Genomic DNA, 72,089 nt, shown 5'->3' with positions numbered 1-72,089 from the left:
CTGGGCCTAAATATATGCCAATGGACTGTTGCAGTGGTGGGTGACGTGAAGCCTGATTCTCTGCTATGACATGCAGACTAATTCTCTGCTGACATGAAGACAGATTCTCTGTTACGGGACCTCTCTCCTCTGCCTGTGTGTGTGCTGGGCCTAAATATATGCCAATGGACTGTTGCAGTGGTGGCTGACGTGAAGCCTCATTCTCTGCTATGACATGCAGACTAATTCTCTGCTGACATGAAGCCAGATTGTCTGTTACGGGACCTCTCTCCTCTGCCTGTGTGTGTGCTGGGCCTAAATATATGCCAATGGACTGTTGCAGTGGTGGCTGACGTGAAGCCTCATTCTCTGCTATGACATGCAGACTAATTCTCTGCTGACATGAAGACAGATTCTCTGTTACGGGACCTCTCTCCTCTGCCTGTGTGTGTGCTGGGCCTAAATATATGCCAATGGACTGTTGCAGTGGTGGCTGACGTGAAGCCTCATTCTCTGCTATGACATGCAGACTAATTCTCTGCTGACATGAAGCCAGATTGTCTGTTACGGGACCTCTCTCCTCTGCCTGTGTGTGTGCTGGGCCTAAATATATGCCAATGGACTGTTGCAGTGGTGGCTGACGTGAAGCCTCATTCTCTGCTATGACATGCAGACTAATTCTCTGCTGACATGAAGACAGATTCTCTGTTACGGGACCTCCCTCCTCTGCCTGGGTGCTGGGCCTAAATATATGCCAATGGACTGTTGCAGTGGTGGCTGACGTGAAGCCTCATTCTCTGCTATGACATGCAGACTAATTCTCTGCTGACATGAAGACAGATTCTCTGTTACGGGACCTCCCTCCTCTGCCTGGGTGCTGGGCCTAAATATATGCCAATGGACTGTTGCAGTGGTGGGTGACGTGAAGCCTCATTCTCTGCTATGACATGCAGACTGATTCTCTGCTGACATGAAGCCAGATTGTCTGTTACGGGACCTCCCTCCTCTGCCTGGGTGCTGGGCCTAAATATATGCCAATGGACTGTTGCAGTGGTGGCTGACGTGAAGCCTCATTCTCTGCTATGACATGCAGACTGATTCTCTGCTGACATGAAGCCAGATTGTCTGTTACGGGACCTCTCTCCTCTGCCTGTGTGCTAGGCCTAAATATATGCCAATGGACTGTTGCAGTGGTGGCTGACGTGAAGCCTCATTCTCTGCTATGACATGCAGACTGATTCTCTGCTGACATGAAGCCAGATCGTCTGTTACGGGACCTCTCTGCTCTGCCTGTGTGCTAGGCCTAAATATATGCCAATGGACTGTTGCAGTGGTGGGTGACGTGAAGCCTCATTCTCTGCTATGACATGCAGACTGATTCTCTGCTGTCATGAAGCCAGATTGTCTGTTACGGGACCTCTCTGCTCTGCCTGTGTGCTAGGCCTAAATATATGCCAATGGACTGTTGCAGTGGTGGGTGACGTGAAGCCTCATTCTCTGCTATGACATGCAGACTGATTCTCTGCTGACATGAAGACAGATTCTCTGTTACGGGACCTCTCTCCTCTGCCTGTGTGTGTGCTGGGCCTAAATATATGCCAATGGACTGTTGCAGTGGTGGCTGACGTGAAGCCTCATTCTCTGCTATGACATGCAGACTAATTCTCTGCTGACATGAAGCCAGATTGTCTGTTACGGGACCTCTCTCCTCTGCCTGTGTGTGTGCTGGGCCTAAATATATGCCAATGGACTGTTGCAGTGGTGGCTGACGTGAAGCCTCATTCTCTGCTATGACATGCAGACTAATTCTCTGCTGACATGAAGACAGATTCTCTGTTACGGGACCTCTCTCCTCTGCCTGTGTGTGTGCTGGGCCTAAATATATGCCAATGGACTGTTGCAGTGGTGGCTGACGTGAAGCCTCATTCTCTGCTATGACATGCAGACTAATTCTCTGCTGACATGAAGCCAGATTGTCTGTTACGGGACCTCTCTCCTCTGCCTGTGTGTGTGCTGGGCCTAAATATATGCCAATGGACTGTTGCAGTGGTGGCTGACGTGAAGCCTCATTCTCTGCTATGACATGCAGACTAATTCTCTGCTGACATGAAGACAGATTCTCTGTTACGGGACCTCCCTCCTCTGCCTGGGTGCTGGGCCTAAATATATGCCAATGGACTGTTGCAGTGGTGGCTGACGTGAAGCCTCATTCTCTGCTATGACATGCAGACTAATTCTCTGCTGACATGAAGACAGATTCTCTGTTACGGGACCTCTCTCCTCTGCCTGGGTGCCGGGGCCTAAATATCTGAGAATGGACTGTTCCAGTGGTGGGTGACGGGAAGCCAGATTCTCTGCTATGGAACCTCTCTCCAATTGATTTTGGTTAATTTTTATTTATTTAATTTTTATTTTAATTCATTTCCCTATCCACATTTGTTTGCAGGGGATTTACCTACATGTTGCTGCCTTTTGCAGCCCTCTAGCTCTTTCCTGGGCTGTTTTACAGCCTTTTTAGTGCCGAAAAGTTCGGGTCCCCATTGACTTCAATGGGGTTCGGGTTCGGGACGAAGTTCGGATCGGGTTCGGATCCCGAACCCGAACATTTCCGGGATGTTCGGCCGAACTTCTCGAACCCGAACATCCAGGTGTTCGCTCAACTCTACTTATTTCATCTTTAACATAATCAGGCCCTGGTTCTTTATTAATCTTATACTAGTTTGACTAATATAACATAGTTATAAGCACCTTCTAATCTGCATGGAGACTTAAAATAGAAACCTCATTGAAAATCATGGCTTGGTATTTCGGCTCTGAAATACCAGCCTAAATATATATATTCAAATAGATGTAGCAAACTCTATTGATATGTTGTGCGGTGATGTACTCTCCGTGAAGTGTCACCTTGGCTTAGCCTTATGTAACCAGTTTTTTTCTCTGCTCACCTTCTCTTTCTCTCTCCAGTCTTTCTCCTCTCCACAGATTAATTTATGAATATCAGCGCAGCATGTCGCTGTGTTTGCCAGCACCTTTTGCTGACTGAGCTGTAATCTTTATGTCTCTAGTGTTGGATGTGATTTAGGAAACCTTAAATTAGGGTGCCTTGTAGTCTGAGTTTAAATGCTATAGAACAGAACTCAAAGATTATTCTATAACAAGTGAAAACTAGAAATAAAAACGTGAAGAATTAAACTTTTTGAGACTTTAAAAACTTGATAACCTAGAATTTGTAAGTTTAAGAAGTAGTTCAGATCCATATTCTTGTTCATAGGCTGCAGTTTTGTAGTAGTTATTTACTCATTTATATAGCACTTTACAGACTTTAGCTTCACGCTCACAATCTACGTTCCCTATCAGTTTGTCTTTGGATTGTGGAAGGAAACCCACACAAACACAGTAAGAACGAACTCCATGCAGATGATGTGCTAACCAATAAGCCACAGTGCTGCCCAGTAGGTGGTAGTTTATTAAAGAATAGGCAATATGGCAACCATTTTTATGAGTAAGATCAATGTTCTCTTCCTTTAAACCTGTTAGTATCCGCCAATATGCCTTTCACTGTGGTCACAAAGAGGCCTTAGGCTAGGCCATCACCATTTTAAGACATTCTAGTCAAAATGCTGTACAGTCTCCCATGCAAGGAAGAGCAGTAGCTCAGCTGGTCACTAGGGAATTAATCTTACTAGATCTTTCACAGTGCTATAATCCGTAGGTGTGACTGTTTTCTCAAACCTGAGTTCAAAATTCTGTTTGCTATTTTATTTTAGGAGAAAAATGTATTTTATTATTGCTATGAATGTGAGTGGAGAGTGGGACTAAAGATAGCCATCAAGGTACTGATTGTTGTAAATTAGACAATTTTTTTTGAAGGGGCTATCCAGTTTAAGCAAAAAAATCTACAATGCTAGGGAATAACCTACAATGAAGACTTGAGTATTAACCAATTCAGTACCATCACTCTGGTTTTCCAGGCAAAACCCTCATTGCTCAGCTTAGTGGTGACTTCACATTGGTAACACATAACTACTACCGCTAATTACTAGGTTCTTCATTGCATTGCTGAGGCCAGTGATTGGCTGGAATAGTGATGTGTTGCTTGACATGAGCTCACCAATGCAGCTGGATTAACCCCTTCTACCCCGAAGGTTTTTTTTTTTTGAGTTTTCATATTTCGCTCCCTGCCTTCCAAGAGCCTTTTTATTTTTCCATTCACATAGCTAGCTGTATGAGGGCTTATTTTTTGTAGGACAAGTTGTACTTTTCAATGCCACCATTTATGATTACATAGAATGTAGTGTAAAGTGGGGAAAAAATTCCAAGGGTGGTGGAATTGGAAAGAAAAACACATTTTTTACGGCGTTCTCTAAAGGGTAAAACCTAACTTGTGATCCTCATTCTCCAGACCTGTACGAATCTGGTGATACCACATATGTATTCCTTTTCTTGCGTTTTGATGCTGAAAAAAGCTAAAAACTTGAAAAAAATATTTATATATTTTTGTCATTTTCTGACCCCTATAACATTTTTGTAGTTATGTGTGCAGAGCTGGATGAGTGCTCATTGTTTGCGGGGCTATCTGTACTTTGATCTTTCATTGATACCATTCTGGGGTGTGTACAACTTTTTGATCACTTTTTCTTTGATCACTTTGAGATTAATACTTTTATATTTTGATAGTACGGGCATTTTCGTATGCGGCAATACCCATTATATGTATCTCAGTTTGGGGAAAGGGGTATAATTTAGAAAAATAGCTGTGGCTGCACTATTCCTAATAAACTTCAAAAACTGGTGCAAAGAGGAAGAGCTGCAGATAACCAATCACGTTGCACCACTTGGAAATTGAAAGCAGTGACTCAATTAGTTGCTGTTTACAACAATTCCAATTTTCCTTTGCACCAATTTAGATATTTCCCCAAGCGTTTTATTTGCTGGGCAGGGATCGGACTCATGTCTTTTGTATAGTGGAAGTAAAGGGATGGCACTCAAAACATAGGTGATGTATGGAGGATAGGTAGATACAAAGATTATTTATTAAATAATGGCTGGATGTGCCTAAAAAACAATGGCTGGGTATGCCTGAATAAAAAGTGGTATCATAAAATGCGTCGTCAAATAGATGTAGACAATTACATAAGGCAGATCGCTAATAGATACATATATATATCTGTAGGTATCAGCACTTGTATACAGTATAAAATTAAAAATAAAAGATTTAAAAGTAGCCAACTGGTAGAAATGGTAGTTTGATTGTCAATTCATATAAGAAACCTGTTGGAGAAAAATCTATGGGAATTGGATTCCAATGTTCAAGGAGAGGTATTTGACACCTGTTGAAGAAAAGCCTGTGGGGGAAAGTTCAATCCTATGATGCAATACCCATAAGAGGGGGTGAATATATAAATCCTGTAGATACTGGACAATGTCCTGAAATGTCAATTGCATTCAAATCCTGTTGGAGGAAAAGGACATCTGGTGGACTAATAGGGTAAATGTCTCCTTGTAAGCAGAGTTTCTTTACAGGTCCGATGTCATGAGCTGTATATGGAAAAAAACTACTGCTGTGTAAGCAGGTACGTTACCCTCCTGTTGGTCGCTGGTGCGATAGTAGGCGACTCCTTCCTGCAGAGCGGCGGGCACGTGTCAGTTGTCCGCCCGCTGAGTGTTCCGGCCGTGCGGTCTTCACTTCCGGTGACGTCACCTCTGTTTGAAGTGGAGTTTCCCGCTCAAGTTAATGTCGGCTTGCCACGTGGGGGTGGGTGGCGGGAAAATGCTGCAGTTTGAACAGGAGGGGAAGAAGAATAGCTCCGGAGCTCTTGTTAAGTTATAGGATCCTTTTTCTTGGTGCTAGCTAGTTTGAATAGGCTGACTCAATATCCCATACGCGTTTCGGAGCGTGCTGCTCCTTCTTCAGTGGAAATGAGATTTGTATAGTATCTTAACCCGGAGATCCATATGAAAAAGCTTTTAAATTCCAAGCATCTGAATAACTATAGAATAGAGCATATGTACTATCGTACTTAGTATTGTAATGTTCAGGAGGATTAAAGATACATTGCAGAAATTTGTCACAAAGATGGAATGCAGCTATATGGTGTTAAAAGGAGAAATAAGAAAAAAAAATCTGGTTTCCTTTCAAGATGTTACTGTATATATAAAATCACTGGATGCCACCTTTGCCACAAGTTACTTCATGACATTTCTGCTCTGTTAGATCCTCCCCAGTCAACAGTCAATGGCATTATTGTGAAGTGGAAGCATTTAGATGTAACATCAGCTGAGCTATGAAGCTGTAGACCATGCAGACTCATAGAACAGGGCAGCCAAGAGCTAAAGTGCATGGAGTGTACAAATCATCTTTCCTCTATGATAAGCATCAGGCGGAGTGGTGGAAAGCATTCTGCCACTGGACTATGGAGCAGTGGAAATGTGGTGTCTGTAGAGTGCCTACCTATAGGGCACCAATTAGTAGAATTTTTTTTTGTTTGGAACATGGGTTACTTCGCCTAATGTGCCTTTATAGCATCGTAGGCTATCACACATTTTGCTAGCATGAAAGAACCATCTGGACTATCCTGCAGAGTTGTGTTGTAACAAATCAAATAGTGTTTTACATTGTAATGTTGGACATAGAGGGACTGTCCTGATTGTTCTGCTAGTGTGGAATAAGCTTCATATTGACATAAATGAATCCTGCAAATTGACTTACTTGCTAATTTTGTTAATTGTGCAATTATAAGGATTGCAAAGCTTTTCTAAATGCAGTTGCTCATGTCGCAAGTGTTTCAAAGTATGTGACATATTGGTGTGCATGGCACTCTCAGATTGCACGTAGTCTTTGATTAGTGATCTGATAATTAAAAGATAAATGTTGTCAATTATGCACCTATTTTATTCATTAGTGCTAAAAAGAACATTCTAAAATTCTCATTTTTGTCAGACATTTTCTTTAAGAACAGTGGTGTTAGAGGACAAAACCCCAATAATGTGATATGAAGAGTGGGTACTGTTTTTATATTTTGTTTTGTATTTTTTTATTTTATGAAAGACTTTTGGCTGATGTTTCATAAACATATGTGTGTCATACCTTTGGTATAAATTTGTATTTATTTTTATATTTTTTGCACAAATAACATAAGTTGTAAACAACTTCAAAGTGAACCTTTTCATAGCATATAGACATAACCTTTTTGAAATGACTCAGGCTGCCTTGTCAGGTATTAAGTGTCCCAGAAACAGCAGGACTGTACTCAGTTTTTGGGCACCAACCGAGTGGCCTAATGTTATGTCCTCCAGTCTGGCAATGGTAACTTGTGGGTGGAGAGTGTGACTAAAGATAGCCATCAAGGTAGTGATTGTTGTAAATTAGACACATTTTTTTTTGAAGGGGCTGTCCAGTTTAAGCAAAAAAAAATCTACAATGCTAGGGAATAACCTACAATGAAGACTTGAGTATTAACCAATTCAGTACCAACCCTCATTGCTCAGCTTAGTGGTGACTTCACATTGGTAACACATAACTACTACCGCTAATTACTAGGTTCTTCATTGCATTGCTGAAGCCAGTGATTGGCTGGAATAGTGATGTGTTGCTTGACATGAGCTCACCAATGCAGCCGGATTAACCCTTTCTACCCCAAAGGTTTTTTTTTTCTCCATATTTCGCTCCCTGCCTTCCAAGAGCCTTTTTATTTTTCCATTCACATAGCTGTATGAGGGCTTATTTTTTTTGTAGGACAAGTTGCACTTTTCAATGCCACCATTTATGATTACATAGAATGTAGTGGAAAGTGGGGAAAAAATTCCAAGGGTGGTGGAATTGGAAAGAAAAACACATTTTTTACGGCGTTCTCTATAGGGTAAAACCTAACTTGTGATCCTCATTCTCCAGACCTGTACGAATCCGGTGATACCACATATGTATACCTTTCCTTGCGTTTTGATGCTGAAAAAAGCTAAAAACTTGAAAAAATATATATATATTTTTGCTGTCATTTTCTGACCCCTATAAATTTTTTGTAGTTATGTGTGCAGAGCTGGATGAGTGCTCATTGTTTGCGGGGCTATCTGTACTTTTCATTGATACCATTCTGGGGTGTGTACAACTTTTTGATCACTTTTTCTTAATTTTTTTTTTGTGGGAGGAGAAGCGACCAAAAAATGCAAAAAATGGCAAATAAGCCATTTTGACCCCTTTTTTTCCCCGCCTTTTTCAGTATGAGATTAATACTTTTATATTTTGATAGTATGGGCATTTTCGTATGCGGCAATACCCATTATATGTATCTCAGTTTAGGGAAAGGGGTATAATTTTTAAAAATATCTGTGGCTGCACTATTCCTAATAAACTTCAAAAACTGGTGCAAAGAGGAAGAGCTGCAGATAACCAATCACGTTGCACCACTTGGAAATTGAAAGCAGTAACCCAATTAGTTGCTGTTTACAACGATTCCAATTTTCCTTTGCACCAATTTAGATATATTTTCCCAAGCGTTTTATTTGCTGGGCAGGGATCGGACTCATGTCTTTTGTATAGTATCTTAACCCGGAGATCCATATGAAAAAGCTTTTAAATTCCAAGCATCTGAATAACTATAGAATGGAGCATTTGTAGTAGCGTACTTAGTATTGTAATGTTCAGGAGGATTAAAGATACATTGCAGAAATTTGTCACAAAGATGGAATGCAGCTATATGGTGTTAAAAGGAGAAATAAGAAAAAAAAATCTGGTTTCCTTTCAAGTTGTTACTGTATATATAAAATCACTGGATGCCACCTTTGCCACAAGTTACTTCATGACATTTCTGCTCTGTTAGATCCTCCCCAGTCAACAGTCAATGGCATTATTGTGAAGTGGAAGCATTTAGATGTAACAGCAGCTTAGCTATGAAGCTGTAGACCATGCAGACTCATAGAACAGGGCAGCCAAGAGCTAAAGTGCATGGCATGTGTAAATCATCTTTCCTCTATGATAAGCATCAGGCGGAGTGGTGGAAAGCATTCTGCCACTGGACTATAGAGCAGTGGAAATGTGGCATTCTGCTACTGGACTATGGAGCAGTGGAAATGTGGTGTCTGTAGAGTGTCTACCTATAGGGCACCAATTAGTAGAATTTTAGTTTTAATTATTTTTTTTTTTTTTTGGAACAGGGGTTACTTTGCCTAATGTGCCTTTATAGCATCGTAGGCTATCACACATTTTGCTAGCATGAAAGAACCATCTGGACTATCCTGAAGAGTTGTGTTGTAATAAATCAAATAGTGTTTTACATTGTAATGTTGGACATAGAGGGACTGTCCTGATTGTTCTGCTAGTGTGGAATAAGCTTCATATTGACATAAATGAATCCTGCAAATTGACTTACTTGATAATTTTGTTAATTGTGCAATTATAAGGATTGCAAAGCTTTTCTAAATGCAGCTGCTCATGTCGCAAGTGTTTCAAAGTTTGTGACATATTGGTGTGCATGGCACTCTCAGATTGCACGTAGTCTTTGATTAGTGATCTGATAATTAAAAGATAAATGTTGTCAATTATGCACCTATTTTATTCATTAGTGCTAAAAAGAACATTCTAAAATTCACATTTTTGTCAGACATTTTCTTTAAGAACAGTGGTGTTAGAAGACAAAACCCCAATAATGTGATATGAAGAGTGGGTACTGTTTTTATATTTTGTTTTGTATTTTTTTTATAATGAAAGACTTTTGGCTGATGTTTCATAAACATATGTGTGTCATACCTTTGGTATAAATTTGTATTTATTTTTATATTTTTTGCACAAATAACATAAGTTGCAAACAACTTCAAAGTGAACCTTTTCATAGCATATAGACATAACCTTTTTGAAATGACTCAGGCTGCCTTGTCAGGTATTAAGTGTCCCAGAAACAGCAGGACTGTACTCGACCGAGTGGCCTAATGTTATGTCCTCCAGTCTGGCAATGGTAACTTGCATAGTATAGCAGCAAAATGTACACTGTTTGAAAATAGGAGAAGACATGAGGGAATGTGTAATCAGAACATGACCAATTGTAACATAGTAACATACTAACATAGTTTGTAAGGCTGAGAAAAGAGGTCCTTCCATCCTGCAAGTTGATCCAGAGAAAGGAATAAAACCCTATGAGGTAGAGGCCAATTTGTCTAATTTTAAGGGAAAAATTCCTCCCCAACTCCAATCAGGCAATTAGAATAACTCCCTGGATCAACGACCCTTCTCCAGAAATCTAGTAACAATAACCTGTAATATTACACTCCAGAAATACATCCAGGCCCCTTTTGAACGCTTTCATTGAGTTAACCATCACCACCTCCTCAGGCAGAGAGTTCCATAGTCTCACTGCTCTTACAGTAAATAATCTTTGTCTATGTTTGTGTAGAAGCATTCTTTCCGCTAGACATATATGATGTCCCCTTGTGACGGTCACAGTCCTGGGTATAAATATTGTAGATCATGGGAGAGATCTCTTTACTGCCCCCTGATATATTTATACATTGTGATTTGATCTCCCCTCTGTCTTCTTTTTTATAAACTAAATGACCCTCTCTTTCTGGGTACTGTAGTCCACCCATTCCAGTTATTACTTTAGTTGCCCTCCTCTGAAACCTTACCCGCTGGCTCCTCTGCCAGTTCTCTAAGGCCAAAACTGCTTTCCCTCACTTCCCATACACACTTGCTGTAGCCAGCTCCTTCCTGCCATCCAATCAGATTGAGAGACACGCCTCCACACTCTGAAGCCTAATGCAGGCATGCCATTCATTTTTCCTGAACAGTGGAAAAAAAATATTTAATAGATTTGCTTTCTCCTCATCGCTCTATAAATAACACTTTCAGGTTTAAACTTTTTATCATTTACAGTGCTGCCCATAATTATTCATACCCCAGGCAAATTTTAACTTAAAGTTACTTTTATTCAACCAGCAAGTATTTTTTGGACGGGAAATGACAAAGGTGTCTCCAAAAAGATAATAAGACGATGTACAAGAGGCATTATTGTGGAAAAAAATATGTTTCTCAGCTTTTATGTACATTTGAGCAAAAAGTGTCCAGTCCAAAATTATTCATAACCTTCTCAATAATCAAAAGAAAAGCCTTTATTGGCTATTATAGCAATCAAACTCTTCCTATAATAGCAGACCAGCTTTTTGCATGTCTCCACAGGTATTTTTGCCCATTCATCTTTTGCAATGAGCTCAAAATCTTTCAGGTTGGAGGGTCTTCTTGCCAGCACCCTGATCTTTAGCTCCCTCCACAGATTCTCAATTGGATTCTAGTCTGGACTCTGGCTGGGCCACTTCAAAACGTTATTGTTGTTGTCTGCTAACCATTTCTTCACCACTTTTGTTGTGTGTTTTCGGTCATTGTCATGCTGAAATGTCCACTGGTGCCCAAGGCCAAGTTTCTCTGCAGACTGCCTGATGTTGTCATTGAGAATCCTCATTTATTGCTCTTTTTTTCATGGTCCCATTTACTGTGATTAGGTTCCCTGGTCCATTGGCTGAAAAACAACCCCAAAGCATTAGGTTCCCACCACCATGTATGACAGTGGGGATGGTGTTCTTTGAGTTGAAGGCTTCTCCTTTTTTACGCCAAATGAAGGAAACATCATTGTGACCAAACAATTCAATTTTTGTTTCATCTGACCTTAACACAGAAGTCTTCTTCTTTGTCCAGATGAGCTTTTGCAAAGGCCAAGCGAGCTTTTGCGTGCCTTATCTGGAGAAGTGGAACCCAGCAGTGTGCAGTGTCCGTTGTATTGTCTGCCTTGAGACATTGCCACCAGCAGAGCCCAGATTCACCAGGATGGCCTTGGTGGTGATCCTTGGATTCTTTTTAACCTCTCTAACTATCCTCCTGGCCAGCACAGGTGTCACTTTTGGCTTCCGACCACGTCCTCTGATATTTTCCACAGTGCGGAACATCTTGTATTTTTTGCTCAAATGTAAAACAAACCTGAGAAATGTTTCCCCCCCCCCCCCCCCCCCACAAAAATGCCTCTTGTACAAATCATCGTCTTATTATCTTTTGGGAGACACCTATGTAATTTCCTGTCAAAAAATTTGTTGCTGGTTGAATAAAAGTAACTTTAAGTCAAAATTTTCCTGGGGTATGAATAATTATGGGCAGCACTGTATATAATTGAATACCATTTTAGGGTTAGTTTTACTCTCTTTAGTAAGGAGTCTCTCTGTCTCCAGCTTAGCTGATTTTATCCGTTTTTTGCGTATTCAGTTTTTTTTCCTTATAGTTTTTAAATACTTCCTCGCTACCCTCCTGTTTTAGTCATTTAAATGCTTTCTTTTTGCCATTCATGCTCCTTTTACATTTTTATTAATCCATATTTTTTTTTTCTTGTTCTCACCCTTTTATTCCCATACCTCTCACAATTAGAGATTGGGATGCTTTTAAAGAATCCCAATTTGAGCTGTATTCCTATTCCTGTGGACATTGGTCTAGTTAGTTAGGCTTATGGCCTCTCTAAGGCTGGCTAAATTTCACTTTTTGGAAGTTTAGCGTTTTTGTGCCTCCTTGAAGAATCACTCTTTTGAATTGGAAAGTTATTATTTTATGGTTCCCCCAACCAGCATATCTATTAGTTAGTACTAAGTCCAGCATGGCCATCCCTCTAGTCAGATCCTGAACTAGTTGGGAAAGGTCTTTGGTTATTGCCAAGAATCTGTTTCCTAAGAACCACAGGTTTCTTTTTTATATCAGATAATTTTTATTTAGCACTGTATTCCAGAATACAAAAGAATATTGAAAGTACAATATTTCACATTGATACCCCACCACCACCCCCTGTGCAGCAACCACCAGCAAAGAAAAAAAAAGGGAAATATGTCACAAGTCCCTATTTTACTATAGAGGGTAAAATCTCTTTAGTCATTTCCAATACACTAGGGGCCTCTGGGTTTTTCCACAGCGATACTATTAGTTTTCTAGCCTGGTATAACACCTTTGCTATTGCCTTTTTATCACCATCCTCCAGGTGTAGATTGTCTACATATCCCAACACACATGTTAAGGCATTCTGTGCTATAGAGACCTGAACTCTGAGTTCATTCATCAATGCATACCAAAAGACTAACAGCTTTGGACAGCTCAAAAAAAAAAGATCTGTAAAAAATATGGGTTACAGTACACTCTATGAAGTAAAAACAATTGAGATACATGGTGTGCAGGACTGATGGATAGATACTTAGTTTGTTGTAGCACACATTCCCAAACGTCGAGAGATATCTCCACAACATCCTTTATCCATGAGTTGCTGACTTTCTGTAGGCACAGGGATCAGCCCTTTTGTGGAGAGAGCAGTTTTCAATAAGTCATGGGAGAATAGATCTAAGTTTATTGAGGGCCTGCAAGGCATGCCTAACCTTAAGGTAGTAATAAAATGTGGTGTGGGGTATGTGGAACTCTTCCTGTAACTTGGTAAATAATTAAAGAACCCCATCCCTATATACAGTCATGTGAAAAAATTAGGACACCCTTTGAAAGCATGTGGTTTTTTGTAACATTTTTAATAAAAGGTTATTTCATCTCCGTTTCAACAATACAGAGAGATTAAAGTAATCCGACTAAACAAAGAAAACTGAAGAAAAGTCTTTTCAAGATCTTCTGTAAATGTCATTCTACAAAAATGCCTATTCTAACTGAGGAAAAAGATAGGACACCCTTGCCCCTAATAGCGAGTGTTACCTCCTTTGGCTGAAATAACTGCAGTGAGACGGTTCTTGTAGCCATCTACCAGTCTTCGACATCGGTCTGAGGAAATTTTACCCCACTCCTCAATGCAGAACTTTTTCAGCTGTGAGATGTTTGAGGGGTTTCTTGCACGTACAGCCCTTTTCAAGTCACCCCACAGCATCTCAATGGGATTCAAATCTGGACTTTGACTTGGCCATTCCAGGACTCTCCATTTCTTCTTTTTCAGCCAATCTTTGGTTGATTTACTAGTATGTTTTGGGTCATTGTCATGTTGCATGGTCCAGTTCCGCTTCAGCTTTAATTTTCTAACTGATGGTCTCACATGTTCTTCAAGCACCTTCTGATACACAGTAGAATTCATCGTGGATTCTATGATGGTGAGCTGACCAGGTCCTGCTGCAGCAAAGCAGCCCCAAACCATGACACTTCCACCTCCATGCTTCACAGTTGGTATGAGGTTCTTTTCTTGGAATGCTGTGTTTGGTTTACGCCAAACATGTCCTCTGCTGTTGTGTCCAAATAATTCAATTTTGGACTCATCTGTCCAAAGAACATTATTCCAGAAGTCCTGGTCTTTGTCAACTTTATCTCTGGCAAATGTCAGTCTGGCCTCGATGTTTCTCTTGGAAAGCAAAGGTTTCCTCCTTGCACACCTCCCATGCAAGTTAAACTTGTACAGTCTCTTTCTGATTGTAGAGGCATGTACTTCTACATCAACAGTAGCCAGAGCCTGCTGTAGTTCTCGAGATGACACTTTAGGGTTTTTGGAGACCTCTTTTAGCATCTTGCGGTCTGCTCTTGGGGTGAACTTGCTGGGGCGACCAGTCCTGGGCATGTTGGCAGTTGTTTTGAAAGCCCTCCACTTGTAGACTATCTTCCGGACAGTGGAATGGCTGATTTCAAAATCTTTTGAGATCTTTTTAAATCCCTTCCCAGACTCATAGGCTGCTACAATCTTTTTTCTGAAGTCCTCTGACAGCTCTTTTGCTCTCACCATGGTGCTCACTCTCACTTCAACAGTCAGGAGCACACCAAACTAAATGTCTGAGGTTTAAATAGGGCAAGCCTCATTCAACATGCAGAGTAACGATCTACTAATTATGTGCACCTGGTGTGATATACCTGTGTGAGATCTGAGCCAATTTAAGAGGGAATACATGTGAGGGTGTCCTATCTTTTTCCTCAGTTAGAATAGGCATTTTTGTAGAATGACATTTACAGAAGATCTTGAAAAGACTTTTCTTCAGTTTTCTTTGTTTAGTTGGATTACTTTAATCTCTCTGTATTGTTGAAACGGAGATGAAATAACCTTTTATTAAAAATGTTACAAAAAACCACATGCTTTCAAAGGGTGTCCTAATTTTTTCACATGACTGTATACGGCTAACCAATACAATGCCATGTGACTGAGAAGTTGTGATAGTTCATACACCTCCGGCAATCTGGCGTTATTCAAAAGAGGCATGCATTATGTACTGCCCTCTATTCTTAGCTCCTCTTTGCCCCTACCCTAAACTCTGTACATCAAATTAAAAATTGGCCTTCCTATTCCTGCATGTTGAAAAGCATCTGTCTCAAGTTTTTAAGAAAATGGGACCATGACCTACCACCTTCTGAATAATATTAGCATTAGAGTCTAATATTAGCATCTAAGTCTACAGAATTGGATAAGCCCCTCCCAGCAAAATGTTGCATCTGTGAGGCTAGAAAATATAGCCACATATTAGGCAGCGCTAGACCTTCCTCCCCAATTGGTAGTTGCAATTTTTCTAGCTTAATTCTAGGTGGGCCAGCCTTCCATATTAATAAAATAAACTATCTATTTATCTTTTGGTAGATGTGACCTGGGACCCAAACTGGGGAGTTATATAAAAAAAAATATAAGGATTTAGTTTCACAGTCTATATCCGGGTAGTTAAGTCCCCCATAATAACAAACTCATCATGATTTGAAAACGTATCTATTTCCATTAGTATTAGATTTTCTGTGAACTATGTTATATTAATTGGCTTACAACAAACCTGTCATGGCCTCTGTTGTGTGCGCCGTGACACGGTTGCCGTGCATGTTGTGGCAGCATGTAGGTGGCTCCTCCTTTCCCCTAGGTCCTTTCCTGTCTGGTGTCGGAGGGGTTAGTAGGTGCATCTTGGGTGTGGCCTCTTGGCTTTTTATAGCCTGGTGTTGAGAGCTTGAGGTCAGTTGCCATTCTGCCTTTGTGAGAGCTGGAGAGCTGCTCCTGTCCTGTATATACCATCTGTCCAGTGGGAGGGCCTCCTAGCTAGTAGGGATGAGCGAACTCGAACTGTATAGTTCGGGTTCGTACCGAATTTTGGGGTGTCCGTGACACGGACCCGAACCCGGACATTTTCGTAAAAGTCCGGGTTCGGGTTCGGTGTTCGTCGCTTTCTTCGCGCTTTTGTGACGCTTTCTTGGCGCTTTTTGAAAGGCTGCAAAGCAGCCAATCAACAAGCGTCATACTACTTGCCCCAAGAGGCCATCACAGCCATGCCTACTATTGGCATGGCTGTGATTGGCCAGAGCACCATGTGACCCAGCCTCTATTTAAGCTGGAGTCACATAGCGCCGCCCGTCACTCTGCTCTGATTAGCGTAGGGAGAGGTTGCGGCTGCGACAGTAGGGCGAGATTAGGCAGATTAACTCCTCCAAAGGACTTGATTAACTGATCGATCTGCAGCTGTGGATCATTGAGCTGCTGATCCTCAATTGCTCACTGTTTTTAGGCTGCCCAGACCGTTTGTCAGTCACATTTTTCTGGGGTGATCGGCGGCCATTTTGTGTCTTGTGGTGCGCCAGCACAAGCTGCGACCAAGTGCATTTAACCCTCAATGGTGTGGTTGTTTTTTGGCTAAAGCCTACATCAGGGTGAAGCTGTCACACCAAGTGCATTTAACCAGCAATAGTCTGTTTATTTTTTGGCCATATACTACATCAGGGGCAAGCTGCGCCTGTCACCAAGTGCATTTAACCCTCAATGGTGCGTTTGTTTTTTGGCTAAAGCCTACATCAGGGTGAAGCTGTCACACCAAGTGCATTTAACCAGCAATAGTCTGTTTATTTTTTGGCCATATACTACATCAGGGGCAAGCTGCGCCCGTCACCAAGTGCATTTAACCCTCAGTAGTGTGGTTGGTCAAGCTATCACACCAAGTGCATTTAACCAGCAATAGTCTGTTCATTTTTTGGCCATATACTAAATCAGGGGCAAGCTGCGCCCGTCACCAAGTGCATTTAACCAGCAATAGTCTGTTCATTTTTTGGCCATATACTACATCAGGGGCAAGCTGCGCCCGTCACCAAGTGCATTTAACCCTCAGTAGTGTGGTTGGTCAAGCTGCGACACCAAGTGCATTTAACCAGCAATAGTCTGTTCATTTTTTGGCCATATACTACATCAGGGGCAAGCTGCGCCCATCACCAAGTGCATTTAACCAGCAATAGTGTGGTTATTTTTTGGCCATATCCCAGTCTAATTCTGTCACTAAATCCATACCGGTCACCCAGCGCCTAAATACTAGGCCTCAAATTTATATCCCGCTAAATCTCTCGTTACCGCTGTCCTGTTGTGGCTGGGAAAGTTATTTAGTGTCCGTCAAAGCACATTTTTTGTTCTGGGTTGAAATACAATTCCCAATTTAGCAATTTCATAATTTAGTGGTTTCTGCTGTATCAGAGCTATTTGAAATCTATCCCTAAAAGGGTATATAATATTCAAGGTGCACATAGGGTCATTCAGAATAACTTCACACACCCGCTACTGTGCATTTCCAAGTCTAATTCTGTCACTAAACCCATACCTGTCACCCAGCGCCTAAATACTAGGCCTCAAATTCATATCCAGCTAAATCTGTCGTTAGTGCTGTAGCTGGGCGAGTTATTTAGTGTCCGTTCAAGCACATTTCTTGTTCTGGGTTGAAATACAATTCCCAATTTAGCAATTTCATAATTTAGTGGTTTCTGCTATATCAGAGCTATTTGAAATCTATCCCTAAAAGGGTAGATCATATTGAAGGTGCACATAGGGACATTCAGAATAACTTCACACACCCGCTACTGTGCATTTCCAAGTCTAATTCTGTCACTAAACCCATACCTGTCACCCAGCGCCTAAATACTAGGCCTCAAATTTATATCCAGCTAAATCTGTCCTTAGTGCTGTAGCTGGGCGAGTTATTTAGTGTCCGTTCAAGCACATTTCTTGTTCTGGGTTGAAATACAATTCCCAATTTAGCAATTTCATAATTTAGTGGTTTCTGCTATATCAGAGCTATTTGAAATCTATCCCTAAAAGGGTAGATCATATTGAAGGTGCACATAGGGACATTCAGAATAACTTCACACACCCGCTACTGTGCATTTCCAAGTCTAATTCTGTCACTAAACCCATACCTGTCACCCAGCGCCTAAATACTAGGCCTCAAATTTATATCCAGCTAAATCTGTCCTTAGTGCTGTAGCTGGGCGAGTTATTTAGTGTCCGTTCAAGCACATTTCTTGTTCTGGGTTGAAATACAATTCCCAATTTAGCAATTTCATAATTTAGTGGTTTCTGCTATATCAGAGCTATTTGAAATCTATCCCTAAAAGGGTATATAATATTCAAGGTGCACATTGGGTCATTCAGAATAACTTCACACACACCCGCTACTGTGTATTTCTAAGTCCAATTCTGTCACTAAACCCATACCTGTCACCCAGCGCCTAAATACTAGGCCTCAAATTTATATCCTGCTAAATCTCTCGTTAACGCTGTCCTGTTGTGGCTGGGAAAGTTATTTAGTGTCCGTCAAAGCACATTTTTTGTTCTGGGTTGAAATACAATTCCCAATTTAGCAATTTCATAATTTAGTGGTTTCTGCTATATCAGAGCTATTTGAAATCTATCCCTAAAAGGGTATATAATATTCAAGGTGCACATTGGGTCATTCAGAATAACTTCACACACACCCGCTACTGTGTATTTCTAAGTCTAATTCTGTCACTAAACCCATACCTGTCACCCAGCGCCTAAATACTAGGCCTCAAATTTATATCCTGCTAAATCTCTCGTTAACGCTGTCCTGTTGTGGCTGGGAAAGTTATTTAGTGTCCGTCAAAGCACATTTTTTGTTCTGGGTTGAAATACAATTCCCAATTTAGCAATTTCATAATTTAGTGGTTTCTGCTATATCAGAGCTATTTGAAATCTATCCCTAAAAGGGTATATAATATTCAAGGTGCACATTGGGTCATTCAGAATAACTTCACACACACACGCTTCTGTGCATTTCCAAGTCTAATTCTGTCACTAAATCCATACCGGTCACCCAGCGCCTAAATACTAGGCCTCAAATTTATATCCTGCTAAATCTCTCGTTAACGCTGTCCTGTTGTGGCTGGGAAAGTTATTTAGTGTCCGTCAAAGCACATTTTTTGTTCTGGGTTGAAATACAATTCCCAATTTAGCAATTTCATAATTTAGTGGTTTCTGCTATATCAGAGCTATTTGAAATCTATCCCTAAAAGGGTATATAATATTCAAGGTGCACATTGGGTCATTCAGAATAACTTCACACACACACGCTTCTGTGCATTTCCAAGTCTAATTCTGTCACTAAATCCATACCGGTCACCCAGCGCCTAAATACTAGGCCTCAAATTTATATCCCGCTGAATTTGAATACAATACATTGGGCCAAATAATATATTTGTTGTTGTGGTGAACCATAACAATGAGAAAAACATCTAGTAAGGGACGCGGACGTGGACATGGTCGTGGTGGTGTTAGTGGACCCTCTGGTGCTGGGAGAGGACGTGGCCGTTCTGCCACATCCACACGTCCTAGTGTACCAACTACCTCAGGTCCCAGTAGCCGCCAGAATTTACAGCGATATATGGTGGGGCCCAATGCCGTTCTAAGGATGGTAAGGCCTGAGCAGGTACAGGCATTAGTCAATTGGGTGGCCGACAGTGGATCCAGCACGTTCACATTATCTCCCACCCAGTCTTCTGCAGAAAGCGCACAGATGGCGCCTGAAAACCAACCCCATCAGTCTGTCACATCACCCCCATGCATACCAGGGAAACTGTCTCAGCCTCAAGTTATGCAGCAGTCTCTTATGCTGTTTGAAGACTCCGCTGGCAGGGTTTCCCAAGGGCATCCACCTAGCCCTTCCCCAGCGGTGAAAGACATAGAATGCACTGACGCACAACCACTTATGTTTCCTGATGATGAGGACATGGGAATACCACCTCAGCATGTCTCTGATGATGACGAAACACAGGTGCCAACTGCTGCGTCTTTCTGCAGTGTGCAGACTGAACAGGAGGTCAGGGATCAAGACTGGGTGGAAGACGATGCAGGGGACGATGAGGTCCTAGACCCCACATGGAATGAAGGTCGTGCCACTGACTTTCACAGTTCGGAGGAAGAGGCAGTGGTGAGACCGAGCCAACAGCGTAGCAAAAGAGGGAGCAGTGGGCAAAAGCAGAACACCCGCCGCCAAGAGACTCCGCCTGCTACTGACCGCCGCCATCTGGGACCGAGCACCCCAAAGGCAGCTTCAAGGAGTTCCCTGGCATGGCACTTCTTCAAACAATGTGCTGACGACAAGACCCGAGTGGTTTGCACGCTGTGCCATCAGAGCCTGAAGCGAGGCATTAACGTTCTGAACCTGAGCACAACCTGCATGACCAGGCACCTGCATGCAAAGCATGAACTGCAGTGGAGTAAACACCTTAAAACCAAGGAAGTCACTCAGGCTCCCCCTGCTACCTCTTCTGCTGCTGCCGCCTCGGCCTATTCTGCTGCTGCCGCCTCGGCCTCTTCCTCCGCCTCTGGAGGAACGTTGGCACCTGCCGCCCAGCAAACAGGGGATGTACCACCAACACCACCACCACCACCTCCGTCACCAAGCGTCTCAACCATGTCACACGCCAGCGTTCAGCTCTCCATCTCACAAACATTTGATAGAAAGCGTAAATTCCCACCTAGCCACCCTCGATCCCTGGCCCTGAATGCCAGCATTTCTAAACTACTGGCCTATGAAATGCTGTCATTTAGGCTGGTGGACACAGACAGCTTCAAACAGCTCATGTCGCTTGCTGTCCCACAGTATGTTGTTCCCAGCCGGCACTACTTCTCCAAGAGAGCCGTGCCTTCCCTGCACAACCAAGTATCCGATAAAATCAAGTGTGCACTGCGCAACGCCATCTGTAGCAAGGTCCACCTAACCACAGATACGTGGACCAGTAAGCACGGCCAGGGACGCTATATCTCCCTAACTGCACACTGGGTAAATGTAGTGGCAGCTGGGCCCCAGGCGGAGAGCTGTTTGGCGCACGTCCTTCCGCCGCCAAGGATCGCAGGGCAACATTCTTTGCCTCCTGTTGCCACCTCCTCCTTCTCGGCTTCCTCCTCCTCTTCTTCCACCTGCTCATCCAGTCAGCCACACACCTTCACCACCAACTTCAGCACAGCCCGGGGTAAACGTCAGCAGGCCATTCTGAAACTCATATGTTTGGGGGACAGGCCCCACACCGCACAGGAGTTGTGGCGGGGTATTGAACAACAGACCGACGAGTGGTTGCTGCCGGTGAGCCTCAAGCCCGGCCTGGTGGTGTGTGATAATGGGCGAAATCTCGTTGCAGCTCTGGGACTAGCCAATTTGACGCACATCCCTTGCTTGGCGCATGTGCTGAATTTGGTGGTGCAGAAGTTCATTCACAACTACCCCGACATGTCAGAGCTGCTGCATAAAGTGCGGGCCGTCTGTTCGCGCTTCCGGCGTTCACATCCTGCTGCTGCTCGCCTGTCTGCGCTACAGCGTAACTTCCCGCTCACCGCCTCATATGCGACGTGCCCACCAGGTGGAACTCCACCTTGCACATGCTGGACAGACTGTGCGAGCAGCAGCAGGCCATAGTGGAGTTTCAGCTGCAGCACGCACGGGTCAGTCGCACTACAGAACAGCACCACTTCACCACCAATGACTGGGCCTCCATGCGAGACCTGTGTGCCCTGTTGCGCTGTTTCGAGTACTCCACCAACATGGCCAGTGGCGATGACACCGTTATCAGCGTTACAATACCACTTCTATGTCTCCTTGAGAAAACACTTAGGGCGATGATGGAAGAGGAGGTGGCCCAGGAGGAGGAGGAGGAGGAGGAAGAGGGGTCATTTTTAGCACTTTCAGGCCAGTCTCTTCGAAGTGACTCAGAGGGAGGTTTTTGGCAACAGTAGAGGCCAGGTACAAATGTGGCCAGCCAGGGCCCACTACTGGAGGACGAGGAGGACGAGGATGAGGAGGAGGTGGAGGAGGATGAGGATGAAGCATGGTCACAGCGGGGTGGCATCCAACGCAGCTCGGGTCCATCACTGGTGCGTGGCTGGGGGGAAAGGCAGGACGATGACGATACGCCTCCCACAGAGGACAGCTTGTCCTTACCCCTGGGCAGCCTGGCACACATGAGCGACTACATGCTGCAGTGCCTGCGCAACGACAGCAGAGTTGCCCACATTTTAACCTGTGCGGACTACTGGGTTGCCACCCTGCTGGATCCACGCTACAAAGACAATGTGCCCACCTTACTTCCTGCACTGGAGCGTGATAGGAAGATGCGCGAGTACAAGCGCACGTTGGTAGACGCGCTACTGAGAGCATTCCCAAATGTCACAGGGGAACAAGTGGAAGCCCAAGGCCAAGGCAGAGGAGGAGCAAGAGGTCGCCAAGGCAGCTGTGTCACGGCCAGCTCCTCTGAGGGCAGGGTTAGCATGGCAGAGATGTGGAAAACTTTTGTCAACACGCCACAGCTAACTGCACCACCACCTGATACGCAACGTGTTAGCAGGAGGCAACATTTCACTAACATGGTGGAACAGTACGTGTGCACACCCCTCCACGTACTGACTGATGGTTCGGCCCCATTCAACTTCTGGGTCTCTAAATTGTCCACGTGGCCAGAGCTAGCCTTTTATGCCTTGGAGGTGCTGGCCTGCCCGGCAGCCAGCGTTTTGTCTGAACGTGTATTCAGCACGGCAGGGGGCGTCATTACAGACAAACGCAGCCGCCTGTCTACAGCCAATGTGGACAAGCTGACGTTCATAAAAATGAACCAGGCATGGATCCCACAGGACCTGTCCGTCCCTTGTCCAGATTAGACATTAACTACCTCCCCATAACCATATATTATTGGACTCCAGGGCACTTCCTCATTCAATCCTATTTTTATTTTCATTTTACCATTATATTGCGAGGCTACCCAAAGTTGAATGAACCTCTCCTCTGCCTGTGTGCTAGGCCTAAATATATGCCAATGGACTGTTGCAGTGGTGGCTGACATGAAGCCTGATTCTCTGCTATGACATGCAGACTAATTCTCTGCTGACATGAAGCCAGATTGTCTGTTACGGGACCTCTCTCCTCTGCCTGGGTGCTGGGCCTAAATTTATGACAATGCACTGTTGCAGTGGTGGGTGACGTGAAGCCTCATTCTCTGCTATGACATGCAGACTGATTCTCTGCTGACATGAAGCCAGATTGTCTGTTACGGGACCTCTCTCCTCTGCCTGTGTGCTAGGCCTAAATATATGCCAATGGACTGTTGCAGTGGTGGCTGACGTGAAGCCTCATTCTCTGCTATGACATGCAGACTAATTCTCTGCTGACATGAAGCCAGATTGTCTGTTACGGGACCTCTCTCCTCTGCCTGGGTGCTGGGCCTAAATTTATGACAATGGACTGTTGCAGTGGTGGCTGACGTGAAGCCTGATTCTCTGCTATGACATGCAGACTGATTCTCTGCTGACATGAAGCCAGATCCTCTGTTACGGGACCTCTCTCCTCTGCCTGGGTGCTGGGCCTAAATTTATGACAATGGACTGTTGCAGTGGTGGCTGACGTGAAGCCTGATTCTCTGCTATGACATGCAGACTGATTCTCTGCTGTCATGAAGCCAGATTGTCTGTTACGGGACCTCTCTGCTCTGCCTGTGTGCTAGGCCTAAATATATGCCAATGGACTGTTGCAGTGGTGGGTGACGTGAAGCCTCATTCTCTGCTATGACATGCAGACTGATTCTCTGCTGACATGAAGCCAGATTGTCTGTTACAGGACCTCTCTCCTCTGCCTGTGTGCTAGGCCTAAATATATGCCAATGGACTGTTGCAGTGGTGGCTGACGTGAAGCCTCATTCTCTGCTATGACATGCAGACTAATTCTCTGCTGACATGAAGCCAGATTGTCTGTTACGGGACCTCTCTCCTCTGCCTGGGTGCTGGGCCTAAATTTATGACAATGGACTGTTGCAGTGGTGGCTGACGTGAAGCCTGATTCTCTGCTATGACATGCAGACTGATTCTCTGCTGACATGAAGCCAGATCCTCTGTTACGGGACCTCTCTCCTCTGCCTGTGTGTGTGCTGGGCCTAAATATATGCCAATGGACTGTTGCAGTGGTGGCTGACGTGAAGCCTCATTCTCTGCTATGACATGCAGACTGATTCTCTGCTGACATGAAGCCAGATTCTCTGTTACGGGACCTCTCTCCTCTGCCTGTGTGTGTGCTGGGCCTAAATATATGCCAATGGACTGTTGCAGTGGTGGCTGACGTGAAGCCTCATTCTCTGCTATGACATGCAGACTAATTCTCTGCTGACATGAAGACAGATTCTCTGTTACGGGACCTCCCTCCTCTGCCTGGGTGCTGGGCCTAAATATATGCCAATGGACTGTTGCAGTGGTGGCTGACGTGAAGCCTCATTCTCTGCTATGACATGCAGACTGATTCTCTGCTGACATGAAGACAGATTCTCTGTTACGGGACCTCTCTCCTCTGCCTGTGTGTGTGCTGGGCCTAAATATATGCCAATGGACTGTTGCAGTGGTGGCTGACGTGAAGCCTCATTCTCTGCTATGACATGCAGACTGATTCTCTGCTGACATGAAGCCAGATTCTCTGTTACGGGACCTCTCTCCTCTGCCTGTGTGTCTGCTGGGCCTAAATATATGCCAATGGACTGTTGCAGTGGTGGCTGACGTGAAGCCTCATTCTCTGCTATGACATGCAGACTAATTCTCTGCTGACATGAAGACAGATTCTCTGTTACGGGACCTCCCTCCTCTGCCTGGGTGCTGGGCCTAAATATATGCCAATGGACTGTTGCAGTGGTGGCTGACGTGAAGCCTCATTCTCTGCTATGACATGCAGACTAATTCTCTGCTGACATGAAGACAGATTCTCTGTTACGGGACCTCTCTCCTCTGCCTGGGTGCCGGGGCCTAAATATCTGAGAATGGACTGTTCCAGTGGTGGGTGACGGGAAGCCAGATTCTCTGCTATGGAACCTCTCTCCAATTGATTTTGGTTAATTTTTATTTATTTAATTTTTATTTTAATTCATTTCCCTATCCACATTTGTTTGCAGGGGATTTACCTACATGTTTCTTTCTCTTTCCTGGGCTGTTTTACAGCCTTTTTAGTGCCGAAAAGTTCGGGTCCCCATTGACTTCAATGGGGTTCGGGTTCGGGACGAAGTTCGGATCGGGTTCGGATCCCGAACCCGAACATTTCCGGGATGTTCGGCCGAACTTCTCGAACCCGAACATCCAGGTGTTCGCTCAACTCTACTAGCTAGACATCAATGTCACCTTGATATCTCCCCTATGTTCCCTATGTCTTTACCTTCCCTTGTATCTATGTTTGGTGTGGGTTATGTGTTGGGACTGTTGTATGTCTAGTTGTCGTTACATGTCTGGCATGTGGTGTCTGTCTTTCAGCATGCTTGCTAGACTTTTTCCCCTTTGAGTCGCATAACCGCCAGAAGGTGGTGTCAGTGTTCCCCAGAAGGGGAATCACAAGTTGGTGAGCAGCTCTGCCGCCATGCTTTCTGTCTGCATGGGGGTCCGGTTGTCATTGTGGCTTAGTTACCTCCCTGATTTCCTGCTTGGTTCACCAGTTTTATTAGGCTTCAGGCATTAGTATGCATACATTTAAGAAGTTTTTGAATATTTTTTACCCTATGCCTGTCCTTATGAACTGTTCTGATCCCTCCATCCATTTCACCCTCAGTTTCATTACCTTGTCCCAGGTCACTATCTGCACTATCTTTCCCTCCTAAATTGTTATTACCCTTTCTCTTATCCCTAGTTTAAACACTCCTCCAACCTGGGGTGAAATGGAGGTGGGAAGAGGAGGGCAAGATCAGGACTATCAGTTCAGCAGTTGGGTTAATGTAGGAAAAAGGGGTAGAGGGAAAAGAGTCAGAGAGGCTAGTCCTGAGCTGCAATGCCCTAGTAAATATGCCTGTTTGGCTGATATTAGGGATGAAAGACCAGGGCCAGCAACACTGCAGCAGGGCATTTCTCCTAGCAGCAAGGAGGATGACCACTGCAGGAAGGATGGGAAAAGGAGTGCAGCAAAGATCAGACAGATGCTGGTGATAGAGGACTCTATTATTAGGAGGACAGACAGAGTCCTCTGTTGCCGAGACTGTGAATGCCAAACAGTGTGTTGTCTTCTAGGTGCTCGGGTTCATCATATTGCAAATCGGATTGACAGATTGTTGGGTGGGGCTGGGGAAGACCTGGCGGTCATGGTACATATTGGCACCAATGACAAAGTCAGAAGGAGATGGAAGGTCCTTAAAAATGTCCACGACCTCCAAGGTAGTGTTTTCAGAAATACAACCAGCGTCACGGGAATCACCAGAGAGACAACAGGCGCTTAGGGAGTTAAATAAGTAGTTTAGAAGCTGGTACAGGAAGTAAGAGTTTGGGTTCATGGAGAACTGGGCCAACTTCTCTGTTTGTTACAAGCTCTACAGTAGGGACGGGCTGCACCTTAATGGGTAGGGTGCAACTGTTCAGGGGGGTACAGTGTATACTAATAAGGGGGTAGATAGTGTAGGTAGACAGTGGGATATAGGAGGAGACAATGAGTATTTAGTGGGGGCTAGGGATAGGAAAGTAGAGAAAAGACTGGGCAGAACTGTACACTGAAAAATAGAGCTGCTGGTAACAAGAACCTGTTACATACAAACATCAACCAAGGAAGCCCAAAAATCCCAGATATTCACTTTATAAGTAATAGTAATTTAAAATGTATTTTCATAAATGCCAGAATACTAGATAGAAAAATGGGGGAGCTGGAGGCTATGGTACTAGAAGAACACATAGATCTAGTTGGTGTGGCTGAGACATGGTTTGACTATTCGCATGACTGGGCTGTTAATATTGAGGGTTTTACACTATTTAGGAAAGACCGGGTCAATAGAAAAGGTGGTGGTGTGTGCCTATATGTGAGGAGTAATCTGAAGACAAGTGTGAAAGAGGCAATTGTGGGTGCGGATGGTGAGGATGTTAAAACCTTATGGGTGGAATTTCAAAGGGATATAAACTCTGAAAAATCTTTGATGTTATAGACCCCATAACATCAAAGAGGAGATAGAAGCTCAACTGTATAACCAAATAGAGCAGGCTGCACAGGCTGGTACAGTGGTCATAATGGGAGATTTAACTTCCCAGACACTGACTGGGTCCATGGTTCTGCCTCCACTGCAAAGTGGAGAAGATTCAGCAACTTGCTGCAGAACACTTTATGGGTCAGTTTGTAGAATCTCCCACTAGGGGCAATGCTCTGTTAGATCTGGTAATTTCTAATGATGCAGAGCTTGTTGGAAATGTTACTGTTTGAGAAACACTAGGTAATAGTGACCACAATATAATTATATTCCCCCTAAACTATAAGAAGCAAACTCTGCCAGGCAGAGCAAAAACACTGAATTTAAAAAAGATTAATTTCCCTGGGTTAAGGGCAGCATTTCAGGGCATAGGCTGGGAGGACCTACTGCCACATAATAATATTGAGGATAAATGGGAGAGCTTTAAATCCACATCAAGTAATTGCACTAAAAAGTTTATTCCTTTATGTAACTAGTATAAACGGCTAAAATTAAACCTCCCATGGCTTACAGCTACTGTAAAAAGGGCAATACATGACAAAAAAGGGCATTTAAAAAATACAAATCTGAGGGGTCAGCTCTAGCCTTTAAAGTTTACAAAAGGCTTAATAAAATCTGTAAAAAGGAGATAAAATTTGCAAAAATACAAAACTATCAGCAGGTGGCAAAAGAGAGCAAAACAAATCCCCCCCCCCCCCAATCTTTAAATATATAAATGCTAAAAAACCAAGGTCTGAGTAGGTAGGTCTCATAAATAATGGTAAAAGGGGGTTAGTCACTGAAGAGAAGTAAAGGGCAGAGTTACTAAATGTTTTTTTTTTTAGCTCTGTATATACAAAAGAAGAGGAAGCAGCTGATATCGGTGGTGCTGGGGCTGATAGTACATCCATTAATATACTCAATTGGCAATCTGTAGATATGGTCAAAGCTAAGTTAATTAAGGTAAATGTGAACAAGGCTACCGGCCCAGATGGGTTACACCCAAGAGTTCTAAAAGAGCTAAGTTCAGTCATTGCTGTGTCCCTGTTTATAATTGTTATAGATTCTCTAGGTACTGGTACAGTGCCAAGTGATTGGTGCAAGGCAAATGTGGTGCACATATTCAAAAAAGGATCTAGGTCCTCCACGGGTATTTATAGTTAGTTTAACGTCTGTTGTGGGAATGTTTGAAGGACTCTTAAGGGACTATATACAGTATGTGACTGTAAATAATATTATAAGTGATAACCAACATGGATTTACCTAGGACAGAAGTTGTCAGACTAACCTGATTTGTTTTTATGAGGAGGTGAGTAGTAGCCTGGAAAGAGGGGCGGCTGTGGATGTTGTGTTTGGATTTTGCAAAGGCTTTTGATACTGTCCCTCATAGACGTTTAATAGGTAAAATAAGGTCTATAGGCTTGGAAAGTATAGTCTGTAATTGGATTGAAAACTGGCTGGAGGACCGTGTCTAGAGAGTTGTGGTCAATATTCCTATTCCTATTTAGAATGGTCAAGGGTTATAAGTGATGTACCCCAAGGTTCAGTGCTGGGTTCTCTATTATTTAATTTATTTATTAATGATACCATTTCTATTTTTGCAGATTACACTAAGCTATGTAGTACTGTGCAGTCTATGGAAGATGTCCATAAAATACAAGCTGACTTGGACACTGAGCGATTGGGTTCAATGTGGATAAATGTAAAGTTATGCATCTTGGTAGTAATAATCTCTGTGCTGCATATGTCCTATGGGATGTAACACTGGGAGAGTCACTTATAAAGAGGGCTTTGGGTGTCTTTGTGGATAGTAGATTAACTAACAGCATACAATGTAAATCAGCTGCTTCTAAGGCCACCAGGATATTGTCATGCGTTAAAGGAGGCATGGACTTTCGGGGCAGGGATGTAATATTACCACTTTACAAACTATTGGTGCGGCCTCATCTGGAAAATGCAGTTCAGTTCTTGGCACCATTCCATAGAAAGGGCGCTCTGCAGCTGGAAAAAGTACAGAGGAGAGTGACTAAACTGATAAGGGGCGTGGAAGGTCTTAGTTATGAAGAAAGATTAAAATAATTACATTTATTTAGTCTTGAGAATAGACATCTAAGGGGGGACATGATTAACCTTTACAAATATATAAATGAGCCATACAAAATATACGGTGAAAAACTGTTCCATGTAAAATGCCCTCAAAAGACAAGGGGAAAATGCCTCCGATTGGAGAAGAAAAAGTTCAGCTTCCAGAAGCGTCAAAGATTCTTTACTGTAAGGCCTCTTTCACACTACAGTATGTTGAATTCAGTGTTTTGCGTTCCGTTTTTCACGGATCCGTTGTTCCGTTTTTTGCTTCCGTTGTGGTTCCGTTTCCGTTCCGTTGTTCCGTTCCGTTTTTCCGTATGTCAAATACAGTATACAGTAATTTCATATAAAAAATTGGGCTGGGCATAACATTTTCAATAGATGGTTCCGCAAAAAACGGAACGGAAACGGAAGACATACGGATGCATTTCCGTATGTGTTCCGTTTTTTTTGCGGACCCATTGACTTGAATGGAGCCACGGACTGTGATTTGCAGCCAAATATAGGACATGTTCTATCTTTTCAACGGAACGGAAAAACGGAAATACGGAAACGGAATGCATACGGAACACATTCCGTTTTTTTGCGGAACCATTGAAATGAATGGTTCCGTATACGGACCGTATACGGAACGCAAAAAACGGACCGTATACGGAACGCAAAAAACTGTAGTGTGAAAGAGGCCTAAATCTGTGGAATAGACTTCATCAAGACGTGGTCACAGCAGGAACAGTGGAAAGTTTTAAAAGGGATTTAGATTAATTCTTAAAAGTAAAGTCATAAGACATTAATAGCTGGATACACTATATTTATTATTATAGTTAAAAAGTGTAAATTATAATAACAAATATAGTGTATCCAGCTGTAATAGCGAGTGCCTGCTACCATTATTTATATTTACACTTACGTCTGGGTGAAGCACAGCAAGAGCACCGCTACCACTAAGTCAGACGGTGGAGCCACCTCACTTCAGTTTTTTTTCATAAGACATTAATGCTTATGAAAACATGTACAGTCTCACTTCCTTCTGGGATTCGCGTCCCCACCTATCCCTTGGTTGAACTTGATGGACTTTTTTTCAACTGTATTAACTATGTAACTATGTAACCTTCTAGCCATCTTCTTCCCTAAAACAGCTGCACCTTCCCTATTGAGGTACAGCCCATCCCTACGATAGAGCATGTAGCCAACAGAGAAGTCAGCCCAGTTCTCCAGGAACCCAAATCCCTACTACCTACTCTCACTCTTGAGTTGCTTATTTAATCTCCCACTACCTTTCTGTTGTGGCGCATGGTACTGGTAGTGTTTCAGGAAAAAAAAAACTTTTGGGGTCTTTGCCCTAAGCTTGCAACCTAAGTCCTTGAAATTGTTTTTAAGGAAGCTTCACCTACCTCTAACTTTGTTATTAGTTCCAATGTGGACCATGCCCACTGGATCTTTAACCGCTCTTTTTCTAACCCCAGTTAGTTTGACTACTCAGCTAGTCCACTCCATCTACCAGCAGCTATCTGGTAAATGCAAGATACTTTAGATTCTTATTTTCTATTTCTTTTTCCCTGATAAAACCGTTCTGGAGAAATGGACTTGGACTGTGTTCTATAGCTGGCGTTAATAGTATTAGTACGTTAATTCATACATACAGATGTAGCAGGCGATGAAGTAATTCCTGCCACATTAACACATAAACTTATCATGTTAGCTTTGTTCACCAGTGTGCAAAGCATGTTACACTGTTGGGTTAACTGAGTTACACTGTCGGGTTAACATGTTAACCCACTGATGTTGGCGCTTTCTCGATCTGTACAGTTCACTTTTGATGGATCAATTACATTTTGAAGTTATAAAATTATTTGTATCTGTAGCTTGATGTTCATATTGCCAACGGTACTTGTGTTTTGGTTATATCATTTTTTTTACTAATTGATACCCTTTAGGAGGTATTATTTTATCTATCCCTCCTCCACAATATTGGTGAGCACCACTGCATTCTAGGGAAAGGTATCCAGTGTGGAGTTTCCCTTGTCAGGGAGTAGCATTAGGATTTATTATGGCAACTTCTTGACTTGCTTCCTTTACCCCACCAAATTGTGATACAAGAATTGTCTGTAATGATGCAGAACCCCAAACAACTAGACAGAGTTTAAACAATGGTGGATTTATTAAATGACGGCAGTACAGTCCAGACCAGAAATCATATGCAGGTAATCAATCCAAACAATAACTTGTGCAGAAAACTCACAAGGGACAGCCAGTCCAGGCCAAAGTTCATATACACAGAAATATTCTGTGTAACGTACGTAGTACCTAGGGACGAGACATTTCCAGGGTTCGATCCGAGGTCCAACACGAGACAAAATGTTCCACATAGAAGTTTTTCCACAGGCAGTCTCTAAAGATGGATTGAGAAAGTCAGAAGTCATGCACAGGTAGTCTGGAAGAATGTGAACAGCAACATACACCCGGGTTGTCAAAACAACAGTGGGCACTGACCAGCCAGGGCGATCACCTCTTCAACACCTGCTAGCCAATTACAGAGTGCTATGTGTCTATTCCTCATAGGCCATATGATTATCCTAATCCCTGACACTTGTGTGGCCTTGGCTGGTTATTGATCACTTAACCCATGCCTGCCCTCTAATCTACTAGAGTTTATGTACGGGTATATGCCCCGTCAGCAACATATAGCAGTGAATAAGATGCGCGTACGTTCGGCCTTTGCAAACCTCCTCTCAAGTGTGCACGCGGACGCTCAAGCGGCCCAACATGGATACGCGATTGCATCGGCGTGGACGCCGGAACCGCGTCTGCCCACAAAGGAGTCGGAACCAAAGATTCCGCAGGCACATGCGTGACCTTTCCTGCTACTCCAATGGGGTCCTCCGCATGCTGAGCCCCACAAGAATTCCTGGGGGCCCCAGTGGACCGCGAAACAGGAGAGTGTCTTACATTGTCACAATTTATTCACTTTTTTACTATGTTATTTTGCTTTGGTTGATATGGTTAACACCATTTTTTTTTATGTGCACATTTGAGTCTTGATTATATTTTGTATAATACTAGTTGTCATTTTATCAATAATTGCTAAAAGTTATGCTAATAGGGGTTTGATTTTTCTATGATGTAATAAGGGACCGATATACTGAAACTGTAAAATGTTTTATAAATGAATACAAGGGCCAATAAAGAATGTTTAGGTATATTTATAGGAAAATAATTAGCAATTTGAAGGTTTTAAAGTAAGTTGGTTGTTTTGTTGCATTCTTATAATAAGTATGGTGAATTTTATTTCAAATATTCTTGATGACAAACTAGTATTATTTACACTTTAGTGCAGATTGTTTTTTTCTTTGGAACCCCAGTAAGGTAGCAGTTTAGTTGTGCCGTGTGATCTACTTGTTGAGAGGCAGGTAATTGAGTTAAGTACAATCTTACAAGTGTTTTTCCCCTCCCTAGTATACACTCAGTCATTGGTTCTTCTTCGGATGAGTAAAAGAAGTCCCCTGAGGGTAGTCAACAGGTCAGATCGCACATATTTATATCTTAGAAATGTTCCACAGTGGAACAAACCTAAAACCTAAATCAGTGCAGGTCACAAGGACATAATTAGATTGTATTCCTCATGGGAGCACCTAAGTTTTTTCTTGTACTGTGTGCTGGATGGCAATTTGTCTGCACATTTTCCGGCATTGTAACTTGGCATACTTTTTTGTTTTTACCTTTCAGCCATAAATTGCTGACTGTTCCTTTGCCATTTGATGAGCACAGATAATAAAACTATATAAGGTTTATGCACTGTTATGCTTATATGCAAGCATTTCATCATTTTTCATTAAGTGGTTTTCACATACTTTTAAAAAATTATTTTGTATAGAGTTATTTCCAGTCCCTGATGGACTATAAGTGTTGTGTGGCGTCTACATCGTGGATCACCAACCTTCAGCACTCCAGTTAATCTGAAATTACAACTCCCAGAATCCTCCTTTCAATTCTATGAGAGTTAAAAGAACAGCTGAGTAAATTTGCATACTGGGAGTTGTAGTTTCACAGCAGCTGGAGTGCTGAAGGTTGCAGATCCCTGGTCTACATGCATGTTACCAGTACTGGCTATTCAATGGCCTCAGCCATGATATATGGCGTGTGTACACTGAGATCAGCGACATATATGTAGAGGGCGGGCCTCACTTCTAGTCCTACAACAACCAGAAGCAGAGGAGTAGGGATCTCAGCACTGGAATTGCAGTGAGTTTTTTTTTAACCCCTCAATCCTGCTTGCACATATAAAAATGGGTTCCTAGTCTTGGAGAACTCCTTTTAAGAATAATAAAGACACAACCTGTCCTACATTGGCTTGCTAGAAAAGTGTTATGCCCTTAGGAAATTTTTTATACTTATACTTGTGCTAAAATAAAATAAAAAGTTTTTACCTTTCATTCTGCACTCAATACTTGATAATGAGAAACTGAAAACAAAATGTTAAACATCTTTGCTAATTTACTGAAAAGGAAAACCTAAAATCTTGCATTGACAAGTGTATTCAGACCCTTTACCTAGTACTGAGTTGAAGTACCTTTGGCAGCGAGTACAGCCTCCAATCTTCTTGGGTATCATACCACATGGTTTGTACACCTAGATTTGGGGATTTTCTGCGATCCTTCTCTACATATCCTCTTAAGCTCTATCAGGTTGGATGGGGACTATCAGTCAACAGCCATTTTTAGGTCTCTACAGCGATGTTTGGGTTCAAGACAGGGCTCTGGGTGAGCCTCTCAAGGACATTTTCAAAGTTGTCCCTAAGCCACTCCTGTGATGTTTTGGCTGTGTGCTTAGGGTCATTGTCTTGTTGGAGGAGATCCTTCGGTCCAGTCTGAGATCCAGACCACTTTAAAACAGGTTTTGATTAAAGGGTTTCTGTCACCAGAAATACCTAAATTAAACTTGCTGACATTAGTGCAATGTTAGCTGAACCTAACTGGCTTATTCCTAGTTTTATCCATGCCCCCGTTACTCCATAAATGTAACTTTTATAATATGCAAATTAGCCTCTAGGAGCAGGGGGGCGTTACTCCTGCTCCTAGAGGCTCCGTTCTTCCACATCTGTCACCTCCCCTCCAAGTCTTGATTGACAGGGCCAGGCAGCATTCGTACCCTCCTGCTGGCTCTGAGTGCATGGTAAATCTAGCGCCTGCACCGTGCCGTTTAGTATTCGGCGCATGCATAGTAAAGGAAGGACGCTCACTGGCTGCCGACTTCCTTACTGCACCTGTGCTGAATACTAGTAGTTTCACAGCAGCTGGAGTGCTGAAAGTTGCTGATCCCTGGTCTACATGCATGTTACCAGTACTGGCTATTCAATGGCCTCAGCCATGATATATGGCATGTGAACACTCAGATCAGTGACATATATGTAGAGGGCGGGCCTCACTTCTAGTCCTACAACAACCAGAAGCAGAGGAGAAGGGATCTCAGCACTGGAATTTGAGTGAGTTTTTCTTTTTAAACCCGGATGTCCACTAAACACAGAATTATGGCACTCACCCAACAGTCGGAGGCGTAAACAACCTGGGACAAACAATTTTTCTGTAGAGGATTGTACCAGAGCTAGGTGTTGTCCTGCCTCTATTTCAGTAGTTAGATCCGAGAACACCGAAGCCGCAATGATACCTGCTGGCAATATTGGTTCTGGAGGAGTATCCGGAGGTTGAAGAGCACAAAATATTCGGGACAAGGCACCGGCTTAACATTTTTACTTCCTGGCCTGGAAGTAATACAAAAGTTAAAATGTGTAAAGAACAATGCCCATCTTGCTTGTTTGGGATTCAAACATTTAGCAGATTCCAAATACAATACATTTTTGTGATCAGTAAGAACTGTAACACAATGTTGAGCCCCATCCAAAAAATTACGCCATTCCTCAAAGTGGGAGAGAACTTATGAGAGAAGAATGCACAAGGTCTCAGATTCCTGAGATTTGATGACCCCTAAGAGAGAACCGCTCCTACTCCATCTTCAGATGCATCAACCTCAACTACAAAAGGCTTTTCTTGATCCGATGAACCAGGATTGGGGCGTTAACAAAACACTTCTTGAGAGTTTCGAAGGTTTTTATGGCTTCAGATGGCCAACTCACTAGATCCACCCCCTTCCTGGTAAGTTCGGTAAGAGGTTTAGCGACCACCGAAAAATTTGTAATACATTTTCGATAATTGGAAAACCTTCCCTGGATCCATCTTAAAAGATTGAGGAGTAAGGATATATCCCAAAAACAAAATTTCTTGTACCCCAAATATACATTTCTTCTCTTTGGCAAATAATTGTTTTTTTCTAAGGACCTCCAGAACCTGTCTGGTGTGAGTGACCTGGGAATCTCAATTTGATGAAAAAATCAGGATATCGTCCAAATATACAATCATAACTTTTCCAATAAACTGCCTTAAAATATCATTAACAAAATTTTGAAAAACCACCGGAGCATTACTCGGACCAAACGGCATGACCAAATATTTAAAATGACCCTCAGGAGTGTTAAAGGCAGTTTTCCACTCGTCTCCTTCCCTAATTCGAATCAGATTATAAGCACCCCTTAAATTGAGTTTTGTGAACCAACGTGCCCCAAGCACCTGATTGAACAGGTCTGAAATCAACGACAACCAGTACAGATTTTGAATACCATATTGTTCAATTCTCTATAATCAATACAGGGTCTAAGACCCCATCTTTTTTTTTCACAAATAAGAACCCTGCCCCCATATGTGATACAGAGGGTCTAATATGACATTGTCACGGACGGTGTACAGGAAACAAGACAAAGCAACATGCATATATGACTCACTGGATCCAAAGCTAAGGAACCAAAAGGGAGACCCCTGCACAAGACCTAGCACTTTCCCTGGCTGCTCAGCCTATGAAAGATCCCAAAGGTGGATGGTTGCATATCCACGTACCTCGACTATATAACACCTGAACACCCTACAATAGTGAGGGGACACGACCACCGGCTCCCTACACCAGACACGGAGATAGTCAGGGTCACCTGGGATCCAGCAAACAGAAAATAACAGATAAATGTACAGCACTTAACTTTGTTGCAGACTGGGAAACAGGATCAGCATGCACACACACTCCAGGAAGAAGTATAAGCCGCCCTGTAATGCATTATGGGGAGGAATTTAAAGGGAAGCAATCAGTCCAACTACATGACAGCTGAGAGAGGCTAACGAGATGAGGAACTGAAGACCACAACAAAGAAAACTCAAGGAGGAGGTTCTGAAAGGCTTCTGCCAGAGCTTCTCAGCTGTCTGGTTGTGACAGTACCCCTCCCTCTACGAGTGGACTCCGGACACTCAGAGCCCACCTTCTTAGGATGGGACCTATGGAAAGCCCTGATGAGACGAGAGGCCTTAATGTCCGTCACTGGGACCCACATCCTCTCCTCAGGACCATAACCCTCCCAATGAACAAGGTACTGAAGAGAACCGCGGACCAGACGAGAATCCACAATCCTAGAGACCTGAAATTCAAGATTCCCATCAACCATAATCGGAGGAGGAGGCAAAGGCGAGGGTACAATGGGTTGAACATAAGGTTTCAATAAGGACTTATGAAAAACATTATGGATCTTCCAAGTCTGAGGAAGATCAAGACGGTAGGCAACAGGATTGATGACAGACAGGATTTTGTAAGGTCCAATAAACCTAGGACCCAACTTCCAGGAGGGAACCTTCAATTTAATATTCTTGGTAGACAACCACACCAGATCACTAACATTCAGGTCTGGACCAAGTACACATCTCTTATCTGCCACACGCTTATATCTCTCACTCATGCTCTTTAGATTATCCTGAATCTTTTGCCAAATAGATGACAAAGACGAGGAGAATCTGTCCTCATCAGGTAAACCAGAAGACCCCTCTCCCGAGAAAGTCCCAAACTGCGGATGAAACCCATATGCACCAAAAAATGGTGACTTATCAGAGGACTCCTGACGACGGTTATTTAAAGCAAACTCAGCAAGGGACAAAAAAGAACACCAATCCTCTTGATTCTCCTCCACAAAACAGCGCAGATATCTCTCAAGATTCTGATTGACGCGCTCTGTCTGGCCATTCGACTGCGGGTGGAAAGCAGAAGAGAATGACAACCGAACCCCCAAGCGAGAACAGAAAGCCTTCCAGAATCTGGAAACAAACTGCGTGCCCCTATCAGAGACTATGTCTGAAGGAATACCGTGCAATTTGACAATGTGATCAATAAATGCCTGCGCCAGCGTCTTAGCATTGGGCAAACCAGGAAAAGGGATGAAATGCACCATTTTGCTAAAACGGTCCACCACCACCAGAATCACAGTCGTCCCCGAGGAACGAGGCAGGTCCGTTATGAAGTCCATGGACAGATGTGTCCAAGGACGGGAAGGAATGGGTAAGGGAAGGAGAGGACCTGATGGCCGTGAATGAGGGACTTTGGCATGAGCACAAGTCTCGCAGGCTGCCACAAAACCCTCAACCGACTTACGAAGCGCAGGCCAGCAGAATCTCCGAGCGATGAGATCCAGTGTGGCTCTTGCCCCCGGGTGCCCAGCAAGGACCGTATCGTGGTGTTCCTTAAAAATCTTGTGTCTTAAAGCGAGAGGCACAAACAACCTCCCAGGAGGACAAAGATCAAGAGCCTCTGACTGGGCTGCCTGCACCTCTGCCTCCAATTCAGAAAAAAGAGCAGAGACCACCACACCTTCAGCCAAAATGGGACCCGGGTCTTCAAAATTCCCGCCTCCCGGAAAACAACGTGACAGGGACATCTGTCTTCACATTCTTAACTCCAGGGCGGAACGTGACAACAAAATTAAACCTAGAAAAGAACAAAGACCATCTGGCCTGTCTCGGGTTCAGACGCTTGGCTGACTCCAAGTAGGCCAGATTTTTATGGTCAGTAAATACGGTAATAGGGTGTCTGGCTCCCTCTAGCCAATGGCGCCATTCCTCAAAAGCCAACTTGATGGCCAACAATTCCCTATCTCCCACATCGTAATTTCTCTCTGCGGAGGAGAGTTTTTTCGAGAAAAAGACACACGGTCGCCATTTGGCAGGAGAGGAACCCTGAGACAAGACCGCCCCCACACCCACCTCAGAAGCATCAACCTCAACTATGAAGGGTAAAGAAATATCAGGTTGCACCAAGATGGCAGCGGAAGCAAAACTCTCCTTGATATTAGAAAAAGCCTTACGCGCCTCAACTGACCAAGAAGAAAAATCTACCCCCTTTCTGGTCATATCAGTGAGTGGTTTAACAATAGAGGAATAATTCAAAATAAACTTCATGTAATAATTGGCAAAGCCCAAAAAATGCATCAGCGCCTTCTGATTCTCAGGAAGCTCCCACTCAAGCACAGCGCGGACCTTCTCGGGGTCCATGCGAAAACCAGAAGCGGAGAGAAGAAACCCCAGAAATTGAATTTCTGGAACCGCAAACACATATTTTTTCAGTTTTGCATATAATTTATTCTCCCGCAGGATGAGCAAGACCTGACGTAAATGTTCCTTATGAGTTTTGAAATCAGGAGAAAAAATCAAAATGTCATCCAAATACACTAATACAAATTTTCCCATCAAATGATAAAAAATGCTGCTCACGAAATGCTGAAAAACGGCTGGGGCATTCATCAAACCAAAAGGCATAACCAAATTCTCAAAATGTCCCTCAGGGGTATTGAAGGCCGTCTTCCATTCGTCTCCTTCTCTGACCCTGACCAGGTTGTATGCCCCTCTTAGATCTAATTTGGAAAAGACTTTAGCCCCAACAACCTGGTTAAACAGGTCCGGGATCAGAGGAAGCGGATAAGGGTCACGATTAGTGATACTGTTCAGCTCCCTGAAAGTCTTAAAGAACCATCTTTTTTCTTAACAAAGAAAAAACCAGCGGCAACACGTGACTTCGAGGGTCGCATGTGTCCTTTTCTCAGACTCTCAGAGATATAAGCACGCATAGCGATCCTCTCAGGTTGGGAAAGATTGTATAAACGAGATTTAGGCAGTTTGGCGCCTGGGATGAGATTAATAGGGCAATCGTACTCCCTGTGCGGGGGCAAATCCTGAACTCCACTCTCAGAGAAGACATCCGAAAAATCAGAGAGAAAAGATGGTACAGTCTTAGTAGCAACCTCAGAAACAGATGTCGTGAGGCAATTCTCTCTGCAAAAGTCACTCCAACCATTTATTTGCCTCGCTTGCCAATCAATGGTGGAGTTATGTTTAGTGAGCCAGGGTAGCTCCAACACTAGAGGAGTAGGCAAACCACTAAGGACGAAACATAACACATCCTCAACATGAGCATCACTCACAATTAAATGGATATTGTGAACTATGCCCTTTTATGATTTCTGAGAAAGTGGAGCGGAATCAATAGCAAAAACAGGAATATCCTTTCCCAAAGTGCGCACCTGGAAACCATGAGTTATTGCAAATTTATTATCAATGAGATTGACAGCTGCTCCACTATCCACAATAATCTCACAAAAAATGCTCTTGCTCTCTACCGCCACCCTAGCAGACAGGACAAAACAGGAACTACAAGCAAACGGAAAACCTTCAATTTCCGCCTCAAACCTGCCAATAGTAACAGACGGAACATTTTTAAAAGATTTTTTCCTGTTTGTTTCTTTATTACTCCCAGAAAACTGCCTCAATCTCCTAGAGGGACAAACATTTGCCAAATGATTTATACCTCCACAACAAAAAGAAACCCTCCCATGCGAGCTGAATCTTCTATTGTCAGAAGCAATCAACCCCAGCTGCATGGGCTCCTGCTCAGAAGGGGCTGACAGCGACCGAGACCCCTGCGCACAGAATGAGACCGCTGCACTGTCCTGGGACTGAGTATGACAGGAAGGAGACATATCTCCTCTCTCTCTAAGACGCCTGTCAATACGAACAGCCTGAGACATAGCAGAGTCCAAAGAAATAGGCCTCTCATGAAAGGCAAATGCATCTTTCAATCCCTCTGAAAGACCATGGCAAAATTGACTTCGGAGTGCAGCATCATTCCAACCAGTATCAGCTGCCCATCTCCGAAATTCTGAGCGGTATATCTCTGCGGATTGTTTACCCTGGCATAATAGATGTAGTCTAGACTCAGCCAGAGCAATACGATCCGGATCATCATATATCAGGATCATCATATATCTGACCCAGCTAAAAAGAATTCATCCACTGAACGGAGAGGTCGTGCCCCCTCCGGCAGCGAAAAGGCCCAAGACTGAGCGTTACCCCTGAGCAGCGATATAATGATCCCCACCCTCCGTTCCTCATCACCAGAGGAATGGGGAAGAAGGCAAAAATGGAGTTTGCAAGCCTCTCTAAAACGCACAAAATTCTCACTACCCCCGGAGAACGTATCCGGGAGCGAGATCTTAGGCTCAGAACAAACTCCATGAACGCAAGCTGAACCGGTCACTTGAAGCTGAGAAAAAGTCTTACGGAGATCAGCTACCTCCAATGAAAGACCCTGGAAGCGTTCAGTCAAAAGTGAAACCGGATCCATGCTTGAGACTTTTTTGGCGGCTTATAATGTCACGGACGGTGTACAGGAAACAAGACAAAGCAACATGCATATATGACTCACTGGATCAAAAGCTAAGGAACCAAAAGGGAGACCCTTGCACTAGACCTAGCACTTTCCCTGGCTGCTCAGCCTATGCAAAGATACCAAAGGTGGATGGTTGCATATCCACGTACCTCGACTATATAACCCCTGAACACCCTACAATAGTGAGGGGACACGACCACCGGCTCCCTACACCAGACACAAAGGGAGTCAGGGTCACCTGGGATCCAGCAAACAGAAAATAACAGATAAATGTACAGCACTTAACTTTGTAGCAGACTGGGAAACAGGATCAGAATGCACACACACTCCAGGAAGAAGTATAAGCCGTCCAGTAATGCATTATGGGGAGGAATTTAAAGAGAAGCAATTAGTCCAACTACATGACAGCTGAGAGAGGCTAACGAGATGAGGAACTGAAGACCACAACAAAGAAAACTCAAGGAGGAGGTTCTGAAAGGCTTCTGTCAGAGCTTCTCAGCTGTCTGGTTGTGACAGACATTTTATTTAATTTTCCTCCAGATATTCCCTCAGAGATTTGTTCAGGACCGGACAAGTTATAAATACGACCCTTCGGGTATTTGGATCCTCCAATGAGATTGATAGCAGAATTAGATGATCTGTGGGGTGTAAGGTTCTCAGTGTCAGATGTGGAAAATACATCAGTGAAGTCATAAATGTATGGGGGAAGAGTTTTTGACCCACTAGTAGGGATGAGCGAACTCGAACTGTATAGTTCGGGTTCGTACCGAATTTTGGGGTGTCCGTGACACGGACCCGAACCCGGACATTTTCGTAAAAGTCTGGGTTCGGGTTCGGTGTTCGTCGCTTTCTTCGCGCTTTTGTGACGCTTTCTTGGCGCTTTTTGAAAGGCTGCAAAGCAGCCAATCAACAAGCGTCATACTACTTGCCCCAAGAGGCCATCACAGCCATGCCTACTATTGGCATGGCTGTGATTGGCCAGAGCACCATGTGACCCAGCCTCTATTTAAGCTGGAGTCACATAGCGCCGCCCGTCACTCTGCTCTGATTAGCGTAGGGAGAGGTTGCGGCTGCGACAGTAGGGCGAGATTAGGCAGATTAACTCCTCCAAAGGACTTGATTAACTGATCGATCTGCAGCTGTGGATCATTGAGCTGCTGATCCTCAATTGCTCACTGTTTTTAGGCTGCACAGACCGTTTGTCAGTCACATTTTTCTGGGGTGATCGGCGGCCATTTTGTGTCTTGTGGTGCGCCAGCACAAGCTGCGACCAAGTGCATTTAACCCTCAATGGTGTGGTTGTTTTTTGGCTAAAGCCTACATCAGGGTGAAGCTGTCACACCAAGTGCATTTAACCAGCAATAGTCTGTTCATTTTTTGGCCATATACAAAATCAGGGGCAAGCTGCGCCTGTCACCAAGTGCATTTAACCCTCAATGGTGTGGTTGTTTTTTGGCTAAAGCCTACATCAGGGTGAAGCTGTCACACCAAGTGCATTTAACCAGCAATAGTCTGTTCATTTTTTGGCCATATACTAAATCAGGGGCAAGCTGCGCCTGTCACCAAGTGCATTTAACCCTCAATGGTGTGGTTGTTTTTTGGCTAAAGCCTACATCAGGGTGAAGCTGTCACACCAAGTGCATTTAACCAGCAATAGTCTGTTTATTTTTTGGCCATATCCCAGTCTAATTCTGTCACTAAATCCATACCGGTCACCCAGCGCCTAAATACTAGGCCTCAAATTTATATCCAGCTAAATCTGTCCCTAGTGCTGTAGCTGGGCGAGTTATTTAGTGTCCGTTCAAGCACATTTCTTGTTCTGGGTTGAAATACAATTCCCAATTTAGCAATTTCATAATTTAGTGGTTTCTGCTATATCAGAGCTATTTGAAATCTATCCCTAAAAGGGTATATAATATTCAAGGTGCACATTGGGTCATTCAGAATAACTTCACACACACCCGCTACTGTGTATTTCCAAGTCTAATTCTGTCACTAAACCCATACCTGTCACGCAGCGCCTAAATACTAGGCCTCAAATTTATATCCAGCTAAATCTGTCCCTAGTGCTGTAGCTGGGCGAGTTATTTAGTGTCCATTCAAGCACATTTCTTGTTCTGGGTTGAAATACAATTCCCAATTTAGCAATTTCATAATTTAGTGGTTTCTGCTATATCAGAGCTATTTGAAATCTATCCCTAAAAGGGTATATAATATTCAAGGTGCACATTGGGTCATTCAGAATAACTTCACACACACCCGCTACTGTGTATTTCCAAGTCTAATTCTGGCACTAAACCCATACCTGTCACCCAGCGCCTAAATACTAGGCCTCAAATTTATATCCCGCTAAATCTGTCCTTAGTGCTGTAGCTGGGCGAGTTATTTAGTGTCCGTTCAAGCACATTTCTTGTTCTGGGTTGAAATACAATTCCCAATTTAGCAATTTCATAATTTAGTGGTTTCTGCTATATCAGAGCTATTTGAAATCTATCCCTAAAAGGGTATATAATATTCAAGGTGCACATTGGGTCATTCAGAATAACTTCACACACACCCGCTACTGTGTATTTCCAAGTCTAATTCTGGCACTAAACCCATACCTGTCACCCAGCGCCTAAATACTAGGCCTCAAATTTATATCCCGCTAAATCTGTCCTTAGTGCTGTAGCTGGGCGAGTTATTTAGTGTCCGTTCAAGCACATTTCTTGTTCTGGGTTGAAATACAATTCCCAATTTAGCAATTTCATAATTTAGTGGTTTCTGCTATATCAGAGCTATTTGAAATCTATCCCTAAAAGGGTATATAATATTCAAGGTGCACATTGGGTCATTCAGAATAACTTCACACACACCCGCTACTGTGTATTTCCAAGTCTAATTCTGGCACTAAACCCATACCTGTCACCCAGCGCCTAAATACTAGGCCTCAAATTTATATCCCGCTAAATCTGTCCTTAGTGCTGTAGCTGGGCGAGTTATTTAGTGTCCGTTCAAGCACATTTCTTGTTCTGGGTTGAAATACAATTCCCAATTTAGCAATTTCATAATTTAGTGGTTTCTGCTATATCAGAGCTATTTGAAATCTATCCCTAAAAGGGTATATAATATTCAAGGTGCACATAGGGTCATTCAGAATAACTTCACACACACGCTTCTGTGCATTTCCAAGTCTAATTCTGTCACTAAATCCATACCGGTCACCCAGCGCCTAAATACTAGGCCTCAAATTTATATCCAGCTAAATCTGTCCCTAGTGCTGTAGCTGGGCGAGTTATTTAGTGTCCGTTCAAGCACATTTCTTGTTCTGGGTTGAAATACAATTCCCAATTTAGCAATTTCATAATTTAGTGGTTTCTGCTATATCAGAGCTATTTGAAATCTATCCCTAAAAGGGTATATAATATTCAAGGTGCACATAGGGTCATTCAGAATAACTTCACACACCCGCTACTGTGCATTTCCAAATCTAATTCTGTCACTAAACCCATACCTGTCACCCAGCGCCTAAATACTAGGCCTCAAATTTATATCCCGCTAAATCTCTCGTTACCGCTGTCCTGTTGTGGCTGGGAAAGTTATTTAGTGTCCGTCAAAGCACATTTTTTGTTCTGGGTTGAAATACAATTCCCAATTTAGCAATTTCATAATTTAGTCGTTTCTGCTATATCAGAGCTATTTGAAATCTATCCCTAAAAGGGTAGATCATATTGAAGGTGCACATAGGGTCATTCAGAATAACTTCACACACACGCTTCTGTGCATTTCCAAGTCTAATTCTGTCACTAAATCCATACCGGTCACCCAGCGCCTAAATACTAGGCCTCAAATTTATATCCCGCTGAATTTGAATACAATACATTGGGCCAAATAATATATTTGTTGTTGTGGTGAACCATAACAATGAGAAAAACATCTAGTAAGGGACGCGGACGTGGACATGGTCGTGGTGGTGTTAGTGGACCCTCTGGTGCTGGGAGAGGACGTGGCCGTTCTGCCACATCCACACGTCCTAGTGTACCAACTACCTCAGGTCCCAGTAGCCGCCAGAATTTACAGCGATATATGGTGGGGCCCAATGCCGTTCTAAGGATGGTAAGGCCTGAGCAGGTACAGGCATTAGTCAATTGGGTGGCCGACAGTGGATCCAGCACGTTCACATTATCTCCCACCCAGTCTTCTGCAGAAAGCGCACAGATGGCGCCTGAAAACCAACCCCATCAGTCTGTCACATCACCCCCATGCATACCAGGGAAACTGTCTCAGCCTCAAGTTATGCAGCAGTCTCTTATGCTGTTTGAAGACTCCGCTGGCAGGGTTTCCCAAGGGCATCCACCTAGCCCTTCCCCAGCGGTGAAAGACATAGAATGCACTGACGCACAACCACTTATGTTTCCTGATGATGAGGACATGGGAATACCACCTCAGCATGTCTCTGATGATGACGAAACACAGGTGCCAACTGCTGCGTCTTTCTGCAGTGTGCAGACTGAACAGGAGGTCAGGGATCAAGACTGGGTGGAAGACGATGCAGGGGACGATGAGGTCCTAGACCCCACATGGAATGAAGGTCGTGCCACTGACTTTCACAGTTCGGAGGAAGAGGCAGTGGTGAGACCGAGCCAACAGCGTAGCAAAAGAGGGAGCAGTGGGCAAAAGCAGAACACCCGCCGCCAAGAGACTCCGCCTGCTACTGACCGCCGCCATCTGGGACCGAGCACCCCAAAGGCAGCTTCAAGGAGTTCCCTGGCATGGCACTTCTTCAAACAATGTGCTGACGACAAGACCCGAGTGGTTTGCACGCTGTGCCATCAGAGCCTGAAGCGAGGCATTAACGTTCTGAACCTGAGCACAACCTGCATGACCAGGCACCTGCATGCAAAGCATGAACTGCAGTGGAGTAAACACCTTAAAACCAAGGAAGTCACTCAGGCTCCCCCTGCTACCTCTTCTGCTGCTGCCGCCTCGGCCTATTCTGCTGCTGCCGCCTCGGCCTCTTCCTCCGCCTCTGGAGGAACGTTGGCACCTGCCGCCCAGCAAACAGGGGATGTACCACCAACACCACCACCACCACCTCCGTCACCAAGCGTCTCAACCATGTCACACGCCAGCGTTCAGCTCTCCATCTCACAAACATTTGATAGAAAGCGTAAATTCCCACCTAGCCACCCTCGATCCCTGGCCCTGAATGCCAGCATTTCTAAACTACTGGCCTATGAAATGCTGTCATTTAGGCTGGTGGACACAGACAGCTTCAAACAGCTCATGTCGCTTGCTGTCCCACAGTATGTTGTTCCCAGCCGGCACTACTTCTCCAAGAGAGCCGTGCCTTCCCTGCACAACCAAGTATCCGATAAAATCAAGTGTGCACTGCGCAACGCCATCTGTGGCAAGGTCCACCTAACCACAGATACGTGGACCAGTAAGCACGGCCAGGGACGCTATATCTCCCTAACTGCACACTGGGTAAATGTAGTGGCAGCTGGGCCCCAGGCGGAGAGCTGTTTGGCGCACGTCCTTCCGCCGCCAAGGATCGCAGGGCAACATTCTTTGCCTCCTGTTGCCACCTCCTCCTTCTCGGCTTCCTCCTCCTCTTCTTCCACCTGCTCATCCAGTCAGCCACACACCTTCACCACCAACTTCAGCACAGCCCGGGGTAAACGTCAGCAGGCCATTCTGAAACTCATATGTTTGGGGGACAGGCCCCACACCGCACAGGAGTTGTGGCGGGGTATAGAACAACAGACCGACGAGTGGTTGCTGCCGGTGAGCCTCAAGCCCGGCCTGGTGGTGTGTGATAATGGGCGAAATCTCGTTGCAGCTCTGGGACTAGCCAATTTGACGCACATCCCTTGCTTGGCGCATGTGCTGAATTTGGTGGTGCAGAAGTTCATTCACAACTACCCCGACATGTCAGAGCTGCTGCATAAAGTGCGGGCCGTCTGTTCGCGCTTCCGGCGTTCACATCCTGCTGCTGCTCGCCTGTCTGCGCTACAGCGTAACTTCGGCCTTCCCGCTCACCGCCTCATATGCGACGTGCCCACCAGGTGGAACTCCACCTTGCACATGCTGGACAGACTGTGCGAGCAGCAGCAGGCCATAGTGGAGTTTCAGCTGCAGCACGCACGGGTCAGTCGCACTACAGAACAGCACCACTTCACCACCAATGACTGGGCCTCCATGCGAGACCTGTGTGCCCTGTTGCGCTGTTTCGAGTACTCCACCAACATGGCCAGTGGCGATGACACCGTTATCAGCGTTACAATACCACTTCTATGTCTCCTTGAGAAAACACTTAGGGCGATGATGGAAGAGGAGGTGGCCCAGGAGGAGGAGGAGGAGGAGGAGGAAGAGGGGTCATTTTTAGCACTTTCAGGCCAGTCTCTTCGAAGTGACTCAGAGGGAGGTTTTTGGCAACAGCAGAGGCCAGGTACAAATGTGGCCAGCCAGGGCCCACTACTGGAGGACGAGGAGGACGAGGATGAGGAGGAGGTGGAGGAGGATGAGGATGAAGCATGGTCACAGCGGGGTGGCACCCAACGCAGCTCGGGTCCATCACTGGTGCGTGGCTGGGGGGAAAGGCAGGACGATGACGATACGCCTCCCACAGAGGACAGCTTGTCCTTATCCCTGGGCAGCCTGGCACACATGAGCGACTACATGCTGCAGTGCCTGCGCAACGACAGCAGAGTTGCCCACATTTTAACCTGTGCGGACTACTGGGTTGCCACCCTGCTGGATCCACGCTACAAAGACAATGTGCCCACCTTACTTCCTGCACTGGAGCGTGATAGGAAGATGCGCGAGTACAAGCGCACGTTGGTAGACGCGCTACTGAGAGCATTCCCAAATGTCACAGGGGAACAAGTGGAAGCCCAAGGCCAAGGCAGAGGAGGAGCAAGAGGTCGCCAAGGCAGCTGTGTCACGGCCAGCTCCTCTGAGGGCAGGGTTAGCATGGCAGAGATGTGGAAAACTTTTGTCAACACGCCACAGCTAACTGCACCACCACCTGATACGCAACGTGTTAGCAGGAGGCAACATTTCACTAACATGGTGGAACAGTACGTGTGCACACCCCTCCACGTACTGACTGATGGTTCGGCCCCATTCAACTTCTGGGTCTCTAAATTGTCCACGTGGCCAGAGCTAGCCTTTTATGCCTTGGAGGTGCTGGCCTGCCCGGCAGCCAGCGTTTTGTCTGAACGTGTATTCAGCACGGCAGGGGGCGTCATTACAGACAAACGCAGCCGCCTGTCTACAGCCAATGTGGACAAGCTGACGTTCATAAAAATGAACCAGGCATGGATCCCACAGGACCTGTCCGTCCCTTGTCCAGATTAGACATTAACTACCTCCCCATAACCATATATTATTGGACTCCAGGGCACTTCCTCATTCAATCCTATTTTTATTTTCATTTTACCATTATATTGCGATGCTACCCAAAGTTGAATGAACCTCTCCTCTGCCTGTGTGCTAGGCCTAAATATATGCCAATGGACTGTTGCAGTGGTGGCTGACATGAAGCCTGATTCTCTGCTATGACATGCAGACTAATTCTCTGCTGACATGAAGCCAGATTGTCTGTTACGGGACCTCTCTCCTCTGCCTGGGTGCTGGGCCTAAATTTATGACAATGGACTGTTGCAGTGGTGGCTGACGTGAAGCCTCATTCTCTGCTATGACATGCAGACTGATTCTCTGCTGACATGAAGCCAGATTGTCTGTTACGGGACCTCTCTCCTCTGCCTGTGTGCTAGGCCTAAATATATGCCAATGGACTGTTGCAGTGGTGGCTGACGTGAAGCCTGATTCTCTGCTATGACATGCAGACTGATTCTCTGCTGACATGAAGCCAGATCCTCTGTTACGGGACCTCTCTCCTCTGCCTGTGTGTGTGCTGGGCCTAAATATATGCCAATGGACTGTTGCAGTGGTGGCTGACGTGAAGCCTCATTCTCTGCTATGACATGCAGACTAATTCTCTGCTGACATGAAGACAGATTCTCTGTTACGGGACCTCCCTCCTCTGCCTGGGTGCTGGGCCTAAATATATGCCAATGGACTGTTGCAGTGGTGGGTGACGTGAAGCCTCATTCTCTGCTATGACATGCAGACTAATTCTCTGCTGACATGAAGCCAGATTGTCTGTTACGGGACCTCTCTCCTCTGCCTGTGTGTGTGCTGGGCCTAAATATATGCCAATGGACTGTTGCAGTGGTGGCTGACGTGAAGCCTCATTCTCTGCTATGACATGCAGACTAATTCTCTGCTGACATGAAGACAGATTCTCTGTTACGGGACCTCCCTCCTCTGCCTGGGTGCTGGGCCTAAATATATGCCAATGGACTGTTGCAGTGGTGGGTGACGTGAAGCCTGATTCTCTGCTATGACATGCAGACTAATTCTCTGCTGACATGAAGACAGATTCTCTGTTACGGGACCTCTCTCCTCTGCCTGTGTGTGTGCTGGGCCTAAATATATGCCAATGGACTGTTGCAGTGGTGGCTGACGTGAAGCCTCATTCTCTGCTATGACATGCAGACTAATTCTCTGCTGACATGAAGACAGATTCTCTGTTACGGGACCTCCCTCCTCTGCCTGGGTGCTGGGCCTAAATATATGCCAATGGACTGTTGCAGTGGTGGCTGACGTGAAGCCTCATTCTCTGCTATGACATGCAGACTGATTCTCTGCTGACATGAAGCCAGATCGTCTGTTACGGGACCTCTCTGCTCTGCCTGTGTGCTAGGCCTAAATATATGCCAATGGACTGTTGCAGTGGTGGGTGACGTGAAGCCTCATTCTCTGCTATGACATGCAGACTGATTCTCTGCTGTCATGAAGCCAGATTGTCTGTTACGGGACCTCTCTGCTCTGCCTGTGTGCTAGGCCTAAATATATGCCAATGGACTGTTGCAGTGGTGGGTGACGTGAAGCCTCATTCTCTGCTATGACATGCAGACTGATTCTCTGCTGTCATGAAGCCAGATTGTCTGTTACGGGACCTCTCTGCTCTGCCTGTGTGCTAGGCCTAAATATATGCCAATGGACTGTTGCAGTGGTGGGTGACGTGAAGCCTCATTCTCTGCTATGACATGCAGACTGATTCTCTGCTGACATGAAGCCAGATTGTCTGTTACGGGACCTCTCTCCTCTGCCTGTGTGCTAGGCCTAAATATATGCCAATGGACTGTTGCAGTGGTGGCTGACGTGAAGCCTCATTCTCTGCTATGACATGCAGACTAATTCTCTGCTGACATGAAGCCAGATTGTCTGTTACGGGACCTCTCTCCTCTGCCTGGGTGCTGGGCCTAAATTTATGACAATGGACTGTTGCAGTGGTGGCTGACGTGAAGCCTGATTCTCTGCTATGACATGCAGACTGATTCTCTGCTGACATGAAGCCAGATCCTCTGTTACGGGACCTCTCTCCTCTGCCTGTGTGTGTGCTGGGCCTAAATATATGCCAATGGACTGTTGCAGTGGTGGCTGACGTGAAGCCTCATTCTCTGCTATGACATGCAGACTGATTCTCTGCTGACATGAAGCCAGATTCTCTGTTACGGGACCTCTCTCCTCTGCCTGTGTGTGTGCTGGGCCTAAATATATGCCAATGGACTGTTGCAGTGGTGGCTGACGTGAAGCCTCATTCTCTGCTATGACATGCAGACTAATTCTCTGCTGACATGAAGACAGATTCTCTGTTACGGGACCTCCCTCCTCTGCCTGGGTGCTGGGCCTAAATATATGCCAATGGACTGTTGCAGTGGTGGCTGACGTGAAGCCTCATTCTCTGCTATGACATGCAGACTAATTCTCTGCTGACATGAAGACAGATTCTCTGTTACGGGACCTCTCTCCTCTGCCTGGGTGCCGGGGCCTAAATATCTGAGAATGGACTGTTCCAGTGGTGGGTGACGGGAAGCCAGATTCTCTGCTATGGAACCTCTCTCCAATTGATTTTGGTTAATTTTTATTTATTTAATTTTTAATTTAATTCATTTCCCTATCCACATTTGTTTGCAGGGGATTTACCTACATGTTGCTGCCTTTTGCAGCCCTCTAGCTCTTTCCTGGGCTGTTTTACAGCCTTTTTAGTGCCGAAAAGTTCGGGTCCCCATTGACTTCAATGGGGTTCGGGTTCGGGACGAAGTTCGGATCGGGTTCGGATCCCGAACCCGAACATTTCCGGGATGTTCGGCCGAACTTCTCGAACCCGAACATCCAGGTGTTCGCTCAACTCTACCCACTAGTGATTTCATCCTGAATAACCGGTAGACAATATGAATTACATTAAGGTCCCCATTTCTCTATTTCACCTGTGGACCAATTAATGTCAGGGTTATAAATCTATAGCCAAGGCATGCCAAAACCACCTCCATGGGTAAATTCTCTAATATCAAAAAATAACAAATTTCATTATAACAAGCCTCCACAGTCAAGTTCACCTCAGGAGTACAAAATTTGACCGTCACGCCCACCAAAAGATTAGAATAAATAGCAACAATGTAGATTGGGTTAGGAAGAGACAAAATGGGTACCCCAATAGAGAGAGCAAAATTATGATCAAGAAAATTAGAGGTAAAGCCTGAATCAATAAAAACCTTCCCATGACCCTTACAAGAACCCAAAGAAATAACCACTGGTACTAGTATTTTTATTTTTTTTACCACCTCTGGGAGTACCTTATCCTTCGGGACATCCGATTTGGATGATCACCCGGAGGAAGGGACCTTGGGGCATAGTCGTACCCAGTGGTCAGAGTCTTTACAGTAGAAGCATGTACCCCTTTGGCGTCGTTGATCTCTGCTGGTCATCCCAAGTTGCATGGGTTCTTCAAGATGATTTTCCACCTTGACTCCCATAGGTAAGGAGTCTGGTTTGCCCACCGCCTGTGGAAAGAACAGATGTTCCCACTGCCTTTCTCTGATGCGTCGGTTCAGTCTAATGGCTAGGGTCATATTCTGCTCTAAGGTGTCAGGACAGGGATAGATGACCAACATGTATTTGAGACTTTCAGAGAGTCCTGATCTAAACCGACACTTGAGTGCTGGTTCATTATATCCAGAGGTAACACACCACTTGAGGAATTGGGTACAGTACTCCTCTACTGGTCTGTCCCCCTGAGTAAGAGATTTCAACTGAGATTCTGCCACAGTTGCCCTATCAGGTTCATCATAAAGTACCCACCAATATAATCAATAGGGGGATAAATGACCCTAGTAATAATCCTACAGCTAGGCCCTGTGCCCAGGGGCGACTCCTAATGGTGGAGACCCCCGTCCTCGAACCTTACTGGCAACCCCTAGTTCGCCCTACAGTGTGCGGGCTGGTAATAACCGTATTGGTGGATTAAATTGGGCATGGACAGAAAGGATTTCCCCTGAATGCACAGTGTATACTGCCCTATCGGTAAGGATACCAAAAGGTACACGGTGCAACTGACTACAAGACAAAACAAAAAACGACACCTAAGAGGATACCTAATAGAGACACAGACATATCTGTGCTCAACCCCAACGCGTTTCCCCCACGGTGTGGGATCATCAGGGGGCAAATGGATAGTATAGAATGATTATAGTGATGGATGTCCAGCAGGGAGAGGCCCAGACTGTGACCACCCCGATACACCTGTAGGACGATCCAAGGTGTCAAATGACGGTCAAGAGAGGATGTCAAATGACGGTCATAAACAAGATTTAAAAGATTGGACCAGATGACCTTACTGGGAGGAACGGAGCGAGGAAGGAAACAGGCATCAACAGTGGAGATGTTTGGGACACGCTAATATAGGTATAATGGAACCACGATGGAAATCTGTAATTGCAAATCGAAGGGCCTAGTATATCTCTGCCAGTGTAGTTGCCCCTTGGACTATGTTGGCAAGACAGTCAGAGTTTAGAAGACGAATTCTCGAACATGTGAATGACGTAAAGAATAAGGAAGAGACACCGATTGCGACACATGTAAATGAGGTCCATGACGGTAACCCGAGGTCCCTCCGTTTCACTGTTCTTGACGTGGTTCATCTGTCCCCCTGTGGGGGTGACTGAGATAGGAGAATTCTACGAAAAGAATGTGAATGGATCCATAGACTCCGGTCTCAGTCCCCCCTAGGGCTCAATGAAAGACTCACATTCTCATGTTTTCTGTGACTGAGTTTACCGTCTGGCCCTATGGTCTATCCCGGGTATATTCTCCTGTCTCCCTTTTCCCTTCCCCTTCCCCTCTCCTTTATTCCCTTGCTACCCACGGGTTCGGCTGATCGTTTCGTCCCAATAGACTGTGCCTGGTTCGTGAAGCACCTATACGTGATTATCTTTGACAGTGAATAAATACATTTTTCACTGACTCATATATCTGTCACATATCCTTCATCATATCTATGACTGCGCGTCTACATGTGTCCTATGCCCCTTTTGGCGTAACCACTCCCCATCGGATAGTTCTCATCCCTCCTACCCCTATATGTGTATAAATCTATAGCATAAGGTAAAAGGGTTCTCTTGGATTTATGTATTGATAGCCTATCCTCAGGGTAGGTCATCAATATGAGATTGGTGGGGGTCCGACTCCTGGCACCCTTGCCAATAAACAGTTTGAGGAGACTGCGATGTTCCAGTAAGCACTGCAGCCTCTTCGCTCAGCACTGTCATTTGATACCACTGTGCTTGGTATTGCAGCTCAGCCCCAATCACTCGGATGGAACTGAGCTGCACCTAGGCCATGTAACGATGAATGTGAAGTCATATGGACAATGAGGAGACTGTGGTGCTCACAAAGCAACACAACCTCTTTATATAGAAAAAAAACTAAACTAAAATGGAGGGAGTAGGGAGTAGTCCGAGTTCGGTAGACAGCCCAGGGCACATCATGCACTTAATCCGCCCCTGATCCTGGGTCTGCTTACTGTGGTGCATAATTTAAAGATTATATTATACACCAATGTTTTTATTTAAAGTCCAGAAAAGGTCTTCCTCTCCAAAATGTTTTCAGGGGTCTGCTTACCTAATCCATCTTTTTGGAGATGTCTGAACTCAAAAACTTCACAGGTATTGGGAGGTATTTACTTCCGTACTCAGTGAGTCTTATCAGATATCACTTCCTCTCTGACCTGTTACTTGTATATTAACAGATACTGCTTCCCTTAAACACTTCCCGACCGCCCATTGACTATAAATGTCCTGGGCGGTCCGGTTTATCTCTGATTGGTTTCTAAATGATAGCAGCTGCCGAGTGGGGGGCCCACTGTCAGTGACAGAAGGGCACCCCAGGGAGAAGGCAGGGACGGTTCCTGGGTGTCCTTGCCTTCTAGATCGCTGCATACACAGCGCTAAATGAGCTCTGTGTATAAAAGGAATTGCTCTGCCGCTTCCTGTCCCAGCCCGGTGGTCTTGTGACCGCCGGGGCTGGGAGAGTGCAGGAGCAGCTGGGTCTTCCACAGACCTCAGTCAGCCCGGCCCTGAGGCTGTACAGCATAGTATAGTTCTATACAGCCTCTCTGGGGGGTGTACTTCCCCTGTAACTGGGGCTACACCAGGAGAAATCTATAGTAGAAAAAAATAACATTTTAAATGTCCCCCAGAGGTCTTGTATGACCTTATGGGGGACACAAAGTGTAAAAAAATAATAATAAAAAAAAATTATACTGTTTTATAAAAAAAATTATAATAAAGTTTCACATGTAAAAATAAAAAAAATCCCCAATTAAGCCATTTAAAAAATGTTAAAAATAGAAAATATTAATAAAATAGACATATTTGGTATCACCACATCATACAGCGGTATATGACCACATATGGGGTGTTTCTGCAGAATCAGGTAATAAATATTGAGGTTTGTTTTGATGAGTTACAGGAAAAAAATGATTAAAATGGAAAATCTGCAAAAATGTGAATTTTTAAAATTTCAAATCTATTTTCCTTTATTTCCTGTGGAATACTTTCATTTCTGAAATGGGGTCATGTATGGGTGGTTTCTACTATGCAAGCCCCACAAAGTGACTTCATAACCGAACTGGTCCTTAACCTCTTCAGGACACATGACGTACCGGTACGACATGTTTTCCAGGTACTTAAGGACACATGACGTACCGCTACGTCATGTGTTGTTCCGATCACCGCTGCCCGGCGGGCGGTGATCGGAACCCGGTGCCTGCTCAAATAATTGAGCAGGCACCTTTGCTAAATGCACGGGGGGGTCAATTCAGACCTGCGGTTTGTGGCTTTTACCTGTGGTTGCGGCGGCTGGCGGCAGTGCCATCGGGTCCCCATGCGGCTGTAGGGGGGACCCGATGGCATGGAAGGCAGCGCAATGCCTAAGGAAGGCATCGTGCAGCCTTCCGGTGAGGAGCCTGTGAGATCCAGCCCCCTGGATCTCACAGGCCAGAAGCTGTATGAGTATTACATACAGTATTACTCATACAGCCAATGCATTCCAATACAGAAGTATTGGAATGCATTGTAAAGGGATTAGACCCCCAAAAGTTGAAGTTCCAAAGTGGGACAAAAAATAAAGTGAAAAAAAGTTGAAAAAATAAAGTTTCCCCCCCCCCCCCCAAAATTTTAAGTTTCAAGTAAAAATAAACAAAAACGTAATTTTCCCCAAACAAAGTAAAAAAAAAATTGGTAGAAAGTAGGGGGAAAAATGTATACATATTAGGTATTGAGGTATCGCCACGTCCGTATTAACCGGCTCTATAAACATATCACATGACCTAACCCCTCAGATGAACACCGTAAAAATAAAAACTGTGCTAAATAAACAATTTTTTTGTCACCTTACATCACAAAAAGTACAACAGCAAGCGATCAAAAAGGAGTTTGCCCACCAAAATAGTACCAATCTAACCATCACCTCATCCCACAAAAAATGAGCCCCTACCTGAGACAATCGCCCCCCCCCAAAAAAAAAAAAAACTATGGCTCAGAATATGGAGACACTAAAACATCTTTTTTTTTTTTTTCTAAAAGCTGTTATTGTGTAAAACTTACATAAATAAAAAAAAAGGATACATATTAGGTATCCGTATCGACCGGCTCTATAAAAATATCACATAATCTAACCCCTCAGATGGACACCGTAAAAAATGTAAAATATAAGCTGTGCTAAATAATCCATTTTTTGTCACATTACATCACAAAAAGTGTAATAGCAAGCGATCAAGAAGTCACACGCACCCCAAAAAAAACGTCATCTCATCCCGCAAAAATCATACCCTACCCATGGAAACACTAAAATATGATTTTTTGTTTGTTTCAAAAAAGAAATCATTGAGTGAAACTTACATAAATAAAAAAAGAGTATACATATTAGGTATCGCAGCATCCGTAATAACTTGCACTATAAAAATATCACATGACATTACCCCTCAGGTGAATACCGTAAAAAAAAGCTATTTTTTGCCACCTTACATCATAAAAAGTGTAATAGCAAGCGATTAAAAAGTCACAAGCACCCCAAAATAGTGCCAATAAAATCGTTATCTCATCCCGCAAAAATCATACCCTACCCAAGGTAATCGCCCAAAAACTGAAAAAATTATGGCTCTCATTATGTAAAACCTACATAAATTAAAAAAAAGTATACATATTAGGTATTGCCGCATCAGTGACAACCTGGTCTATAAAAATGCCACATGATCTAACCTGTCAGATGAATGTTGTAAATAACAAAAAATAAAAACGGTGCCAAAACAGCTATTTCTTGTTACCTTGCCTCACAAAAAGTGTAATATAGAGCAACCAAAAATCATATGTACCCTAAACTAATACCAACAAAACTTTCACCCTATCCCGTAGTTTCTAAAATGGGGTCACTTTTTGGGAGTTTCTACTCTAGGGGTGCATCAGGGGGGCTTCAAATCGGACATGGTGTCAAAAAAACCAGTCCAGCAAAATCTGCCTTCCAAAAACCGTATGGCATTCCTTTCCTTCTGCGCCCTTCCGTGTGCCCGTACAGCAGTTTACGACCACATATGGGGTGTTTCTGTAAACTACAGAATCAGGGCCATAAATATTGAGTTTTGTTTGGCTGTTAACCCTTGATTTGTTACTGTAAAAAATTTATTAAAATTGAACATTTGCCAAAAAATTGAAATTCGTAAATTTCATCTCCATTTGCCAATAACTCTTGTGGAACACCTAAAGGGTTAACAAAGTTTGTAAAATCAGTTTTAAATACCTTGAAAAGGTGTGGTTTGTTAGATGGGGTCACTTTTATTGAGTTTCTACTCAAGGAACTTGACCTCAACTTTTTGGAGGTATTACTATGTATTATAGAAGTAGAGAAATTGAAACTTGGAAATTTGCAAAACATTTTACGAATGTTTAGTAAATTTGATATTTTTTTTACCAGTGTCATGAAGTACAATTCATTATTCCACAGTATTAAAGTAGAACAGGGTTCAAAAGGGGAGTTTACAGCCTGGGTAATAGGAACAATCCTATTACACCTTGCTAGGGATCCAAATTGCCATTATACTGCTGCTTTCAGGTTTGCAATAGATAATACTTCTGTAATTCCAGCAAACCATTCTTTTTATTGGGGTGCAAGTGCTGTGTAATACAACCATTAACATGGTGTATTACTAGGAAACATTCACGTCTTATTAGCCCTTGTGCGGTGCCTTATTTGGCGTGTATTAGTGTAAAAAAGGGCTTATTTGCTGTTCAGCGGTGCAGTTACATGCTCTAAAGCCTTTGGCATGTATTAGTGGCAAACGAAATATTATTTGCCATTCAGTGCTGCAGTTCTAAGTTCTAATGCCTTTTTTGGCATGTAAAAGTGGCAAAAAAAAGTATTATTTACCGTTAAGCGGTGCAGTTATAGGTTATAAAGCTTTTTTAGACATTCAGTGGTGCAGATATATGTTCTAAAGCTTTTTTGGCATGTATTAGTGAAAAAAAATATTATTTGCTGTTGTGTGGTGAAGTGGGAAAATTACAATCCTTTTTGGCGTGTAATAGTGGCAAAAAAGTATTATTTGCCATTCAGCGGTGCAGTTATATGTTCTAAAGCCTTTTTTTGTGTGTATGTGGCAAAAGAAATATTATTTATTTGCCGTTGTGCTCATGTTCCACTGCCATGGCTGCTGTGGCGGGGTGGGGGGTAGGAGCAGTACCAACTCCATCATTAGCAACCTGAGTCTACAGTCACTGAGTAGAAACTGAACCAGCAGATGGTGGCATCCTTGGAGTGCACCCTGCCAGCCGTGATTGAAGATCCGCTGGACTACTGGGCAGCCAAACTGGATTTGTGGCCGCAATTGGCTGAGTTTGCCATAGAAAAGCTGTTCTGCCCGGCCAGTAGTGTGGCATCAGAGCGGGTGTTTAGTGCGGCAGGGGCCATAGTTACCCCAAGAAGAACTTGCTTGTCCACCAAAAATGTGGCGAGACTGACCTTTGTCGAGATGATTCAGGCATGGGTCAGCCAGGATTTCCACCCATCAATGTCTGATGCATCTGATTAGATCATCCATGCCTCCTCACCCAAACCTTGACAATAGACCTGTTTCTTATGGCTACCTGCCTCAGCTACTATTCTGATTCTGCCACCTCCCTGATGCCACACATCTGATGCCAAGTGCTCCTTCTTACACTCACCATCATCAACTGGCACTGTTATTGCCACCCACCTCCTCACTCTGTTAACGGGTCACTAGGTGGTCTCCTGATGGATGCTACTGCTACCTCACCACTCAGGTTTCCTCATGCTGCTGCTGCCACCTCCACATTCTGTCATTGTGTCACTATGTGGCCTCCTCATGCTGCTGCTTGTGCCATCTCCATACTATGTCACCTTGCCAGTCTGTGGCCTCCTTATGCTGCTGCTGCTACCTCCACACTATGTCACCTTGCCAGTATGTGGCCTCCTCATGCTGCTGCCACCTACACACTATGTCACCTTGCCAGTCTGTGGCCTCCTCATGCTGCTGCTGCCACCTCCACACTATGTCACCTTGCCACTCTGTGGCCTCCTCATGCTGCTGCTTGTGCCATCTCCATACTATGCTTCCTTGCCAGTCTGTGGCCTTCTCATGCTGCTGCTGCTACCTCTACACTATGTCACCTTGCCAGTCTGTGGCCTCCTCATGCTGCTGCCACCTCCACACTATGTCACCTTGCCAGTCTGTCGCCTCCTCATGCTGCTGCTTGTGCCATCTCCATACTATGTCACCTTGTCAGTCTGTGGGCTCCTCATGCTGCTGCTACCTCCACACTATGTCACCTTGCCAGTATGTGGCCTCCTCATGCTGCTGCCACCACCACACTATGTCTCCTTGCCACTCTGTGGACTCCTCATGCTGCTGCTAAATCAACACTGTCACTGGGCAACTCTGTGGGCTCCTCGTGCTGCTGCTGCCACCTCCACACTATGTCAACTTGCCAGTCTGTGGCCTCCTCATTCTGCTGCTAACTCAACACTATGTCACTGGGCTACTCTGTGGTCTCTTCATGCTGCTGCTATCTCATGCTGCTGCCACCTCAACACTATGTCATAGGTCCACTCTGTGGACTTCTCATGCTGTTCCCACCCTCTCCACTTCATGACTGGTCCACTCTTTTGGCTTTCGGCCTGGCTGACACCATAATTTATTTGACCTTTTTATGATCTGTCAGAAGGAAGGAAAAATGAGATGCACAACGGATCCTGTCTGTGTAGCAGCTGTAAGGCCTGTATGGTCCCATTACAATTGGCTTATGATTTGATAGCCAAAAGCAGAAGTGGGTACAAAACACAGAAGACATGCAAATATATAATTCACGTGTCATCTCTGTTTTAGATCCTCTGTTTTCTTTTGACATTAGCAATACTGATGGATTATTGAGCAAATGCTGACCGAGTGAAGGCATATGCTCCACAGACAGGATCAGTTTTTTGTGGGTGATTGTTCTGACGGATCAGAGGAAGGGCAAAATAATCAGTGACGTCAATACAAACTTACTCCACTGTGTCAGGGGGGCTCTACTTGTATAAGCATTTAACATAACAGGTTCTGTAGACATCTATGTGGAATCAGCTGACGACGGTGTAAAAGGAGTGCGCTCTTTCACACTACAGTAGGATCTTGGGCCTCTGCATGGTTCTTTATTCCTGGTGCTAACATTGACTTAGTTCACACTTGAGTTATAAGTGAAGTGTGCAGTGTTTCTAAGAGTGACGCCTGTCATTTGTGTGTTATAGAGACTCACAGTATTGTTTCATTACCATAGCAGACTCCCTATACGTGTTTCTGCAAGGCACAGTGTTCTACACCATTATACAGGCTCTCTGCAGCCAGGAAATAGCAGTTTTTTTTAACACAATTCGTCTCTAATAAATTTGTATCAAATCAATTTTTTTTCTGAAAATTCAGCAAAAGGCCGAATCGAATTTTTGAGGAATTCGCTCATCTCTATTCTTAAGCTGTGAATGTCTTCTAGCATTCCTTCGATTGTGGTTTGGAAATATATGTTGAATAACATGATTTTGTTTGAACAAGGGTTATGTATGTGTAAAGAATATTATGATAAATATATAGCTCTCTTTGGATCTTGTCGTTCACACTTGCGGTAGCCTTTCCCAGCAGACTGTTCCCCTGCTGGAAAAAGCACGCTGCGGTTTTTGTCCGGCCACCACTTGGCATGCTTGCCGTGCTGTGGCCGGACCTCCGGCCCACCCCCATTATTGTGAATGGGGCTGTAGCGGACTTCCAGCTGGACGGTGTACTTGCAGTAGAACAGGTTCAGCAGGCTATTCCCCCACCGGAACAGCCTGCCGGAAAAGGCTACTGCAAGTGTGAAAGTAGCCTAATAGGATTTTTTTTTTTTTTTATCCCTCTCTCTTCAGTTTTGTGTGGAGTTGTGGGTGGGAAATATATATATATAATTATTATTATCATCTATAATAATTATTTTGGCTAATAAAATTTTAAGTGTATAAAAGCAAGTATTCATGCTGGGAGTTGTAGTTTCACCACAGTTGGAGTGCCAGTGGTTTCTGAACCCTGTTCCATATTGTAAATAAGTTTAGCCCTTAAATGCAACTTCTTCTGAGGTTTACATCCTGATACATCTGTATTAGTAAATATTTGTTTGCCCCATAAATAACAATTTTGGACCCCATTCTCTTATAACGCTACATTATGCAATTCCTCTATTATTCCAACTAGAAATTTATGAATAGACATTAACAACCGGGTGTTACCGGTTGTTAGAGTGTCCCTCCTGTATCTGACACTTTGTAATCAATGCTGACTGGGTAAGGACACACCCATTTGACAAAGGGAATGGTAAAAACCCAGTTGTCAATCTATTCATGCAGTGGCATCATGTTAACTACATGTGTGTTGCAGCCAATCACTGGCCACAGTGATCACGTGTTGTTAACGTGACATCACTTCTGCAGCCAAGAGAGCCCATCTCTGAACTGCTGACAGCTCAAAACACTACTTTAGGCAATATTCGTATAAGTTTAGCAAGAATTTAGTTATGACCTCTCAGGAGTTCAGAGATAAGGGCTATACATCCAGCCCTCAGAGCAACTGAAAGCAAGATATTTTATAGCCCAAAATGAATAAAATGCAATAATATATAAGAATTACTCTGCAGTTGTTTATAGCCTTGAAGCTCTGCAATCATGGTAATTAGAAAAAATAAATGTAATATAATATATCCAAAATGCCTGTAAAAAGTCTACTATGAGAAAGCAAATTTTTAAATCTAAAGAGAGCATGGGCACCATGTGGTCATATTTTGCTGAAATTACAGAAGGTAGATCATTGTGTGTTCTCAATCATCTGAAATGGTTGCCATAGAGTGAACGTATGTGTAGATTAGTTACAATGCTGTGAGCTCACCATCTGTTGTATATATGTATATCAAGTTTATGTCTCTAGGGAAGTGAATATTCTATGAAGTTTCATGTTACCTGTTACTTAAGAAGGTTATTGTTTTTCACAGTGTATACTAATTGGAACTGAATAATTCTTCATTAATCATATGTGAGGTATATATTACATAGTAACTGCTTATCAAGTGCAGACTTTAGATAAAAAAAACTTTTTTACATGAATTAAGGATGGCATAATGCAAGGTTCTCTTATAATATGCTGTTGTATTTTACTCTGTTCAATATCAACACATACAGTTCACTTGGTGTATTCCTATAGTTAAAAACATTTTAACCTAATATAATATTAGTAACAAAGCCACAAGTGAGGATCCAAAATAATGTTGATGTCCTTAGCAACCACCACTGAAAAACATCTACCAGAAAGCCTTCAAATTATACATATATCAAATACAAAACTTAACTTTCTATACTGATCAATTAAAACTCACTTACAAATGTAAAACACTTGAAATCATATACAGGTGAAACTCGAAAAATTAGAATATCGTGCAAAGTTTATTTATTTCAGTAATGCAACTTAAAAGGTGAAACTAAACTCATTACATGCAAAGCGAGATATTTCAAGCCTTTATTTGGATGATTATGGCTTACAGTTTATCAAAACCCCAAAGTCACAATCTCAGATACCCTTTGCTCAGGGGGTATGAATTAATTAGCTGACTAGAGTGTGACACTTTGAGCCTAGAATATTAAACCTTGTCACAATATTCTAATTTTAATGCAACTCCTTTTAAGTTGCATTACTGAAATAAATGATTTTTTGCACGATATTCAAATTTTTTCGAGTTTCACCTGTAGACCCAACTTGCAAGTTTGTAGAAAGCTAGATCACTGTTTCACCATTAGCCAGAGTTTTCATGTACTATAATCTGCTCTGGAGCTGACTTGCTTCCATCAAGAGATGGCAGGCACCATAGATCATAGTGGAGCTGCAGTGGGAGTCACATTCCCTAATGTACCCTGTCAGGCTATTACACCCTAAATTACGTCTTAATACGGAGTCATCGCCACAACAAGGGTGGCCCTGTCCGGAACCTAGCCCTGGATGTTCCCAATCCAAGGGAACGTATGGTAATGCCCCAATCAGGAATAATGGTAGATAATGTCTCAATGTGTTTTGTCTGTCTACAGTTCCTCACCAGATACATCAGAGACTAGAAGGACTAAAATAGTATAATTAACAACTATATCTGTGTGGAGGATGCATATGGCAAGTTATTAAGATGGGTTTACAAAGTTGGTTAAGGTATTCTTGGTTAAGGTCTTCAGGGTACTGGTGTGGGCAGATACCAGTGCTAGTGAGACTTTAATGGCAGTCACCAAACACTCGTTTTCCATGTTCCTTACTGACATCACTTCTTGAACCCTGAGTGATGTCAGTAAGCTACCGCTGCATTCTGGAGCAATGGATTTGTAAAGTGGCGTCATTGTTGCCAAGTAACCTTCATCAACACTGCCCACTTTAATTTATCACATTAGGATGCCGAATAAGCAAACCTGCAAGTTAAATTACAGGTGTGGCACAATAAGGTATTATGTGGCAAGATTATTCTTACAAAAGTACTGAAACAGGTGTCCATAAATAGTGGACGATAGACCAACAAAGGTCATAGCTTAGTTAAGTTAGAGACCTTAGCCAAGCCAGTTAATCGATCTTAATAATGTGAAGCACTTTCCATATGAGTCCTCCACACAGATATACAGTAGTTGTTGTAATTATATTATTCTAGTCCCTCTTTCCCTTGATGATCTGGGGGCAATTGTAGTCAGATGAAACATGGAAATAACAAATCACCAATGAAAAATACCCTCTAAGACATATATTTTACTAAATATACATAAAAATACTCCCACATTAAAAAAGTTTCACAAAACTAATAAATAAAAAATAAGATGTCTAATACGATACAGATACGACACACACTCAAAGGTGAGGTGAGGAGTGCATCCAGGTTAAGCTTCTCAATTTCCACAAATGTGGCCACTCACGGTTTCGTAGATCACGGTAAAGGGGCTAGTGGCGTCACATCATTCATTGATTAGATATTAAGTTGCTGCAGCATAGATTCTCCTGTTTCGTTGACGTTGTCATCCATGGATAGATAGGGATCTGCTTTTAGGCAGTGGGATACTATCCCTATATAAGCGGAGTAATCGCTCCGAAAGGGGCAGCCCTACTTATCGGTGGCTCACCCTATATGCTAAGAATCCCTACCTAATATAAGGTTTCCCAAATGGTGGATGCCTATAAATAATCAAAAGTCCCGATGCGTTTTCTCTATTTCATGGTATATCAGGTTCATCAGGGGACTTCAAGATCTCAAAAATGCACGATTGCCTGGAAGATAAACATCAGTGGATAGTCTTACCTACAGCCATAAAACATGGAACATTTCTGCACCATTATTCCTGACTATGGCATTGCCATACCTTTCCCCAGATTAGGGACATTTAGGGCCTGGACAACAGACACAGGCTGCAGATGTGGCCATACTTATAAGGGCGATGACTCCGTATTAGGGGGTCATTTAGAATGTAGTAGCCTGATAGGTTACATTATAGAAAGTGATTCCCCCTGTGGCTCCACTATGGTGCCTGCCATTTCTTGATAGCAGCAAGCCAACCCCCGGAACAGATACTACACGAAAACTCTGTCTAATGGTGAAAGTGATCCAGCTTGCTATGAACTCACAATTTGGGTCCATATAGGTATGAGAATAATGCCATCTCTTCACATTGGTAAGAAAGTTTTTTGCCTAATATAATATTGAAGAATCCATCCTTTTCATTTTCCAATACCTTATCTCTCTAGAGTTATGTTAATTAACTGAATGCAAAAATAACATGCTTAAAAGTAATACCAACTTTCTATTTATGGTACTTAGAATAGATTTTTCCATCTTGTCTTGTTTTTGTAAGTTGGCAATCCTCTCCTGCAACAGTGCATAGCACATAAGGTAGGTGTGCTTGGAAAATTGCCTTAACTTAAACTGAAAAGAAAGTTTAAACTGAAAGGAAAGTTGTAGCAGTATTAGATATAGGAAACTATATGGCTTTAACTGATTTTTCTGTTTGCATGCAGGAATTATGAAGGGACATATGTATTTCCAAGATCCTCTCTTCTTTTTGTTTCTTCTTCCATCTTTCTGTATGGGTAAGTAACTTAGTTTTATTAGTGAATTATTTTATTTTTAAACTTTTCTTTTCAAATGTGCTTTTAGTTTTTTAATATTTCTCGGATAATAAATAAATGGTTTTATATTTCTGTCATGGACTAATTAAAGGGAACACGTTACATTGAACATGCAGTCCGATCTGTATTCAGCATGTTATAGAGCAGGAGAAGCTGAGCATGGTGATATATATTCTCAGGTGATGAGCGAAGCATTGGAAGCAGAATTCAATCCGAAGGTTAGGAAAACTTTGATTCTTAACAAATCATGTGTTACAAAGTAAAACTAAGAGTAGAGGAGAAAAGCTCGGGAACACAAGACCACCCATAATGCCATGCAGTCAGCCAGTCTGTGATGTCACAGCCCTATAAAACCCTCATCCTGCACAGTCTCCGCCATTGTCCTGTGAGCTGAGCATATGTAGAGACATGGCAGGGACTCATGTACTAGGGACAGTGTTCCTGAAAATGATTAATAGAAGAATATTGGAAATGGATAGTGGAGGGAGACTCAATCTGCGTCAGTTTTATTTATTTATTGCTAAATTTACTTATTCCTACAACAGCCCTAAGCTAAGATATGTAATTCAATACCAATAAGATGGAAACCTGCCAGCGTACCAACCAATACTATCCAGTTTGCACCCCTTAGGGGTGACCAGCCTTATCTTTTGCTGGCTTCACTTCTTCCAAATCACCCTTCCAAGTCTCCATGTCCTAGAAAAGTCAGCAAGATGCAGAGAGAGGAGCTTGATGTTCCAATTACATATTCTCATTGATATTAGATGAAAAGCAGATGGCAGAAAAAGGGCTCCCACCTGTGGGGCAGGAGAGCGCTGGGGTTGGAGTAGTGGGTATGTCAGAGCCGATTAATTCTCTGCACTTACTGTCAAACAACCTGCAGGAGGTTGCAGACCAGAACAGAAATAATATGCATATTGTGCCCCACCAGCCAAATCCCATATCATCAACAGTCCGTTTAAAGTCTGTTTAAAATGCCAGGCAGCCATCAACAATGAGGAAGGACTATACAGTGCAGTCTTCATTATTAAATGAAAGGTAGCTACAGGCTAATTGGCAGTGTGGCTCTTCACTGCAGATTGGTCGCTCTTGTGGCCATACCCTAAAGCAGAGTGGCCTGGTTATAACTGATTTTTAGTAATTTGTGACAAATTAATTTGGAACAAATCGAACTTCAATGAAGTTGATGAATCAAATTTTCAAAACTTCGCTCATCTCTAATTGTATTATTGGAAAATATTCAATAGCACATGTATTTTATTTATTTAAATAACTGCTCCTTCTCTACTTAATTGTCCAGTGGGCGGTCCTACTAGATAGACAGCTCTCCTTGAATGACAAAGCATATAGATAGCTGTCAATCATTGATAAGAACCAACCACTGTAGTTATAAGCATAAAAGGAGCAGACATTAAAATGACTAAAATACATGTTATACTGTATCTTTTCCCATAAAACTATATAGAAATCTGTTCAGCTCCTGCTCCATGACATGCTGACTGTAGACTGGACTTTATTTTAAATGCGACAGGTTCCCTTTAGGGCTACTCCATTTCAAACATATGCATTGCACCAACCTAATTTCATAAATATGTAGTTCTCTTTGAGGCACTGTACCTCCAAATTTTTTACTTGTTATCTTAGGTGATTTCAGTCAAGTATCGGTTGCTTCTATCCTGCCAAGGTGTCAGCAGTATGTGAAGTGTTTGACAAGGGATAATAAAGACAATACAACAGCACTCTGCAAACACAAATAAAGTGCAATAATACCATAATTATAGAAAATATTTTGGTGCTAATGCTTTGCTCATTTTATAAATGAAAGATTCTTGGCCAATAGATTTTGTACAAAATTATTTGTGCTTGTCCACCAGCATCAAGGCAATCTCTATAGCACAAGAACCTAACACTAAATGCTACTTGTTATGGTGCCATACTGACCACCACAAAATACAGGGAATGCAGATTCTACATGCATGCTGGGTCTACTCGGCCTTTTGCCGCTTTTGGTGCCATAATGGCCTCCATTAAATCCACAGAATGTAGGTCCCACATGATTGCTGAACCCACTCTATACCTTACCTCTCCTGGTGCCAGACGTCTTCCAATAAATTCAGGGAGAGCAGAATACAGCTTTATACTTACACTAATTATAATCAGCCTAGGGGCAGATAAGGAATAATAGGATACTTGACCTCTTGGAAGGCATTGTTACTCATGCATATGTATCAATTACATTGCTACTGATAGAGAGATCGGACCATACTCTGATTTACCTGAAACCTGTGTACTGTCTGGTTGTTTTAAAGCAGATGGTTGTGATTGAGAGTGTTTGTAGGTGGATAATGGGCACTTTACACTCCCCAGGTAAAGGTGTCGCTGATTACCTGACGAGAGAGCAAAACACTCATTCAGCAGTCAATAGATTATTGGTGTGGTTTGCCTCTGCTGCCAGCCAACAGTGATTCTGTATGGGGATGAGTAATGATATTAGCGATTGCTCCACCCCATACTGTGGAGGAGATCACTGCATGTAAATACAGCGGTCTTCTCCACTAGCAAGCAAGAGATTGTCAGTATGGAATGCTTCCTTCCTGATAATCACTTGCTACATTGGGGCATGTATATGTATGAAACGTTTTTTTTTTATCACTCCATGTATTCTCTTTGTTTGGACCTTTTGCACAGCAAACAGCCTCACTTGACTTTCTTAGTCAAGACTTAGACAATGTTTCCTTTCTGCATGGGTTCCAGTGTATGTACCTTGTTAGTAGGTCTCTGTATGTCTGTATTTTACCATGTCTAGCCTGTATGGGAGTTGCTTCTATGTCTGGCTCTGTCTGTGACCACCATGCATCCAGTTCTGTATGGGGTCCAAGCATCTGTCTTTATCTGCTCTGCTTGTGTCTATTTCTGCATGGGTTCCTGTCAATGTGGCTTAAGAGCAAGGGCTGCTTGTTAAAGGGGTTGTCTGCTTTTTTTCTATTGGTGACCTATCAATATCAGATCAGAGGGGAGTCAATTCCCAGCACCCCCACCAATTAGCTGTTGGACGATAAAGTAGTATTCCTATGAGATCTTCCTTCTGTGCGGTGTGACTACAACTATAGCGTCCCCATTCACTTCCCATCTGTTCAAGTCAATAGGATGGAGCCACCCCTAGAAGTGAATAGAGACACCATAGATGCAATTACACTGCTTGCATCAGAGATGATCTGATATTGATGACCTAAGGATAGGTCATCAATAGAAAAAAGTGGACAACCCCTTTGATGGCTCTGTACTTTGGCTCAAAAAGTAAGTCAGAGTAGATCTCTATTTCCTCTAACAAAGCATATGTAAAGAGGATGTTGAGAAGACACAACTTATTTAAGGGGAAGTCTACTCGCCAGCCCTCCGTTTAGGTTTTATGCCTGCCTTATATTTTCACATATTACTGTTTCAGGCAACTATAACCTGTCAGTGAGAATTCTTAAAAATCTTCACCTCAACATACTATTTATTATTTTGGATTAATGGTCGCTCCAAGGAGAGCAGAGCACCATTGATCCATGTCGTATGTCACAGTCATAAAATCTCCTACTCAATTCTTCTGATGGATGTGTGTCACACAGGATTCATGCAGTTTAGTGTCTGAAAAGGAAAGAATTGTTGTTTTACAGTTTTAAATTTGCTACTACCTTACATACTGTAGTTTAAGGTAGTTATTTTTTGTATTTCTTTTTTATGAATTAACAGTTTGGAATTATTCTCTATATCCAGCACTAGAGATGAGTGAATTTCTCAAAAATTGGATTAGATCGGTTGGCTGAATTTTCCAAAAAGATTAGATTTGATCCAAATTTATTCATGGTGAATCTTGTTAAAAACTGCTATTTCCTGGCTGCAGAGAGCCTGTATAGTGGTGTAGAACATTGTGCTTTGCAGAAACACGCATAAACTCCATGCTGTGGTAGCGAAACAATACTGTGAGTCAGTATGAAACGCAGATGATAGGCGTCACTCGTAGAATCACTGCACACTTCACTTATTTGAGCAGTTATCGGACCAAAACTGACCAAATAACTCAAGTGTGAGCTCAGCCATAAAGGTCAGTGTTAGCTCCAGGTATAAAGAACCATGCAAAGGCCCAAGTTCCTACTATAGCGTCAAAAGAGCGCACTCCTTTTACACCATCATCAGCTGATTCTACATAGATTTCTACAGAACCTGTTCTATTAAACGTTTATATAAGTAGAGCCCCTTTGACAGAGTGGTGAGGTGGCAGCAGCATGAGGAGACAACAAAGTGGCCCAGTGACATAGTGGTGAGCTGGCAGCAGCATGAGGAGACCACAGAGTGCCCAGTGACATAGTGGTGAGGTGGCAGCAGCCTGAGGAGACCACAGAGTAATGAGGTGCCAGCAGCATAAGAAGACCACAGAGTGGTGAGGTGGCAGCAGCATGAGGAGACCACAGAGTGGCCCAGTGACATAGTGATGAGGTGGCAGTAGCATGAGGAGACCATAGAGTGGCCCAGTGACATAGTGGTGAGGTGGCATCAGCAAGAGGAGGCCACAGAGTGGTGGGGTGGCAGCAGCATGAGGAGACCATAGAGTGGCCCAGTGACAGTGTTGAGTTGGCAGCAGCATGAAGATACCATAGAATGGGCCAGTGACAGAGTGGGGAGGTGGCAGCAGCATGAGGAGACCACTGAGTGGCCCTATGACATAGTGGTGAGCTTGCAGCAGCAGGAGAAGAACACAGAGTGGCCCAGTGACATAGTGGTGAGGTTGGGGACAATACCAGAACCAGCTGAAGATGGTCGGTGACAGTAAGAGCACCTGGCAGCAGGTGTGTGGCATCAGGCAGGTGGCAGCATCAGAATAGTAGCTGAAGCAGGTAGCCAGAAGAAACAGGTCTCTTTTGACAAAGATTAGGTGTGGCACCATGGATGATCTAGACTGATGCATCAGGCACTGGTGTGTGTAAATACTGGCTGATCCCCACCTGATTCATCTTCACAAAAGACTTTAGTTGCTACTGATGTAGCTGGTACTGCTCCTGCCACCCCCAACCTCCCCAGCAGTCATGGCAGTGGAACGTGAGCGCAGAGGTTCCCTCCAGGTCAGACTTGCGTGAGGATGGGTGATGGCGCACATTAGCAGTGGCGAACTGACTACATAAGATGTCTTGATAGTAGTTCAGGTATTCATCCATCTCAGTGGGTGGAAAAAAAAGGCGCCCATTTTGGACCTGTAGTGAAGGTCTAACATGGTGGAGAGCTAGTAGTTATCCCTCTGCCAAATGGTGACAATTCGGCTCTCACTACGCAAGCAACTGAGCATGCATCGGGCCATTTGTGCAAGTGACTCGGAGGGACTCTCTGCCTCCATCTCCACTGCATACTGCCATGGTGTGTCTGGTTCATCTGCCTCATCTTCCTCATCACCCTGTAGGTCCTCCGGCTGCTCCTACTCCTCCTCTCCTGTCACCTGTGTAGAAAAACCACCCATTTCTCTATGCATTGCTTGTGCTCGAATGTCCTCTTCCTCCTCTAGTTCAGCCCCCACAGGGCTCATGTGGCCATGAGATATAGTCTCCACGTCTCCTGTCCCCTGGCCAGCCAGATCTAGCAGCATCTGCTCCAGGACATATGAAATCAGTGCAATTACCAAGTTCATCCCGTAGTCCTGGCGACTGACAAATAACGTGGCCTCCTCAAAGGGCCCGAGCAAATTTCAGGTTTCACGCATGAGCTGCCACTGGCTAACATTAAAGTTACAAAGGGTAGTACCTCTGTCCGCCTATATCATCCAGACCATTACTCTGTTCATATAATCGAACCAACATATGGAGGGTTGAATTCCAACGGGTGGAAACGTTGCATATCAGGCTATGTTGGGGGAAGCTGTTCTGCCGCTGTAGCCCAAGGAGGGTGTGCTTTGCGGTGTACGAGTGGCTGAAGTGCATACAAAGTTTCCTGGCCATTTTCAGGATGTCTTGCAGGTGGGGAGAAGACTTCAGGAACCGCTTTACAACCTGATTGAACACTTGTGCCATGCAGGGCGCAGGACTCAACCCTCCTTGATGCAGCGCTGACACCATGTTATTCCCGTTGTCGGTCACCATGATTCCCATTTTGAGTTGTCGAGGAGAAATCCAGGATTTGATTTTTTTATGAAGGACACTCAGCAGTTCCTCTCCTGTGTGACTTAGTTCGCCCAGGCAAACTAGGTACAGAACAGAGTAAAACCACAATGCCCTGCATATGTTGTATGCTGGAGGAGCACTGTGAATTGTCCCTGCAGTGGAGGCGAAGGACACAGTAGAGGATGAGGAGGAGGATGATGCACTTCAGCAGACACTGACAGGCTCAAAGACTGGGACTCTCCACCTCGGCTCGGAACAATCCATCAGTTCTCTGAAAGTTGCTGAGTCCACAACTTGGAAAGGGAGGGACTCCATCACCAGCAACTAGGACAGGAGCATGTTCAGCTTCTGCGGCATTGGATGAGTGCACGCATTCTGTTGTCTCTTGGCATTCTCTCCAGTGATCGATTGCTGATGAAATGACTGAAGAAGAGTAGGAGGATGAGGAGCAGAAGCATTAGGACCAGTAGATGATGGGAAGAACAGACAGCTGCTTTCGGCTGAGGTGTTAAAGCCTTGACTGCATGAAATCGGGTGCATGCCACTGGGTGATGCAGCGGTTGCTGTGGCAGGCTGGACCACCACATCGGAGCCACTGTTCTCCCAGGCCACTTTATGGTGACGCTGCATGTGTTGACACAGGGCCCGTCATTGGCACCCTGGCCACACTTCACCTTCTAACCACAAAATCAGCAAATGGCCATGTTTACCTCCTCCGGTGGCCTAACAAAAAATTGCCACACCGCCGAGTATGCCATTTTCCCCCCAACACTCCGCACTGACTGCCTGCTACTGCTGCCTCCGTGAACCCCTGCACAGCTACTTTCCGGGCAGGTAGGCTCCTGCTAAATGGGTGATCTATCCTGGGCACGTTTGGCTTCCAACCTCCCACTGCTGCGACCATGCTGACTCACGGCCATGCTACCAACCTGCTGGGTAAGCCACTACCTCAAGAGCAAGCTGCCACCTTCTCCTGATGATGATGATGATGATGAAGCCCCTTCTTCCCCTGTCTTTCAAGTGCGATTGGCTACATCATCATCATCCACTGTCTGCACGTCATTGATGTCCCCTTAATGGTCTC

This window comes from Bufo gargarizans, chromosome 6 (assembly GCF_014858855.1).
Source record: "Bufo gargarizans isolate SCDJY-AF-19 chromosome 6, ASM1485885v1, whole genome shotgun sequence".
NCBI classification, from domain to species: Eukaryota; Metazoa; Chordata; class Amphibia; order Anura; family Bufonidae; genus Bufo; species Bufo gargarizans.
Note: the sequence above shows the minus strand (reverse complement) of the source record.